Here is a 71,653-nt window from a genome sequence, read left to right as displayed (position 1 = left end):
GGTAATTCAACTTCTCCATCCTACAGCAGCTGTAGTCTATAGAGTAATTCAACTTCTACATCCTGCAGCAGCTGTAGTCTGTAGGGTAATTCAACTTCTACACCATTCAGCAGCTGTAGTCTGCAGGGTAATTCAACTTCTGGATCATTCAGCAGCTGTAGTCTGTAGGGTAATTCAACTTCTACATCCCGCAGCAGTGTAGTCTGTAGGGTAATTCAACTTCTACATCATTCAGCAGCTGTAGTCTGTAGGGTAATTCAACTTCTACATCATTCAGCAGCTGTAGTCTGTAGGGTAATTCAACTTCTACATCCTGCAGCAGTGTAGTCTGTAGGGTGTTTCAACTTCTACATCCTGCAGCAGTGTAGTCTGTTTGGTAATTCAACTTCTACATCATTCAGCAGCTGTAGTCTGTAGGGTAATTCAACTTCTACATCCTGCAGCAGCTGTAGTATGTAGGGTAATTCAACTTCTAAATAATTCAGCAGCTGTAGTCTGCAGGGTAATTCAACTTCTGGATCATTCAGCAGCTGTAGTCTGTAGGGTAATTCAACTTCTACATCCCGCAGCAGTGTAGTCTGTAGGGTAATTCAACTTCTACATCATTCAGCAGCTGTAGTCTGTAGGGTAATTCAACTTCTACATCATTCAGCAGCTGTAGTCTGTAGGGTAATTCAACTTCTACATCCTGCAGCAGTGTAGTCTGTAGGGTGTTTCAACTTCTACATCCTGCAGCAGCTGTAGTCTGTAGGGTAATTCAACTTCTACATCCTGCAGCAGCTGTAGTATGTAGGGTAATTCAACTTCTAAATCATTCAGCAGCTGTAGTCTGTAGGGTAATTCAACTTCTCCATCCTACAGCAGCTGTAGTCTATAGAGTAATTCAACTTCTACATCCTGCAGCAGCTGTAGTCTGTAGGGTAATTCAACTTCTACACCATTCAGCAGCTGTAGTCTGCAGGGTAATTCAACTTCTGGATCATTCAGCAGCTGTAGTCTGTAGGGTAATTCAACTTCTACATCCCGCAGCAGTGTAGTCTGTAGGGTAATTCAACTTCTACATCATTCAGCAGCTGTAGTCTGTAGGGTAATTCAACTTCTACATCATTCAGCAGCTGTAGTCTGTAGGGTAATTCAACTTCTACATCCTGCAGCAGTGTAGTCTGTAGGGTGTTTCAACTTCTACATCCTGCAGCAGTGTAGTCTGTTTGGTAATTCAACTTCTACATCATTCAGCAGCTGTAGTCTGTAGGGTAATTCAACTTCTACATCCTGCAGCAGCTGTAGTATGTAGGGTAATTCAACTTCTAAATAATTCAGCAGCTGTAGTCTGTAGGGTAATTCAACTTCTCCATCCTACAGCAGCTGTAGTCTATAGAGTAATTCAACTTCTACATCCTGCAGCAGCTGTAGTCTGTAGGGTAATTCAACTTCTACATTATTCAGCAGCTGTAGTCTGTAGGGTATTTCAACTTCTCCATCCTACAGCAGCTGTAGTCTATAGAGTAATTCAACTTCTACATCCTGCAGCAGCTGTAGTCTGTAGGGTAATTCAACTTCTACATTATTCAGCAGCTGTAGTCTGTAGGGTAATTCAACTTCTACATCATTCAGCAGCTGTAGTCTGTAGGGTAATTCAACTTCTACATCCTGCAGCAGTGTAGTCTGTAGGGTAATTCAACTTCTACATCAGTCAGCAGCTGTAGCCTGTAGGGTAATTCAACCTCTACAGCATTCAGCAGCTGTAGTCTGTAGGGTAACTCAACTTCTGCATCATTCAGCAGCTGTAGTCTGTAGGGTAAATCAACTTCTGCATCATTCAGCAGCTGTAGTCTATAGGGTGTTTCAACTTCTACATCCTGCAGCAGTGTAGTCTGTTTGGTAATTCAACTTCTACATCATTCAGCAGCTGTAGTCTGTAGGGTAATTCAACTTCTACATCCTGCAGCAGCTGTAGTATGTAGGGTAATTCAACTTCTACATCATTCAGCAGCTGTAGTCTGTAGGGTAATTCAACTCCTACATCCTGCAGCAGCTGTAGTCTATAGAGTAATTCAACTTCGACATCCTGCAGCAGCTGTAGTCTGTAGGGTAATTCAACTTCTACATCATTCAGCAGCTGTAGTCTGTAGGGTAATTCAACTTCTACATCCTGCAGCAGTGTAGTCTGTAGGGTGTTTCAACTTCTACATCCTGCAGCAGTGTAGTCTGTTTGGTAATTCAACTTCTACATCATTCAGCAGCTGTAGTCTATAGGGTAATTCAATTTCTACATCATTCAGCAGCTGTAGTCTGTAGGGTAATTCAACTTCTACATCATTCAGCAGCTGTAGTCTGTAGGGTAATTCAACTTCTACATCCTGCAGCAGTGTAGTCTGTAGGGTGTTTCAACTTCTACATCCTGCAGCAGTGTAGTCTGTTTGGTAATTCAACTTCTACATCATTCAGCAGCTGTAGTCTGTAGGGTAATTCAACTTCTACATCCTGCAGCAGCTGTAGTATGTAGGGTAATTCAACTTCTAAATAATTCAGCAGCTGTAGTCTGTAGGGTAATTCAACTTCTCCATCCTACAGCAGCTGTAGTCTATAGAGTAATTCAACTTCTACATCCTGCAGCAGCTGTAGTCTGTAGGGTAATTCAACTTCTACATTATTCAGCAGCTGTAGTCTGTAGGGTAATTCAACTTCTCCATCCTACAGCAGCTGTAGTCTATAGAGTAATTCAACTTCTACATCCTGCAGCAGTGTAGTCTGTAGGGTAATTCAACTTCTACATCAGTCAGCAGCTGTAGTCTGTAGAGTAATTCAACTTCTACATCACTCAGCAGCTGTAGTCTGTAGCGTAATTCAACGTCTACATCATTCAGCAGCTGTAGTCAGTAGGGTAATTCAACTTCTACAGCACGCAGCAGCTGTAGTCTGTAGGGTAATTCAACTTCTACATCATTCAGCAGCTGTAGTCTGTAGGGTAATTCAACTTCTACACCATTCAGCAGCTGTAGTCTGCAGGGTAATTCAACTTCTGGATCATTCAGCAGCTGTAGTCTGTAGGGTAATTCAACTTCTACATCCCGCAGCAGTGTAGTCTGTAGGGTAATTCAACTTCTACATCATTCAGCAGCTGTAGTCTGTAGGGTAATTCAACTTCTACATCATTCAGCAGCTGTAGTCTGTAGGGTAATTCAACTTCTACATCCTGCAGCAGTGTAGTCTGTAGGGTGTTTCAACTTCTACATCCTGCAGCAGCTGTAGTCTGTAGGGTAATTCAACTTCTACATCCTGCAGCAGCTGTAGTATGTAGGGTAATTCAACTTCTAAATCATTCAGCAGCTGTAGTCTGTAGGGTAATTCAACTTCTCCATCCTACAGCAGCTGTAGTCTATAGAGTAATTCAACTTCTACATCCTGCAGCAGCTGTAGTCTGTAGGGTAATTCAACTTCTACACCATTCAGCAGCTGTAGTCTGCAGGGTAATTCAACTTCTGGATCATTCAGCAGCTGTAGTCTGTAGGGTAATTCAACTTCTACATCCCGCAGCAGTGTAGTCTGTAGGGTAATTCAACTTCTACATCATTCAGCAGCTGTAGTCTGTAGGGTAATTCAACTTCTACATCATTCAGCAGCTGTAGTCTGTAGGGTAATTCAACTTCTACATCCTGCAGCAGTGTAGTCTGTAGGGTGTTTCAACTTCTACATCCTGCAGCAGTGTAGTCTGTTTGGTAATTCAACTTCTACATCATTCAGCAGCTGTAGTCTGTAGGGTAATTCAACTTCTACATCCTGCAGCAGCTGTAGTATGTAGGGTAATTCAACTTCTAAATAATTCAGCAGCTGTAGTCTGCAGGGTAATTCAACTTCTGGATCATTCAGCAGCTGTAGTCTGTAGGGTAATTCAACTTCTACATCCCGCAGCAGTGTAGTCTGTAGGGTAATTCAACTTCTACATCATTCAGCAGCTGTAGTCTGTAGGGTAATTCAACTTCTACATCATTCAGCAGCTGTAGTCTGTAGGGTAATTCAACTTCTACATCCTGCAGCAGTGTAGTCTGTAGGGTGTTTCAACTTCTACATCCTGCAGCAGCTGTAGTCTGTAGGGTAATTCAACTTCTACATCCTGCAGCAGCTGTAGTATGTAGGGTAATTCAACTTCTAAATCATTCAGCAGCTGTAGTCTGTAGGGTAATTCAACTTCTCCATCCTACAGCAGCTGTAGTCTATAGAGTAATTCAACTTCTACATCCTGCAGCAGCTGTAGTCTGTAGGGTAATTCAACTTCTACACCATTCAGCAGCTGTAGTCTGCAGGGTAATTCAACTTCTGGATCATTCAGCAGCTGTAGTCTGTAGGGTAATTCAACTTCTACATCCCGCAGCAGTGTAGTCTGTAGGGTAATTCAACTTCTACATCATTCAGCAGCTGTAGTCTGTAGGGTAATTCAACTTCTACATCATTCAGCAGCTGTAGTCTGTAGGGTAATTCAACTTCTACATCCTGCAGCAGTGTAGTCTGTAGGGTGTTTCAACTTCTACATCCTGCAGCAGTGTAGTCTGTTTGGTAATTCAACTTCTACATCATTCAGCAGCTGTAGTCTGTAGGGTAATTCAACTTCTACATCCTGCAGCAGCTGTAGTATGTAGGGTAATTCAACTTCTAAATAATTCAGCAGCTGTAGTCTGTAGGGTAATTCAACTTCTCCATCCTACAGCAGCTGTAGTCTATAGAGTAATTCAACTTCTACATCCTGCAGCAGCTGTAGTCTGTAGGGTAATTCAACTTCTACATTATTCAGCAGCTGTAGTCTGTAGGGTAATTCAACTTCTCCATCCTACAGCAGCTGTAGTCTATAGAGTAATTCAACTTCTACATCCTGCAGCAGCTGTAGTCTGTAGGGTAATTCAACTTCTACATTATTCAGCAGCTGTAGTCTGTAGGGTAATTCAACTTCTACATCATTCAGCAGCTGTAGTCTGTAGGGTAATTCAACTTCTACATCCTGCAGCAGTGTAGTCTGTAGGGTAATTCAACTTCTACATCAGTCAGCAGCTGTAGCCTGTAGGGTAATTCAACCTCTACAGCATTCAGCAGCTGTAGTCTGTAGGGTAACTCAACTTCTGCATCATTCAGCAGCTGTAGTCTGTAGGGTAAATCAACTTCTGCATCATTCAGCAGCTGTAGTCTATAGGGTGTTTCAACTTCTACATCCTGCAGCAGTGTAGTCTGTTTGGTAATTCAACTTCTACATCATTCAGCAGCTGTAGTCTGTAGGGTAATTCAACTTCTACATCCTGCAGCAGCTGTAGTATGTAGGGTAATTCAACTTCTACATCATTCAGCAGCTGTAGTCTGTAGGGTAATTCAACTCCTACATCCTGCAGCAGCTGTAGTCTATAGAGTAATTCAACTTCGACATCCTGCAGCAGCTGTAGTCTGTAGGGTAATTCAACTTCTACATCATTCAGCAGCTGTAGTCTGTAGGGTAATTCAACTTCTACATCCTGCAGCAGTGTAGTCTGTAGGGTGTTTCAACTTCTACATCCTGCAGCAGTGTAGTCTGTTTGGTAATTCAACTTCTACATCATTCAGCAGCTGTAGTCTATAGGGTAATTCAATTTCTACATCATTCAGCAGCTGTAGTCTGTAGGGTAATTCAACTTCTACATCATTCAGCAGCTGTAGTCTGTAGGGTAATTCAACTTCTACATCCTGCAGCAGTGTAGTCTGTAGGGTGTTTCAACTTCTACATCCTGCAGCAGTGTAGTCTGTTTGGTAATTCAACTTCTACATCATTCAGCAGCTGTAGTCTGTAGGGTAATTCAACTTCTACATCCTGCAGCAGCTGTAGTATGTAGGGTAATTCAACTTCTAAATAATTCAGCAGCTGTAGTCTGTAGGGTAATTCAACTTCTCCATCCTACAGCAGCTGTAGTCTATAGAGTAATTCAACTTCTACATCCTGCAGCAGCTGTAGTCTGTAGGGTAATTCAACTTCTACATTATTCAGCAGCTGTAGTCTGTAGGGTAATTCAACTTCTCCATCCTACAGCAGCTGTAGTCTATAGAGTAATTCAACTTCTACATCCTGCAGCAGCTGTAGTCTGTAGGGTAATTCAACTTCTACATTATTCAGCAGCTGTAGTCTGTAGGGTAATTCAACTTCTACATCATTCAGCAGCTGTAGTCTGTAGGGTAATTCAACTTCTACATCCTGCAGCAGTGTAGTCTGTAGGGTAATTCAACTTCTACATCAGTCAGCAGCTGTAGCCTGTAGGGTAATTCAACCTCTACAGCATTCAGCAGCTGTAGTCTGTAGGGTAACTCAACTTCTGCATCATTCAGCAGCTGTAGTCTGTAGGGTAAATCAACTTCTGCATCATTCAGCAGCTGTAGTCTATAGGGTGTTTCAACTTCTACATCCTGCAGCAGTGTAGTCTGTTTGGTAATTCAACTTCTACATCATTCAGCAGCTGTAGTCTGTAGGGTAATTCAACTTCTACATCCTGCAGCAGCTGTAGTATGTAGGGTAATTCAACTTCTACATCATTCAGCAGCTGTAGTCTGTAGGGTAATTCAACTCCTACATCCTGCAGCAGCTGTAGTCTATAGAGTAATTCAACTTCGACATCCTGCAGCAGCTGTAGTCTGTAGGGTAATTCAACTTCTACATCATTCAGCAGCTGTAGTCTGTAGGGTAATTCAACTTCTACATCCTGCAGCAGTGTAGTCTGTAGGGTGTTTCAACTTCTACATCCTGCAGCAGTGTAGTCTGTTTGGTAATTCAACTTCTACATCATTCAGCAGCTGTAGTCTATAGGGTAATTCAACTTCTACATCATTCAGCAGCTGTAGTCTGTAGGGTAGTTCAACTTCTAAATAATTCAGCGTCTGTAGTCTGTAGGGTAATTCAACTTCTACATCATTCAGCAGCTGTAGTCTGTAGGGTAAATCAACTTCTACATCATTCAGCAGCTGTAGTCTGTAGGGTAATTCAACTTCTACATCCTACAGCAGCTGTAGTCTGTAGAGTAATTCAACTTCTACATCCTGCAGCAGCTGTAGTCTGTAGGGTAATTCAACTTCTACATCATTCAGCAGCTGTAGTCTGTAGGGTAAATCAACTTCTACATCATTCAGCAGCTGTAGTCTGTAGGGTAATTCAACTTCTACATCCTACAGCAGCTGTAGTCTGTAGAGTAAATCAACTTCTACATCCTGCAGCAGCTGTAGTCTGTAGGATAATTAAACTTCTACATCCTACAGCAGCTGTAGTCTGTAGGATAATTCAACTTCTACATCCTACAGCAGCTGTAGTCTGTAGAGTAATTCAACTTCTACACCATTCAGAAGCTGAAGTCTGTAGGGTAATTCAACTTCTGCATCATTCAGCAGCTGTAGTCTGTAGGGTAATTCAACTTCTACATCCTACAGCAGCTGTAGTCTGTAGGGTAATTCAACTTCAAGATCCTGCAGCAGTGTAATCTGTAGGGTAATTCAACTTCTACATAATTCAGCAGCTGTAGTCTATAGGGTAATTCAAATTCTACATCCTGCAGCAGTGTAGTCTGTAGGTTAAATCAACTTCTACATCATTCAGCAGTGTAGTCTGTAGGGTAATTAAACTTCTACATCATTCAGCAGCTGGAGTCTGTAGGGTAATTCAACTTCTACATCATTCAGCAGCTGTAGTCTGTAGAGTAATTCAACTTCTACATCCTGCAGCAGTGTAGTCTGTAGGGTTATTTAATTTCTACATAATTCAGCAGATGTAGTCCATAGGGTAATTCAAATTCTACATCCTGCAGCAGTGTAGTCTGTAGGTTAAATCAACTTCTACATCCTGCAGCAGTAACGTCTGTAGGGTTATTTAATTTCTACATAATTCAGCAGCTGTAGTCTGGAGAGTAATTCCACTTCGACATCCTGCAGCAGTGTAGTCTGTAGGGTAATTCAACTTCTACATAATTCATTAGCTGTAGTCTGTAGGGTAATTCAACTTCTACATCATTCAGCAGCTGTAGTCTGTAGGGTAATTCAACTTCTATATCATTCAGCATCTGTAGTCTGTAGGGTAAATCAACTTTTGCATCATTCAGCAGCTGTAGTCTGTAGGGTAATTCAACTTCTACATCATTCAGCAGCTGTAGTCTGTAGGGTAATTCAACTTCTATATCATTCAGCAGCTGTAGTCTGGAGAGTAATTCAACTTCGACATCCTGCAGCAGTGTAGTCTGTAGGGTAATTCAACTTCTACATAATTCATTAGCTGTAGTCTGTAGGGTAATTCAACTTCTACATCATTCAGCAGCTGTAGTCTGTAGGGTAACTCAACTTCGATATCCTGCAGCTGCTGTAGTCTGTAGGGTAATTCAACTTCTATATCATTCAGCATCTGTAGTCTGTAGGGTAATTCAACTTCGACATCCTGCAGCTGCTGTAGTCTGTATGGTAAATCAACTTCTACATCCTGCAGCTGCTGTAGTCTGTAGAGTAATTCAACTTCTACACCATTCAGAAGCTGAAGTCTGTAGGGTAATTCAACTTCTGCATCATTCAGCAGCTGTAGTCTGTAGGGTAATTCAACTTCTACATTATTCAGCAGCTGTAGTCTGTAGGGTAATTCAACTTCTAGATCCTGCAGCAGTGTAATCTGTAGGGTAATTCAACTTCTACATAATTCAGCAGCTGTAGTCTGTAGGGTAATTCAAATTCTACATCCTGCAGCAGTGTAGTCTGTAGGGTAAATCAACTTCTACATCATTCAGCAGCTGTAGTCTGTAGAGTAATTCAACTTCTACATCCTGCAGCAGTAACGTCTGTAGAGTAATTCAACTTCTACATCCTGCAGCAGCTGTAGTCTGTAGGGTAATTCAACTTCTACATCATTCAGCAGCTGTAGTCTGTTGGGTAAATCAACTTCTACATCATTCAGCAGCTGTAGTCTGTAGGGTAATTCAACTTCTACATCCTACAGCAGCTGTAGTCTGTAGAGTAAATCAACTTCTACATCCTGCAGCAGCTGTAGTCTGTAGGATAATTAAACTTCTACATCCTACAGCAGCTGTAGTCTGTAGGATAATTCAACTTCTACATCCTACAGCAGCTGTAGTCTGTAGAGTAATTCAACTTCTACACCATTCAGAAGCTGAAGTCTGTAGGGTAATTCAACTTCTGCATCATTCAGCAGCTGTAGTCTGTAGGGTAATTCAACTTCTACATCCTACAGCAGCTGTAGTCTGTAGGGTAATTCAACTTCAAGATCCTGCAGCAGTGTAATCTGTAGGGTAATTCAACTTCTACATAATTCAGCAGCTGTAGTCTATAGGGTAATTCAAACTCTACATCCTGCAGCAGTGTAGTCTGTAGGTTAAATCAACTTCTACATCATTCAGCAGTGTAGTCTGTAGGGTAATTAAACTTCTACATCATTCAGCAGCTGGAGTCTGTAGGGTAATTCAACTTCTACATCATTCAGCAGCTGTAGTCTGTAGAGTAATTCAACTTCTACATCCTGCAGCAGTGTAGTCTGTAGGGTTATTTAATTTCTACATAATTCAGCAGATGTAGTCCATAGGGTAATTCAAATTCTACATCCTGCAGCAGTGTAGTCTGTAGGTTAAATCAACTTCTACATCCTGCAGCAGTAACGTCTGTAGGGTTATTTAATTTCTACATAATTCAGCAGCCTTAGTCTGGAGAGTAATTCCACTTCGACATCCTGCAGCAGTGTAGTCTGTAGGGTAATTCAACTTCTACATAATTCATTAGCTGTAGTCTGTAGGGTAATTCAACTTCTACATCATTCAGCAGCTGTAGTCTGTAGGGTAATTCAACTTCTATATCATTCAGCATCTGTAGTCTGTAGGGTAAATCAACTTTTGCATCATTCAGCAGCTGTAGTCTGTAGGGTAATTCAACTTCTACATCATTCAGCAGCTGTAGTCTGTAGGGTAATTCAACTTCTATATCATTCAGCAGCTGTAGTCTGGAGAGTAATTCAACTTCGACATCCTGCAGCAGTGTAGTCTGTAGGGTAATTCAACTTCTACATAATTCATTAGCTGTAGTCTGTAGGGTAATTCAACTTCTACATCATTCAGCAGCTGTAGTCTGTAGGGTAACTCAACTTCGATATCCTGCAGCTGCTGTAGTCTGTAGGGTAATTCAACTTCTATATCATTCAGCATCTGTAGTCTGTAGGGTAATTCAACTTCGACATCCTGCAGCTGCTGTAGTCTGTATGGTAAATCAACTTCTACATCCTGCAGCTGCTGTAGTCTGTAGAGTAATTCAACTTCTACACCATTCAGAAGCTGAAGTCTGTAGGGTAATTCAACTTCTGCATCATTCAGCAGCTGTAGTCTGTAGGGTAATTCAACTTCTACATTATTCAGCAGCTGTAGTCTGTAGGGTAATTCAACTTCTAGATCCTGCAGCAGTGTAATCTGTAGGGTAATTCAACTTCTACATAATTCAGCAGCTGTAGTCTGTAGGGTAATTCAAATTCTACATCCTGCAGCAGTGTAGTCTGTAGGGTAAATCAACTTCTACATCATTCAGCAGCTGTAGTCTGTAGAGTAATTCAACTTCTACATCCTGCAGCAGTAACGTCTGTAGAGTAATTCAACTTCTACATCATTCAGCATCTGTAGTCTGTAGGGTAATTCAACTTCTACATCATTCAGCATCTGTAGTCTGTAGGGTAATTCAACTTCTACATCATTTAGCAGCTGTATTCTGTAGGGTAATTCAACTTCTACATCATTCAGCAGCTGTAGTACGTAGGGTAATTCAACTTCTACATCATTCAGCAGCTGTAGTCTGTAGGGTAATTCAACTTCTACATCCTGCAGCAGCTGTAGTCTGTAGGGTAATTCAACTTCTACATCCTGCAGCAGTGTAGTCTGTTTGGTAATTCAACTTCTACATCATTCAGCAGCTGTAGTCTGTAGGGTAATTCAACTTCTACATCCTGCAGCAGCTGTAGTATGTAGGGTAATTCAACTTCTAAATAATTCAGCAGCTGTAGTCTGTAGGGTAATTCAACTTCTCCATCCTACAGCAGCTGTAGTCTATAGAGTAATTCAACTTCTACATCCTGCAGCAGCTGTAGTCTGTAGGGTAATTCAACTTCTACATTATTCAGCAGCTGTAGTCTGTAGGGTAATTCAACTTCTCCATCCTACAGCAGCTGTAGTCTATAGAGTAATTCAACTTCTACATCCTGCAGCAGCTGTAGTCTGTAGGGTAATTCAACTTCTACATTATTCAGCAGCTGTAGTCTGTAGGGTAATTCAACTTCTACATCATTCAGCAGCTGTAGTCTGTAGGGTAATTCAACTTCTACATCCTGCAGCAGTGTAGTCTGTAGGGTAATTCAACTTCTACATCAGTCAGCAGCTGTAGCCTGTAGGGTAATTCAACCTCTACAGCATTCAGCAGCTGTAGTCTGTAGGGTAACTCAACTTCTGCATCATTCAGCAGCTGTAGTCTGTAGGGTAAATCAACTTCTGCATCATTCAGCAGCTGTAGTCTATAGGGTGTTTCAACTTCTACATCCTGCAGCAGTGTAGTCTGTTTGGTAATTCAACTTCTACATCATTCAGCAGCTGTAGTCTGTAGGGTAATTCAACTTCTACATCCTGCAGCAGCTGTAGTATGTAGGGTAATTCAACTTCTACATCATTCAGCAGCTGTAGTCTGTAGGGTAATTCAACTCCTACATCCTGCAGCAGCTGTAGTCTATAGAGTAATTCAACTTCGACATCCTGCAGCAGCTGTAGTCTGTAGGGTAATTCAACTTCTACATCATTCAGCAGCTGTAGTCTGTAGGGTAATTCAACTTCTACATCCTGCAGCAGTGTAGTCTGTAGGGTGTTTCAACTTCTACATCCTGCAGCAGTGTAGTCTGTTTGGTAATTCAACTTCTACATCATTCAGCAGCTGTAGTCTATAGGGTAATTCAATTTCTACATCATTCAGCAGCTGTAGTCTGTAGGGTAATTCAACTTCTACATCATTCAGCAGCTGTAGTCTGTAGGGTAATTCAACTTCTACATCCTGCAGCAGTGTAGTCTGTAGGGTGTTTCAACTTCTACATCCTGCAGCAGTGTAGTCTGTTTGGTAATTCAACTTCTACATCATTCAGCAGCTGTAGTCTGTAGGGTAATTCAACTTCTACATCCTGCAGCAGCTGTAGTATGTAGGGTAATTCAACTTCTAAATAATTCAGCAGCTGTAGTCTGTAGGGTAATTCAACTTCTCCATCCTACAGCAGCTGTAGTCTATAGAGTAATTCAACTTCTACATCCTGCAGCAGCTGTAGTCTGTAGGGTAATTCAACTTCTACATTATTCAGCAGCTGTAGTCTGTAGGGTAATTCAACTTCTCCATCCTACAGCAGCTGTAGTCTATAGAGTAATTCAACTTCTACATCCTGCAGCAGCTGTAGTCTGTAGGGTAATTCAACTTCTACATTATTCAGCAGCTGTAGTCTGTAGGGTAATTCAACTTCTACATCATTCAGCAGCTGTAGTCTGTAGGGTAATTCAACTTCTACATCCTGCAGCAGTGTAGTCTGTAGGGTAATTCAACTTCTACATCAGTCAGCAGCTGTAGCCTGTAGGGTAATTCAACCTCTACAGCATTCAGCAGCTGTAGTCTGTAGGGTAACTCAACTTCTGCATCATTCAGCAGCTGTAGTCTGTAGGGTAAATCAACTTCTGCATCATTCAGCAGCTGTAGTCTATAGGGTGTTTCAACTTCTACATCCTGCAGCAGTGTAGTCTGTTTGGTAATTCAACTTCTACATCATTCAGCAGCTGTAGTCTGTAGGGTAATTCAACTTCTACATCCTGCAGCAGCTGTAGTATGTAGGGTAATTCAACTTCTACATCATTCAGCAGCTGTAGTCTGTAGGGTAATTCAACTCCTACATCCTGCAGCAGCTGTAGTCTATAGAGTAATTCAACTTCGACATCCTGCAGCAGCTGTAGTCTGTAGGGTAATTCAACTTCTACATCATTCAGCAGCTGTAGTCTGTAGGGTAATTCAACTTCTACATCCTGCAGCAGTGTAGTCTGTAGGGTGTTTCAACTTCTACATCCTGCAGCAGTGTAGTCTGTTTGGTAATTCAACTTCTACATCATTCAGCAGCTGTAGTCTATAGGGTAATTCAACTTCTACATCATTCAGCAGCTGTAGTCTGTAGGGTAGTTCAACTTCTAAATAATTCAGCGTCTGTAGTCTGTAGGGTAATTCAACTTCTACATCATTCAGCAGCTGTAGTCTGTAGGGTAAATCAACTTCTACATCATTCAGCAGCTGTAGTCTGTAGGGTAATTCAACTTCTACATCCTACAGCAGCTGTAGTCTGTAGAGTAATTCAACTTCTACATCCTGCAGCAGCTGTAGTCTGTAGGGTAATTCAACTTCTACATCATTCAGCAGCTGTAGTCTGTAGGGTAAATCAACTTCTACATCATTCAGCAGCTGTAGTCTGTAGGGTAATTCAACTTCTACATCCTACAGCAGCTGTAGTCTGTAGAGTAAATCAACTTCTACATCCTGCAGCAGCTGTAGTCTGTAGGATAATTAAACTTCTACATCCTACAGCAGCTGTAGTCTGTAGGATAATTCAACTTCTACATCCTACAGCAGCTGTAGTCTGTAGAGTAATTCAACTTCTACACCATTCAGAAGCTGAAGTCTGTAGGGTAATTCAACTTCTGCATCATTCAGCAGCTGTAGTCTGTAGGGTAATTCAACTTCTACATCCTACAGCAGCTGTAGTCTGTAGGGTAATTCAACTTCAAGATCCTGCAGCAGTGTAATCTGTAGGGTAATTCAACTTCTACATAATTCAGCAGCTGTAGTCTATAGGGTAATTCAAATTCTACATCCTGCAGCAGTGTAGTCTGTAGGTTAAATCAACTTCTACATCATTCAGCAGTGTAGTCTGTAGGGTAATTAAACTTCTACATCATTCAGCAGCTGGAGTCTGTAGGGTAATTCAACTTCTACATCATTCAGCAGCTGTAGTCTGTAGAGTAATTCAACTTCTACATCCTGCAGCAGTGTAGTCTGTAGGGTTATTTAATTTCTACATAATTCAGCAGATGTAGTCCATAGGGTAATTCAAATTCTACATCCTGCAGCAGTGTAGTCTGTAGGTTAAATCAACTTCTACATCCTGCAGCAGTAACGTCTGTAGGGTTATTTAATTTCTACATAATTCAGCAGCTGTAGTCTGGAGAGTAATTCCACTTCGACATCCTGCAGCAGTGTAGTCTGTAGGGTAATTCAACTTCTACATAATTCATTAGCTGTAGTCTGTAGGGTAATTCAACTTCTACATCATTCAGCAGCTGTAGTCTGTAGGGTAATTCAACTTCTATATCATTCAGCATCTGTAGTCTGTAGGGTAAATCAACTTTTGCATCATTCAGCAGCTGTAGTCTGTAGGGTAATTCAACTTCTACATCATTCAGCAGCTGTAGTCTGTAGGGTAATTCAACTTCTATATCATTCAGCAGCTGTAGTCTGGAGAGTAATTCAACTTCGACATCCTGCAGCAGTGTAGTCTGTAGGGTAATTCAACTTCTACATAATTCATTAGCTGTAGTCTGTAGGGTAATTCAACTTCTACATCATTCAGCAGCTGTAGTCTGTAGGGTAACTCAACTTCGATATCCTGCAGCTGCTGTAGTCTGTAGGGTAATTCAACTTCTATATCATTCAGCATCTGTAGTCTGTAGGGTAAATCAACTTTTGCATCATTCAGCAGCTGTAGTCTGTAGGGTAATTCAACTTCTACATCATTCAGCAGCTGTAGTCTGTAGGGTAATTCAACTTCTATATCATTCAGCAGCTGTAGTCTGGAGAGTAATTCAACTTCGACATCCTGCAGCAGTGTAGTCTGTAGGGTAATTCAACTTCTACATAATTCATTAGCTGTAGTCTGTAGGGTAATTCAACTTCTACATCATTCAGCAGCTGTAGTCTGTAGGGTAACTCAACTTCGATATCCTGCAGCTGCTGTAGTCTGTAGGGTAATTCAACTTCTATATCATTCAGCATCTGTAGTCTGTAGGGTAATTCAACTTCGACATCCTGCAGCTGCTGTAGTCTGTATGGTAAATCAACTTCTACATCCTGCAGCTGCTGTAGTCTGTAGAGTAATTCAACTTCTACACCATTCAGAAGCTGAAGTCTGTAGGGTAATTCAACTTCTGCATCATTCAGCAGCTGTAGTCTGTAGGGTAATTCAACTTCTACATTATTCAGCAGCTGTAGTCTGTAGGGTAATTCAACTTCTAGATCCTGCAGCAGTGTAATCTGTAGGGTAATTCAACTTCTACATAATTCAGCAGCTGTAGTCTGTAGGGTAATTCAAATTCTACATCCTGCAGCAGTGTAGTCTGTAGGGTAAATCAACTTCTACATCATTCAGCAGCTGTAGTCTGTAGAGTAATTCAACTTCTACATCCTGCAGCAGTAACGTCTGTAGAGTAATTCAACTTCTACATCATTCAGCATCTGTAGTCTGTAGGGTAATTCAACTTCTACATCATTCAGCATCTGTAGTCTGTAGGGTAATTCAACTTCTACATCATTTAGCAGCTGTATTCTGTAGGGTAATTCAACTTCTACATCATTCAGCAGCTGTAGTACGTAGGGTAATTCAACTTCTACATCATTCAGCAGCTGTAGTCTGTAGGGTAATTCAACTTCTACATCCTGCAGCAGCTGTAGTCTGTAGGGTAATTCAACTTCTACATCCTGCAGCAGTGTAGTCTGTTTGGTAATTCAACTTCTACATCATTCAGCAGCTGTAGTCTGTAGGGTAATTCAACTTCTACATCCTGCAGCAGCTGTAGTATGTAGGGTAATTCAACTTCTAAATAATTCAGCAGCTGTAGTCTGTAGGGTAATTCAACTTCTCCATCCTACAGCAGCTGTAGTCTATAGAGTAATTCAACTTCTACATCCTGCAGCAGCTGTAGTCTGTAGGGTAATTCAACTTCTACATTATTCAGCAGCTGTAGTCTGTAGGGTAATTCAACTTCTCCATCCTACAGCAGCTGTAGTCTATAGAGTAATTCAACTTCTACATCCTGCAGCAGCTGTAGTCTGTAGGGTAATTCAACTTCTACATTATTCAGCAGCTGTAGTCTGTAGGGTAATTCAACTTCTACATCATTCAGCAGCTGTAGTCTGTAGGGTAATTCAACTTCTACATCCTGCAGCAGTGTAGTCTGTAGGGTAATTCAACTTCTACATCAGTCAGCAGCTGTAGCCTGTAGGGTAATTCAACCTCTACAGCATTCAGCAGCTGTAGTCTGTAGGGTAACTCAACTTCTGCATCATTCAGCAGCTGTAGTCTGTAGGGTAAATCAACTTCTGCATCATTCAGCAGCTGTAGTCTATAGGGTGTTTCAACTTCTACATCCTGCAGCAGTGTAGTCTGTTTGGTAATTCAACTTCTACATCATTCAGCAGCTGTAGTCTGTAGGGTAATTCAACTTCTACATCCTGCAGCAGCTGTAGTATGTAGGGTAATTCAACTTCTACATCATTCAGCAGCTGTAGTCTGTAGGGTAATTCAACTCCTACATCCTGCAGCAGCTGTAGTCTATAGAGTAATTCAACTTCGACATCCTGCAGCAGCTGTAGTCTGTAGGGTAATTCAACTTCTACATCATTCAGCAGCTGTAGTCTGTAGGGTAATTCAACTTCTACATCCTGCAGCAGTGTAGTCTGTAGGGTGTTTCAACTTCTACATCCTGCAGCAGTGTAGTCTGTTTGGTAATTCAACTTCTACATCATTCAGCAGCTGTAGTCTATAGGGTAATTCAATTTCTACATCATTCAGCAGCTGTAGTCTGTAGGGTAATTCAACTTCTACATCATTCAGCAGCTGTAGTCTGTAGGGTAATTCAACTTCTACATCCTGCAGCAGTGTAGTCTGTAGGGTGTTTCAACTTCTACATCCTGCAGCAGTGTAGTCTGTTTGGTAATTCAACTTCTACATCATTCAGCAGCTGTAGTCTGTAGGGTAATTCAACTTCTACATCCTGCAGCAGCTGTAGTATGTAGGGTAATTCAACTTCTAAATAATTCAGCAGCTGTAGTCTGTAGGGTAATTCAACTTCTCCATCCTACAGCAGCTGTAGTCTATAGAGTAATTCAACTTCTACATCCTGCAGCAGCTGTAGTCTGTAGGGTAATTCAACTTCTACATTATTCAGCAGCTGTAGTCTGTAGGGTAATTCAACTTCTCCATCCTACAGCAGCTGTAGTCTATAGAGTAATTCAACTTCTACATCCTGCAGCAGCTGTAGTCTGTAGGGTAATTCAACTTCTACATTATTCAGCAGCTGTAGTCTGTAGGGTAATTCAACTTCTACATCATTCAGCAGCTGTAGTCTGTAGGGTAATTCAACTTCTACATCCTGCAGCAGTGTAGTCTGTAGGGTAATTCAACTTCTACATCAGTCAGCAGCTGTAGCCTGTAGGGTAATTCAACCTCTACAGCATTCAGCAGCTGTAGTCTGTAGGGTAACTCAACTTCTGCATCATTCAGCAGCTGTAGTCTGTAGGGTAAATCAACTTCTGCATCATTCAGCAGCTGTAGTCTATAGGGTGTTTCAACTTCTACATCCTGCAGCAGTGTAGTCTGTTTGGTAATTCAACTTCTACATCATTCAGCAGCTGTAGTCTGTAGGGTAATTCAACTTCTACATCCTGCAGCAGCTGTAGTATGTAGGGTAATTCAACTTCTACATCATTCAGCAGCTGTAGTCTGTAGGGTAATTCAACTCCTACATCCTGCAGCAGCTGTAGTCTATAGAGTAATTCAACTTCGACATCCTGCAGCAGCTGTAGTCTGTAGGGTAATTCAACTTCTACATCATTCAGCAGCTGTAGTCTGTAGGGTAATTCAACTTCTACATCCTGCAGCAGTGTAGTCTGTAGGGTGTTTCAACTTCTACATCCTGCAGCAGTGTAGTCTGTTTGGTAATTCAACTTCTACATCATTCAGCAGCTGTAGTCTATAGGGTAATTCAACTTCTACATCATTCAGCAGCTGTAGTCTGTAGGGTAGTTCAACTTCTAAATAATTCAGCGTCTGTAGTCTGTAGGGTAATTCAACTTCTACATCATTCAGCAGCTGTAGTCTGTAGGGTAAATCAACTTCTACATCATTCAGCAGCTGTAGTCTGTAGGGTAATTCAACTTCTACATCCTACAGCAGCTGTAGTCTGTAGAGTAATTCAACTTCTACATCCTGCAGCAGCTGTAGTCTGTAGGGTAATTCAACTTCTACATCATTCAGCAGCTGTAGTCTGTAGGGTAAATCAACTTCTACATCATTCAGCAGCTGTAGTCTGTAGGGTAATTCAACTTCTACATCCTACAGCAGCTGTAGTCTGTAGAGTAAATCAACTTCTACATCCTGCAGCAGCTGTAGTCTGTAGGATAATTAAACTTCTACATCCTACAGCAGCTGTAGTCTGTAGGATAATTCAACTTCTACATCCTACAGCAGCTGTAGTCTGTAGAGTAATTCAACTTCTACACCATTCAGAAGCTGAAGTCTGTAGGGTAATTCAACTTCTGCATCATTCAGCAGCTGTAGTCTGTAGGGTAATTCAACTTCTACATCCTACAGCAGCTGTAGTCTGTAGGGTAATTCAACTTCAAGATCCTGCAGCAGTGTAATCTGTAGGGTAATTCAACTTCTACATAATTCAGCAGCTGTAGTCTATAGGGTAATTCAAATTCTACATCCTGCAGCAGTGTAGTCTGTAGGTTAAATCAACTTCTACATCATTCAGCAGTGTAGTCTGTAGGGTAATTAAACTTCTACATCATTCAGCAGCTGGAGTCTGTAGGGTAATTCAACTTCTACATCATTCAGCAGCTGTAGTCTGTAGAGTAATTCAACTTCTACATCCTGCAGCAGTGTAGTCTGTAGGGTTATTTAATTTCTACATAATTCAGCAGATGTAGTCCATAGGGTAATTCAAATTCTACATCCTGCAGCAGTGTAGTCTGTAGGTTAAATCAACTTCTACATCCTGCAGCAGTAACGTCTGTAGGGTTATTTAATTTCTACATAATTCAGCAGCTGTAGTCTGGAGAGTAATTCCACTTCGACATCCTGCAGCAGTGTAGTCTGTAGGGTAATTCAACTTCTACATAATTCATTAGCTGTAGTCTGTAGGGTAATTCAACTTCTACATCATTCAGCAGCTGTAGTCTGTAGGGTAATTCAACTTCTATATCATTCAGCATCTGTAGTCTGTAGGGTAAATCAACTTTTGCATCATTCAGCAGCTGTAGTCTGTAGGGTAATTCAACTTCTACATCATTCAGCAGCTGTAGTCTGTAGGGTAATTCAACTTCTATATCATTCAGCAGCTGTAGTCTGGAGAGTAATTCAACTTCGACATCCTGCAGCAGTGTAGTCTGTAGGGTAATTCAACTTCTACATAATTCATTAGCTGTAGTCTGTAGGGTAATTCAACTTCTACATCATTCAGCAGCTGTAGTCTGTAGGGTAACTCAACTTCGATATCCTGCAGCTGCTGTAGTCTGTAGGGTAATTCAACTTCTATATCATTCAGCATCTGTAGTCTGTAGGGTAATTCAACTTCGACATCCTGCAGCTGCTGTAGTCTGTATGGTAAATCAACTTCTACATCCTGCAGCTGCTGTAGTCTGTAGAGTAATTCAACTTCTACACCATTCAGAAGCTGAAGTCTGTAGGGTAATTCAACTTCTGCATCATTCAGCAGCTGTAGTCTGTAGGGTAATTCAACTTCTACATTATTCAGCAGCTGTAGTCTGTAGGGTAATTCAACTTCTAGATCCTGCAGCAGTGTAATCTGTAGGGTAATTCAACTTCTACATAATTCAGCAGCTGTAGTCTGTAGGGTAATTCAAATTCTACATCCTGCAGCAGTGTAGTCTGTAGGGTAAATCAACTTCTACATCATTCAGCAGCTGTAGTCTGTAGAGTAATTCAACTTCTACATCCTGCAGCAGTAACGTCTGTAGAGTAATTCAACTTCTACATCCTGCAGCAGCTGTAGTCTGTAGGGTAATTCAACTTCTACATCATTCAGCAGCTGTAGTCTGTAGGGTAAATCAACTTCTACATCATTCAGCAGCTGTAGTCTGTAGGGTAATTCAACTTCTACATCCTACAGCAGCTGTAGTCTGTAGAGTAAATCAACTTCTACATCCTGCAGCAGCTGTAGTCTGTAGGATAATTAAACTTCTACATCCTACAGCAGCTGTAGTCTGTAGGATAATTCAACTTCTACATCCTACAGCAGCTGTAGTCTGTAGAGTAATTCAACTTCTACACCATTCAGAAGCTGAAGTCTGTAGGGTAATTCAACTTCTGCATCATTCAGCAGCTGTAGTCTGTAGGGTAATTCAACTTCTACATCCTACAGCAGCTGTAGTCTGTAGGGTAATTCAACTTCAAGATCCTGCAGCAGTGTAATCTGTAGGGTAATTCAACTTCTACATAATTCAGCAGCTGTAGTCTATAGGGTAATTCAAACTCTACATCCTGCAGCAGTGTAGTCTGTAGGTTAAATCAACTTCTACATCATTCAGCAGTGTAGTCTGTAGGGTAATTAAACTTCTACATCATTCAGCAGCTGGAGTCTGTAGGGTAATTCAACTTCTACATCATTCAGCAGCTGTAGTCTGTAGAGTAATTCAACTTCTACATCCTGCAGCAGTGTAGTCTGTAGGGTTATTTAATTTCTACATAATTCAGCAGATGTAGTCCATAGGGTAATTCAAATTCTACATCCTGCAGCAGTGTAGTCTGTAGGTTAAATCAACTTCTACATCCTGCAGCAGTAACGTCTGTAGGGTTATTTAATTTCTACATAATTCAGCAGCTGTAGTCTGGAGAGTAATTCCACTTCGACATCCTGCAGCAGTGTAGTCTGTAGGGTAATTCAACTTCTACATAATTCAATAGCTGTAGTCTGTAGGGTAATTCAACTTCTACATCATTCAGCAGCTGTAGTCTGTAGGGTAATTCAACTTCTATATCATTCAGCATCTGTAGTCTGTAGGGTAAATCAACTTTTGCATCATTCAGCAGCTGTAGTCTGTAGGGTAATTCAACTTCTACATCATTCAGCAGCTGTAGTCTGTAGGGTAATTCAACTTCTATATCATTCAGCAGCTGTAGTCTGGAGAGTAATTCAACTTCGACATCCTGCAGCAGTGTAGTCTGTAGGGTAATTCAACTTCTACATAATTCATTAGCTGTAGTCTGTAGGGTAATTCAACTTCTACATCATTCAGCAGCTGTAGTCTGTAGGGTAACTCAACTTCGATATCCTGCAGCTGCTGTAGTCTGTAGGGTAATTCAACTTCTATATCATTCAGCATCTGTAGTCTGTAGGGTAATTCAACTTCGACATCCTGCAGCTGCTGTAGTCTGTATGGTAAATCAACTTCTACATCCTGCAGCTGCTGTAGTCTGTAGAGTAATTCAACTTCTACACCATTCAGAAGCTGAAGTCTGTAGGGTAATTCAACTTCTGCATCATTCAGCAGCTGTAGTCTGTAGGGTAATTCAACTTCTACATTATTCAGCAGCTGTAGTCTGTAGGGTAATTCAACTTCTAGATCCTGCAGCAGTGTAATCTGTAGGGTAATTCAACTTCTACATAATTCAGCAGCTGTAGTCTGTAGGGTAATTCAAATTCTACATCCTGCAGCAGTGTAGTCTGTAGGGTAAATCAACTTCTACATCATTCAGCAGCTGTAGTCTGTAGAGTAATTCAACTTCTACATCCTGCAGCAGTAACGTCTGTAGAGTAATTCAACTTCTACATCATTCAGCATCTGTAGTCTGTAGGGTAATTCAACTTCTACATCATTCAGCATCTGTAGTCTGTAGGGTAATTCAACTTCTACATCATTTAGCAGCTGTATTCTGTAGGGTAATTCAACTTCTACATCATTCAGCAGCTGTAGTACGTAGGGTAATTCAACTTCTACATCATTCAGCAGCTGTAGTCTGTAGGGTAATTCAACTTCTACATCATTCAGCAGCTGTAGTCTGTAGGGTAATTCAACTTCTATATCATTCAGCAGCTGTAGTCTGGAGAGTAATTCAACTTCGACATCCTGCAGCAGTGTAGTCTGTAGGGTAATTCAACTTCTACATAATTCATTAGCTGTAGTCTGTAGGGTAATTCAACTTCTACATCATTCAGCAGCTGTAGTCTGTAGGGTAACTCAACTTCGACATCCTGCAGCTGCTGTAGTCTGTAGGGTAATTCAACTTCTATATCATTCAGCATCTGTAGTCTGTAGAGTAATTCAACTTCTACATCCTGCAGCTGCTGTAGTCTGTAGAGTAATTCAACTTCTACATCACTCAGCAGCTGTAGTCTGTAGCGTAATTCAACATCTACATCATTCAGCAGCTGTAGTCAGTAGGGTAATTCAACTTCTACAGCACGCAGCAGCTGTAGTCTGTAGGGTAATTCAACTTCTACATCATTCAGCATCTGTAGTCTGTAGGGTAATTCAACTTCTACATCATTCAGCAGCTGTAGTCTGTAGGGTAATTCAACTTCTACATCATTCAGCAGCTGTAGTCTGTAGGGTAATTCAAATTCTACACCATTCAGCAGCTGTAGTCTGTAGGGTAATTCAACTTCTACATGATTCAGCAGCTGTAGTCTGTAGGGTAATTCAACTTCTACATTATTCAGCAGCTGTAGTCTGTAGGGTAATTCAACTTCTAGATCCTGCAGCAGTGTAATCTGTAGGGTAATTCAACTTCTACATAATTCAGCAGCTGTAGTCTGTAGGGTAATTCAAATTCTACATCCTGCAGCAGTGTAGTCTGTAGGGTAAATCAACTTCTACATCATTCAGCAGCTGTAGTCTGTAGAGTAATTCAACTTCTACATCCTGCAGCAGTAACGTCTGTAGAGTAATCCAACTTCTACATCATTCAGCATCTGTAGTCTGTAGGGTAATTCAACTTCTACATCATTCAGCATCTGTAGTCTGTAGGGTAATTCAACTTCTACATCATTTAGCAGCTGTATTCTGTAGGGTAATTCAACTTCTACATCATTCAGCAGCTGTAGTACGTAGGGTAATTCAACTTCTACATCATTCAGCAGCTGTAGTCTGTAGGGTAATTCAACTTCTACATCATTCAGCAGCTGTAGTCTGTAGGGTAATTCAACTTCTATATCATTCAGCAGCTGTAGTCTGGAGAGTAATTCAACTTCGACATCCTGCAGCAGTGTAGTCTGTAGGGTAATTCAACTTCTACATAATTCATTAGCTGTAGTCTGTAGGGTAATTCAACTTCTACATCATTCAGCAGCTGTAGTCTGTAGGGTAACTCAACTTCGACATCCTGCAGCTGCTGTAGTCTGTAGGGTAATTCAACTTCTATATCATTCAGCATCTGTAGTCTGTAGAGTAATTCAACTTCTACATCCTGCAGCTGCTGTAGTCTGTAGAGTAATTCAACTTCTACATCACTCAGCAGCTGTAGTCTGTAGCGTAATTCAACATCTACATCATTCAGCAGCTGTAGTCAGTAGGGTAATTCAACTTCTACAGCACGCAGCAGCTGTAGTCTGTAGGGTAATTCAACTTCTACATCATTCAGCATCTGTAGTCTGTAGGGTAATTCAACTTCTACATCATTCAGCAGCTGTAGTCTGTAGGGTAATTCAACTTCTACATCATTCAGCAGCTGTAGTCTGTAGGGTAATTCAAATTCTACACCATTCAGCAGCTGTAGTCTGTAGGGTAATTCAACTTATACATCATTCAGCAGCTGTAGTCTGTAGGGTAATTCAACTTCTACATCATTCAGCAGCTGTAGTCTGTAGGGTAATTCAACTTCTGGATCATTCAGCAGCTGTAGTCTGTAGGGTAATTCAACTTCTACATCATTCAGCAGCTGTAGTCTGTAGGGTAATTCAACTTCTGGATCATTCAGCAGCTGTAGTCTGTAGGGTAATTCAACTTCTGGATCATTCAGCAGCTGTAGTCTGTAGGGTAATTCAACTTCTACATACCGCAGCAGTGTAGTCTGTAGGGTAATTCAACTTCTACATCATTCAGCAGCTGTAGTCTGTAGGGTAATTCAACTTCTACATGATTCAGCAGCTGTAGTCTGTAGGGTAATTCAACTTCTACATCCTGCAGCAGTGTAGTCTGTAGGGTAATTCAACTTCTACATCCTGCAGCAGTGTAGTCTGTAGGGTAATTCAACTTCTACATCCTGCAGCAGTGTAGTCTGTTTGGTAATTCAACTTCTACATCATTCAGCAGCTGTAGTCTGTAGGGTAATTCAACTTCTGGATCATTCAGCAGCTGTAGTCTGTAGGGTAATTCAACTTCTACATCATTCAGCAGCTGTAGTCTGTAGGGTAATTCAACTTCTACATCCTGCAGCAGCTGTAGTATGTAGGGTAATTCAACTTCTAAATCATTCAGCAGCTGTAGTCTGCAGGGTAATTCAACTTCTCCATCCTACAGCAGCTGTAGTCTATAGAGTAAATCAACTTCTACATCCTGCAGCAGCTGTAGTCTGTAGGGTAATTCAACTTCTACATTATTCAGCAGCTGTAGTCTGTAGGGTAATTCAACTTCTCCATCCTACAGCAGCTGTAGTCTATAGAGTAATTCAACTTCTACATCCTGCAGCAGCTGTAGTCTGTAGGGTAATTCAACTTCTACATTATTCAGCAGCTGTAGTCTGTAGGGTAATTCAACTTCTACATCATTCAGCAGCTGTAGTCTGTAGGGTAATTCAACTTCTACATCCTGCAGCAGTGTAGTCTGTAGGGTAATTCAACTTCTACATCAGTCAGCAGCTGTAGCCTGTAGGGTAATTCAACTTCTACAGCATTCAGCAGCTGTAGTCTGTAGGGTAATTCAACTTCTGCATCATTCAGCAGCTGTAGTCTGTAGGGTAAATCAACTTCTGCATCATTCAGCAGCTGTAGTCTATAGGGTGTTTCAACTTCTACATCCTGCAGCAGTGTAGTCTGTTTGGTAATTCAACTTCTACATCATTCAGCAGCTGTAGTCTATAGGGTAATTCAAATTCTACATCCTGCAGCAGTGTAGTCTGTAGGTTAAATCAACTTCTACATCATTCAGCAGTGTAGTCTGTAGGGTAAATAAACTTCTACATCATTCAGCACCTGGAGTCTGTAGGGTAATTCAACTTCTACATCATTCAGCAGCTGTAGTCTGTAGAGTAATTCAACTTCTACATCCTGCAGCAGTGTAGTCTGTAGGGTAATTCAACGTCTACATCAGTCAGCAGCTGTAGCCTGTAGGGTAATTCAACTTCTACAGCATTCAGCAGCTGTAGTCTGTAGGGTAATTCAACTTCTACATCATTCAGCAGTGTAGTCTGTAGGGTAAATAAACTTCTACATCATTCAGCAGCTGGAGTCTGTAGGGTAATTCAACTTCTAGATCCTGCAGCAGTGTAATCTGTAGGGTAATTCAACTTCTACATCATTCAGCAGCTGTAGTCTGTAGGGTAATTCAAATTCTACATCCTGCAGCAGTGTAGTCTGTAGGTTAAATCAACTTCTACATCATTCAGCAGTGTAGTCTGTAGGGTTATTCAATTTCTACATAATTCAGCAGATGTAGTCCATAGGGTAATTCAACTTCTACATCCTGCAGCAGTGTAGTCTGTAGGGTAAATCAACCTCTACATCATTCAGCAGCTGTAGTCTGTAGGGTAATTCAACTTCTACATCATTCAGCAGCTGTAGTCTGTAGGGTAATTCAACTTCTACATCCTGCAGCAGTGTAGTCTGTAGGGTAAATCAACCTCTACATCCTGCAGCAGCTGTAGTCTGTAGGGTAGTTCAACTTCTACATCCTGCAGCAGTGTAGTCTGTAGGGTAATTCATCTTCTACATCAGTCAGCAGCTGTAGTCTGTAGGGTAATTCAACTTCTACAGCATTCAGCAGCTGTAGTCTGTAGGGTAATTCAACATCTGCATCATTCAGCAGCTGTAGTCTGTAGGGTAAATCAACTTCTGCATCATTCAGCAGCTGTAGTCTATAGGGTGTTTCAACTTCTACATCCTGCAGCAGCTGTAGTCTGTAGAGTAATTAAACTTCTACATCATGCAGCAGCTGTAGTCTGTAGAGTAATTAAACTTCTACATCCTACAGCAGCTGTACTCTGTTGAGTAATTAAACTTCTACATCATTCAGCAGCTGTATTCTAGCTTTAGGGCAAATTCAACTTCTACATCATGCAGTGTCTATTACACACCATTTAAAACCAAGCTAGAGGCCTTTCCTGAATATGCAATATGGCACTATCATCAACTTTTTTTGCCATTGGAAAGGGAAATGGAATTTATATCACCACCAATGTGTCTGCATGCCTGCCTGCCTGCCTGCCTGCCTGCCTGTCTGTCTGTCTGTCTGTCTGTCTGTCTGTCTGTCTGCCTATCTGTCTGCCTATCTGTCTGCCTATCTGTCTGTCTGCCTGCCTCTGTAATAGCTGGATGCAAATTAAAGTTTAAGATCATAAATAATTCTCTATTAGCCTACACAACCTCACTAAAAACCTAGCCTACAGGCCTTTCCAGAATATGCAATATGGAACTATTATAGGCCTTTTTCGACATTAAAATAGGAAATAAGGTGCGGGTTTTAAATCACCACTGTGTCTGTGTGTCTGTCTGCTGTCTGCCTGCCTGCATTTGTGTGTGTGTGCGTCTGTCTGCCTCTGTAATAGCTGTAGGCGAATGAAAGTTAAACATCATGCATAGTCTATTACACACCCTCACTAAAAAAACAAGCCTACACGAGATTCCTGAATATGTCATATGGCATTTACACAATTGGAATAGAAAATAACGGGATTTAAATCACCACGGTGTCTGTGTGTCTGTCTGCATCTGTAATAACCGAAAGGAACCGCCCTACGCCGCCGTTGTAACGTATGATTCCACCACGCTGTGGCTTGTGCTGCTGCGCCAACCTACCACCCCGTCGTTTCTCCACCAGCGCACAGCGCCATATTCGCACTGCAGACTTTTGGGTTCAGTTGCAGCAAACTGTTTGCCACTGTCGCACGGGTGACGCCAAAAATAAATATTTTTTGTAGATCAAACTAACAAAAAACTGTTAGATTGCAGCAACCAGACTCACGGATAAAATATACGTCGATTTATGGTTACAGTGTAAAGTTATTGTATCACTCGCTTCAGAACCAGTGTCGATTCAACACCGGACCGACGAATTTCAAACATGGGCACATTTTCGGCATGGTCGATCTTTCTGGTGGTCTCGCTGCTTGCTGTGAAAGGTAAGCGTTTCGCCCAACCCCTCTCTCTCTTCTTTGTTGCAGTTCACGCTATTGCATAGTTCATCAGTTTTTTGTTGCCTCGGTCTGTTGTTTGTAACCAGTAGGCCCAATTTCTTTATTCTAAAGAGAATAACGGTACACGGGCAGCAGCAACTCACCGCTGCATAGTTCATTAGCCTACGATCGAGACAGGGTTATTGCATAGTTACGCGTTGCGGTCTAACATATGTTTTAGCCTAACTACCCAGTCATGCCTGTATGTAGCCTGCTACGTTAGTCTGGTTTGGACTTAGAGCCATATTGACCAGCCAGTCTGGCTGCGAACTAATGTTCCATATGTTTGATTCCAGGACCCAAACGAATCACGTTCTAATCACGCTTTTGTCGAGGTGAATATTCGAATTAATCAAACAAGAGGAAGCTTTATGTGAAGATGTGGGGTGGAAAAACGTTCCCCGAGATGCTGATTTCGTTGCAGTCTAGTCACATAACAGTCAGTATGATCAATAGAATTCATCTTACAGGCAAGACAATAAGAACTAATATTCAGGATTGATATAGGCGTTATTCTGGGGGTAATATGGATGGATTTTTAAAGGGTAATATTGTCTTTGTTTATCACTAACGATGGATGAATTAAATAAAGAGATATGCAAATTAGCTATTGATGATGATTGTCTGAAAGTAATTTGTAGTCCAGTTAACATTTTTGCTGGATCCCTTAGGCAGTTAGGATACACTCACAAGACAGCATGGTTTTTGATTGAATGGGTTAGATTGTGAGCTAAGGAGCTAAGGAGCTACGGAGCTACGGTCTCGTTCAGTGAGTGGAGTGTCTTTCGTTCTCTCCATCATGGCAGGTGCAGGTTCAAACCTCGAGGGTGCCAGTGTCCTCCCTCCACACAGACGCAGGCACACGCACGCGCACACACACACACTGAGCGTGTCATTGTGAGACAATGAGACCTGTCGAGTCCTCAAGTCCTATTCTGTTCTATTCAGATTATTACTGCATTAATGATCTGAATGATCTGTCCCAAATGGTACTCTATGCTATGTAGGGATAGGGTGCCATTTGGGACAAACCCCTGCATGTTTAAAGTTCAGTCTGCCAGCTCTGCCACCCTTCACAGATTAGTGCGTACTTGGCTCATTTTTAGCTAGAGGGGTTTGGATTGTGGGATGAGGGGATGAAGGAGGGGGGAGAGAGGGAGGAAAGGAGGGGGGCATAACCTTAGCTGCAGTATTTTCTTCGGGAGAGGGAGATGATGTGTGTGTGTGTGTGTGTGTGACAGAGAGAAAAAGAGAGCTGTTTGGGTTGTGTGTGCGTGTCTGTGGAGGAGGAGAGGAAGGGTGTGTGCGGTGGATCTGTGGAGACGGGAGAGGGGTGTATGTGCATGAGCACACATGCGTGTGTGTCAGCTTTCTTTTTGGCTTAATGAAGAGTAATAAGATCAACCCCCTAGACCGGCAGCGAGACAGAGCCATGTGGTGTTCGTCAATGAACAGAGGAATCGATTATTTATTCACTTTGTTACACACCAGCTGGGGATCCAAACAGGTCTCTATAGACAACCGTTCGTATTGTGAATTCAGCGTTGACCTGATAAATTATATCTAATTAACTGCTATGGTATAGAGATGACTGTTGATGTCTAGGATGTAGAAAGTAACTAGTTGTTACGAACAAGATTCATGTGGGGGGGGGGGGGGGGGGTGTTCTTCAAATAGCAGCGGAGGTCAAACGATGGCGTTCGCTGGACAAGACTTCATCGGCGCTTGAAGAACATCTACGCATGATCGCGTCGCACGAGTAAGAGAGCGATGGTCAGAAGTCATGTGGTTGCTTCTGAGGTCGTCACCAAGCTCGTATGGAATCCGCACACACAAAATTCCTATGACAATCTACATAATTTCAAATGTCGTTTTTCCTCTATAGCAGGGCTGGACAAATATCCTTACACCCCGGGTGGGAGATAGCCTACATAGCTATATAAAGCCTACATAGTCCTATAAATAATGATAGCGTAGCAATAGAAATAGAGCTGAATACTATGCAGAATAAAAGCTATGTTATAGCATACTAATAGCAATAGCCATAGCTAATAAATTGCAATAATGAAAGTCATATTATTAGTTAGGGCCCTATTAATAATTGAACCATGGCTGTGCTGCAGAGGTGCATGGCGACCCAGCCTGGCCTGCAGTCACACAGTCACATAGACAGTGGTCTTCTTAGCCTTGAATCTATTTTTAGAGTTACCAGCCAGTGTCACCCACAAGTTGCCTGCCAGATCTCAGAAGGGACAGGGAGAGGGCAGCAGTGTCTGTGTGTTTGCGTGAGTGTGTGTGCATTGCATGCATGTGAGTGTGTGTAACTAGGCAAGTGTGGCTACTCTGTGTTCTTGGTGCTAAGCATCTTTCTAATTTCGGAAGGGGAGGAGAGAGGGTGCGACTTGCAACGAGAGAGGGTGGAGCACATACAGTATAGACCTCGAACTTAATCGAGCGGCTGACAAATTACACAAGACCTTAGTTCTGGGTTGACCAACATTATTCCTGGTTTAAAGATTGAGCCTTCAGTACTTGGCTAGTAGGGTTAGCTGAGTCTGTGTTTCTGCTTCCTCTCTCAGACCAGTGTGTGTGTGTGTGTGTGTGTGTGCGAGCGCGCGCGCGTGTGTGTGCGTGTGCTAGGATAGTTCCCTTCTCAGACCAGTGTAGAATGCTGCTCTCTGGCCCTTACAGATATGATTAGAAACAGGATGCTTGCTACCTTACGCTAACATGCCTCCTAATGAATTTCACTAAGAAACACAGGAAATGCAGCAGTTTCATAACGATCATTACATAAATTGCACTGTAAGTGTTTAGAAGGGTAGTAGGTGCCTGTAGACACAGATCTAGGATCATCTTATTTTTCCCTGAAGCCTAACCCAGCACCATTAGGGTGCACAATTAGGAACAGACCTTAGACCAGTAGAGCGACAGCTTCCTCCTACTTCCACTTAGCCCTGCTAGAGATAACCTTTGACCCGTCTGATGATAATGAGACACACAGATTGTATCTGCCCTGATTGAAAACGTTCCAAATTATTTTGTTGGAGGGCAAAACCCCTTATGGGCTTTTTGAGATCTTTCATGATCACTCATTGTAGCAAGAACATTTTGAAAAAAAGATGTGTGTGTGTGTGTGTGTGTCACTACATGGACACAATAGCTATTCTGTCCCATGTGCAGGAGGAATGCATTGGAGTCTGTCATGGGTTGTGTCGCAAATTAACACCCTATTACCTTTCAAGTGTACTACTTTTGACCAGAGCCGGCCATCTCAGTTGATATCTAGATCTGACAGAACGCAATGCATCCTTCACTACACTGCAAAGAAATATGGGTTGGCTGCAGAGCTGGGTTCAAATGCTATTTGAAATCATTTCAAGTACTTTACCTGAACTATTGAACTTACCTGTTAAGAACCCTGCCTCGCCTGACACTCCAGGCAGGCTAGTGCAACCGCTCGATGTGTTTGAGAGATTTCAAATAGTATTTGAACCCAGGTCTGGTTGGTAGTGTTGCTGCACTCAGAACTAATGTGTTGTGCACATGTTATATACCGCATCATTATGGCTGTCGTATGGAAAGATTGTAACGCATTGGTGTAGATAGAGTAGCAGAATCACTGATGTGGGGACTTGGGGTAGCAAAATATTTGATTCCGATTGTTTAATGGTCACATGTACAGGGTGACTAGAGCAAAGTTCCTGTCCTTTTCTCCGCAATGGATTGTGTAAAAACCCTCCGCGCTTCTCCCTCCCTTCCTTCCTTCCACCCTTCCTGTATTGCAGTCCTGTCCCAGGAGTTTGGTGACTTTGACCTGTCTGATGCCTTGGATGATGGCGATGTCACTAAAGCGCGTAAGTACAGAAAGACAATACCGTATTCATATGCTTTAGACTTGCTGCTAATTTTTTCTATATCTGGCAAAACCTGGATTCATGCTTTCGGTCAATGGAATCATACATTTATTACGACGAAGTCACGAACGACGCATTCGGTTGACAATGTTTTTCTAACAGGGTTTGAGTCCATTCCATTTCCATTCAGTCAGTTCAGGAAGTAAACTGAAATTCCAATTGTTTCTCACACAGAAGCATTAAGGATAACTGCATTTGAAATGTCAGTTTACTTCCTGAACTGACTGAATGATTTATTCTAACCCCGATTTCCCACGTTTGAGGACAAAGCTGTACATTCTGTGTAACATCGTCCTCTTCTCTTTTCCTCAGCAGCGGCAGCCACACCGAAACCCAAACCGGTTCCATCGGGAGCAGGTAAACGATCCCAGATTCACTGATTCATCTAGATATGGACTTTCTCTGTTATTGATTATATCTGCCTGTACCGTAGATACTGGGCTTACATGAGTAAGCACAATGCTCCTAATTTATTACCATTTTTAAATTGGCAGGCATTTAAGCCGCTATTGACCACTTGAAAGACTACTAATAAGGATGTAGTGTATCTTCTGCTAATGATTATACAAGGTTATAATATTAGAATAAGCAATTCTCCCTATATCAGCCGAATACAGATACTGCGTGTGCCAAGATGGCTGATACATTGTCATCTAAAAGGCATAAAAGAGGCACTGAGAAATAGTCCTAAAGGTACTTTTTAAAAAACAGCTGATTTACACTTCCGCTCCACTATAGATGTCGCGTTGCTTTGCCCTCAGCGCCGGCGTCAATGTGACATTCTACCTGCAACACAGAGCGTTGTTTTACAGCAGCCTTCAATGAGTTCAAAGGAAGAATTCCCTTGATGGCTCATTGCAATGGCGGACGCCAGGTGGCTGTAGTGTCTCAGGGTCGTTACTAAGTAAACGCACATGACTGCTGGCCAAAACAGATGGCTCTCCCACAGTCAGGAAACACCTTTTCCAGAAAACACAAGCCCTGGTTACACATTGCAGGCACCTGTACCAATGAGCAGTGCAATACAACAGAAAAGGTTGCCGGTGATAGAAAGCGCGGATTAATGGATTAAATGAATGAATTTATACAGAGCATAAATAACATTGCACGATGTCAATACACACTTTGAATCCATATGTTTAAAAAGAGTAATTTAGTACTTAGTGTTACGGCTCTCCCTCACATTCCCTCCGCCTTGTCCAGTTTCACAAAGCTTGAGTCAGTGAGACAGGAAGAGAAACAGCCACCCGTGTAGTTGCCATTGAGTTCACCTTAAGTGAATTACTGTCCAACCTTCACCTTGCTATTGTGCATACTGAATGAAATACACCTGAACCAGCGCTCTCTCCAGGCAGTAGCAGCAAACATTTACCCCATCCAAACAAGGGTTGTTCCTTGCTGCTCCTATACCAAGCTCCGCTGCTCTCCTCGGGGCTGAGCAACTGTCTACTCCTGCCCATCCTGGACTCTCCTCCAACGGAACACTTGCACCACTGTGGTTAGTTGACCTCCTCTGCTGCCGGTCTGCATCCTCAGGACCGTATCTGCTCGAGGGCCACTATCACTGGCTGTTAATTCAGTCCATCCTGGAACCTCAGTCTCCTAAAAACCTTTTAAAACCATAGGTCACCCCAAAGGATAGGGGCTAATCCACAATTCTGACACGTAAATGTGACAAGCTGGCCGATGCCTTCTCATCTAAAAGGCATAAAAGAGGAACTGAGAAATAAATAGCTATAAAATGACTTTGTTTATTTTAAAAACTGCAGACCTGCAAAGTAAACTTCTTCTTCTATGAGGTTTTACGGCGGTTGGCATCCATATATGTTGCATTACCGCCACCAACTAGACTTGGATAAACACATTATAATTTGCGCCACAAAATAAAATAAAGACATTTAAAAACGGCGAAAGGGAAAATGTGGAAAAAAATAAACAATTCTCGTACCATCCCTGCAGTACAGTTGATAACCATTGCTATGAATGCTAAGAAGCCAATCTTACTGAAGCATCTATCACTTGTTGGCCTATCCCTCTTTGCTGGCACAGATCCACTTACTTACACGGATCCTCTCAGGATCTTTCCCCCTTGACCCCTCTTTCCTCTACTTTCTTCACTGTCTCAGCATACGACACCTCCTGGACTACTCCCTTGCACTGGCACTTCTGATCCCCAGCACCTTGGCCACCGTTACAATTAACACATACCACTTCTTAGTAATCACAATAATCTATGGTTTAAACATGCCAATATGTACTTTGAATCCATATATTTAAAAATACCTTTACCCTCTACTGTAGCTACAGTGCCTTCAGAAGTATTCATACCCTTTGACTTATTCCACAGTTTGTTGTGTTACAGCCTGAATTCAAAATGGATTAAATATATATATTTTCTCAACCATCTACACACAATACCCCATAATGACAAAGTGAAAACATGTTTTTAGAAATATTAGCAAATTTATTGAAAGTTAAATACAGAATTATCTCATTTACTTAGGTATTCACAACCTTGAGTCAATACATGTTAGAATCACCTTAGGCAGCGATTACAGCTGTGAGTCTTTCTGGGTAAGTCTCTTAAGAGCTTTGCACACCTGGATTGTACAATTATTGCACATTTTTCTTCAAAAAATTCTTCAAGCTTTGTCAAGTTGGTTATTGATCATTGCTAGACAGCCATTTTCAAGTCTTGCCAAAGATTTTGAAGTTGATTTAGGTCAAAACTGTAACTAGGCTACTCAGGAACATTCAACATCGTCTTGGTAAGCAACTCCAGTGTATATATGACCTTGTGTTTTAGGTTATCATCCTGCTGAAAGGTGAATTTGTCTCCCAGCGTATTCAGGACATAAAGTTAATTTCTTTGCCACATCTTTTGCAATTTTACTTTAGTGCCTTATTGCAAACAGGACGTACATTTTTGAATATTTTTATTCTGTACACGCTTCATTCTTTTCACTCTGTCATTTAGGATAGTATTCTGGAGTAACTACAATGTCGTTGATCCATCCTCAGTTTTCTCCTATCACAGCCATTAAACTCTGTAAATGTTTTAAAGTCACTATTGTCCTCATGGTGAAATCTCTGAGTGGTTTCCTTGCTCTCCGGCAACTGAGTTAGGAAGGACACCTGTATCTTTGTAGTGACTGGATGTATTGCTACACCATCCAAAGTGTAATTAATAACTTCACTATGCTTTTTTTTTAACCTATCTACCAATAGGTGCCCTTTGCGAGGCATTGGAAAACCTCCCTGGCCTTTGTGATTGAATCTGTGTTTGAAATTCACAGATAATTGTATGTGTGGGGTACTGAGATGAGGTAGTCATTCCAAAATCATGTTAAACACTATTATTGCACACAGAGTCCATGCAACTTATTATGTGACTTGTTAAGCAGACTTTTACTCCTGAACGTATTTAGGCTTGCCATAACAATGTCTAAAAACATCATTCCACTTTGACATTTTGGAATTTTGTGTGCGGGCCAGTCGGTGACAAAAAAAATCCAGGCTTTAACACAACAAAATGTGAAAAAAGTTAAATGGTGTGAATACATACTTTTTCTTCTCCTTTCTTTTTCTCCCAGAACTAATCAGGCTCGACCCTGAGCAGGCGTGTTCAGGGTGGTATGGCCACAAGCGTATTTTGTTAATTCCGTTTTCTCCCTGAAGTTGGTCCCTTGGCTCATCTCTGTGTGAATACTTTCTGAAGACACTGTATGTACTAAAGGGCTACTTACCATGTGCATGAAAATAATTCCTAGTGCAAATTTAGACCAATGACAAAGACCTATAGGTGTACGGGCATAAAGCAGGCAAATAATCTCTTAAGCAGGTAGGCAATAATAAGTATGTCATATACGGGCTTTGTCTTAACGTGTATCCAATCTAGCCGTGGTTTGACTGTACTGACTTCGGTCATTTTGATGTTGTGTTCTTCAGACCTGGACCTGTCAGATTTCTTTGGAGAGGGTGACAAGATTACCACCACCAAGGCTCCTTCTAAGGTTCCTCCTAAAGTCCCAGCAACCAAGGCCCCGCTCAAACCCAAACCCAAACCAGGTGAGACATGAGGGAAGAAACCGCCATAACATACAGGCTTTCTAATCAGACCCGTTACACTTAACAAGGGAATGGAGAAATCCCTGCAAACGGCCTGCTTACTAAACCCGCATGCATTAAGTCTCTCGTTTAGGAGAGGCTTTTACGCTAAGTGACTCACAAGTAGGCTATGCAGAAGACAGGTGGTGTACTTAAAAAACGCAATGGCCGCAGTAGAGTCGTGTAGAGTCAGCCAATACTGCTTGTCAATAGATATTGATTATAAGCTAAATGCAGTCTCGGGTTTGAGTCAGCTGGAACAGATGATGGGTAAACTATTGACAACAAAGTCTGGACAATGCTTCAGATGGATCACTACACTCAAACCATTTTGAGAAACCACTGCTATAAGATAGCACGGTGCCATCAACACATGTCTGTCTGTATCTCTCTGGTGAACAAGGCTGTCCCTTATTTGTTAGTCACAGTCTTGGCCTTGCACCTCTTGTTTATGTCGTGCAGAGGAGGCTGGTGGGATGAGCTATCGGAGGACGGGCTCGATGTAAAGGCTGGAATATAATAGATGGAACAGAGTCAGATATGTTGTTTTTGTGTGTTTGATGTTTGGTACCATTCCATTGATTCCATTCCAGCCATTACAATGAGCCCGTCCTCCTATAGCTCCTCCCACAAGCCTCCTCTGATGTTGTGGTATTAACATGTATGTAAATTTGTAAATCGCCATACTATTCTCAGTTCATCTCTAGCTAAATCTGCTACAACTCACAAGCACCTCTACTATAGTACTGTATGGGATTCCATTAACCCTACTAGCTATCCCTAGAGTGATCACAGCACTAACAGATCTGTACAGAACTTGTCCTAACACCACTTAAACGAAGGACTAGATTCAATCCGGAGCGTGGAAGAGCCGCGTTATCGCGTGATTTACATTTAAAGGGGATTTCCGATCGAGCCGGGCATATGCAGCGTTTACTTTGAATGCAGTCCCTGCGAAGGGAGAAACATTGCCTTAAAATTCCAATCACGCTATAGCCAAATCTTCCACTCTCTGGATTGAATCTAGTCCTAAGCCTAGCATTAAGCCTTGTTAAACCAGACTGAACGCTAACTAGGCTATACTAATTCCTGAGCACTCACTATACTAACAGATGACACCCAGGCTGATTTTAACTTTGGGCCCGGCCTCCGCCCGGGCCTGCTCCCCCGTGCCACCAAGGGCCCCCGTAACCCACCTAGGCCCCATCCTGGTTGGTACCGCTACCACTTAACGAACAGACGTGGGTTCAAATACTATTTGAAATGCTTCAAAACGTAAATACTTTTAGCGTTTGCTCTAGCCTAATGAAGTGCCAGATGGGCGGGTGCTTGCAGTCTTTGGACTATTCTATTGGTCCATTAAGCTAGGTGAGCTCAAACAAGCACAGATAAAGTATTTCAAATGATTTTGAATAGCGTTTGAACCCAGGTCTTAGAACCACCATCCCACCCTCCCGTCCGTTTTCACATCTGCGGGCGTGTCCTAAATGGCCCCCTGTTCTCTATATAAGCGCACTACTTTTGACCAGGCCCAGGTGTGGGGAACAGGGTGCCATTTCAGATGCCGCCTATGTATCAGTGTCAATATACATGTATATTCCCGTTGTTGCACATCATCATCCCGTCTGCACTGTTGGTTCGAAAGACTAGCTCTGCTTGTGGGTGACGTAGGCCTCTTGTCGGAAGACAACGCCTATGTCCCATCAGTCTAAAACAAGAGGTGTAGATATACAGAGTTTGGCAAACTGAGTTTTAGATTGTAGAATTGGTATAGGCACCATTTTGACACCATTCTAATTGGAATGCATATTAGAAGGTTAATGGCATAGAATGTTTGGATCCAACATGGAGGCTAGTTTGCCAAAAATCTCTATACAATATCAATGGCTCTGGTCTAAACTAGCTTCCTTGTTCCTGGTCTCTGCTTTGCCTCATGAACACTGGTCTGATTGGACTGGACAGATGACAACTCCTAATGGTTATAATGGGGGAGAGGAGATGAGGAAAGGATGCGAGTAAAGATTATTGGAACGCACTCCATGTCTATATTCACACACATTATAGTGGTATCTTGTCTGCATCAATTACATCTTGTTCTCCTATAGCACACCATTGTAGACACACTATAGACACACACACCATGTTGTTTTCATGTTGTTGTAGTTTGTCTGTTGTCTGTTGTCACACATGTTGTTGTGTGTGTAAATATTGTGTTTTGAGTCAGTATCTTCGTTTCACTGTTGGGCTTTTGAGCCATAGAACACTGTCACATTCTGGAATGCAACCAAGTGACCAAACAACAATTTGACCTTTGAATGACCTTCGGACCTATTTAGTATGTATTCAATCCCAAAATGTCTTGTTGTCCTTATTTGTGGTCATTGTAAGTTTGTATGTTTGTTATATACAACAGCTTGTTGTATATTGCTCTATTTCTAGAATGCTTGGTATATTTTGACATAATTGTAGCCTAAGTGCATGTTTGGCTTGACAATGACAGCAATGGAATTGGCAAGAGCACAAACAGATCTTGGACCAGGCTAGCAGAAGTCACTACTGCAGTGGTTTCCTCTCGGTTGAGGTGTGCTAGATGCCCTAATGCATCGTAGCAGTGGTTTGTTCAGGCTCCCCTTTGATAGATTTTCCCCACATTTCCTGGTTTTTCAGAAATCCCAGTTGGAGAGAATAAGCACGAAATCCAGAATCCTCCAATGAGGATTTCTGGAAAACTTGAGTATTTTGGGAAAGTTACTGTCATTTTGCAACTCTACCTTTGACCTGTGACCTTTCCCTGCAGCAGGTGATGAGTTTGACCTGAGTGATGCTCTGGACCCCAAAAACGACATTGGAGGGAAGGACAAGAACAAGGGACAAGCAGGTTACCTATTATTTTATTATTTGTCTATTTAAGTGTTTTGTATATTTTGTTAATTTCTCTGTATATGACATACTTATAGTTGGGGTTTGTAATAGGTATGGTGCAGGGCAACAGAACGAATCAGTTGGACGGGCCTTTGATTTCCAGAGGGGGGCGCGCTTTTTCATAGGACCTCCTATGTGTGAACGAGCTTGGCATGAACACATCCAGTCATGATGTTTTCATCTGATTGTCAAAGAAATCACTTTAAAAAAGTAGGTTATCTTCGCACATTCTTACGAAATAAGTCAAACATCCGAACAGCACATTCGCCAACTTTCCTTCAATTCGCAAGTAGCTGAAACTATCTCACCCGAGAAAGCATTCGATCGAGCGAAACAGCGCCCCCTCTGCCTTACTATATGTTAATCAAATCAAATGTGGTGACATACACGTGTTTAGCAGATGCTATTGCGGGTGTAGCGAAAAGCCCATGTATCTGATGCTGTCTGACCTGTCCTACTCTTTCTGGCCAGACAGCATCAGATACATGGGCTACATATAGTAACTAATCAAAATAGAACCATCGCGTTCTCCCAGAAGCTTGGCTGGTGCGTAAACCCGGGAATTCAGACAAACAAAGAGGTGTAATGGGTTCGCACTAAAAAAAACACACACAAAAAAAAAATATATATATTTTATTTTTTAAATATATTTTTTGACTGCATCAGGGATAGCGTACACAGATGTTTCGGCTTTACAGTCTTCTTCAGTGTGTAAGTCCAATTTTATGTCATTCAAAACAGCATTTGCAAAGATCAACAGCTGTGCAGCAGGTGCTTCAAATCAGAGGTTGCATTCATCTGCCAATCAAGGATATCGCTTTTCTGGTCTACCTGCATACAAATGAGTCACAAAGAGATACAGAATTCTAGGATATGTGAGCGGGCACGGGCAACTCACAAATCAATCGCCCCCAGGTGTCCACTCACCTAAATACTTCACATCAATTCATCAGATAGTCTACCACAAAGGACATCAGGCAAAGCCGGTCATAAATATGTCGGGCCAACTCATGAACGATATGCAAAATCTGATATGAACAGTTCTTATATAACAGTTCTTAACAGTTCTTATAGTCTAAATGTGGCATATAGGAGGTGAAATCGAATTCTTTGTTTAAACCGTGTACAGAGATAGAATTGAATGTATACATCCACATGGCTTCGTTTTGGAGTAATTTGTTGTCATAGTCACCTCCTCTACGTGGTGGATTAGCTTTTTCGATCCCGACGCAACGCACTTCATTTAATAAAATGGTGTTGTTTTATAAAGTGTTTCGTAACTGGCGAGGTGATATCTTGACGTCTAGTGGATGTATGTTCTCCAAGAGGTACTTTCAAGACGTGGGATGTTTTTCCAATATAAATCTAATTGCAAGAACACTGTAACATATACATCACGTCTTTAGTCGTGCAAGTTAAACGTTACTTCATTTAATAGGTCCTAGAAGTCTGAGGGCATACAAAGTTGGAACATTTCCTTATGTTGCTACAAGAGGTAGTACATGGGAAGATCTACAGGGGGAAGCATCCTTTTATGAATGCCTCTTTTCTCTCTCTGACCACATCTGTTTTTAACCAATACATTTGATAGATTTCTCGATCGTTTATAGGCGAATAAAGGTCGATTCTAAAAAGCAGAATTTAAAGAGTCTGATGATAATGTACCAGTGTTAATTGACAATAGACTCGATGCCATTACGGCTATCATTGAAAGTAAGTATATAGTTTACAGGAAACAGTTTCATCTTTTTGTGGGGATTTATTAAGTAACTGGCTTCTGTTCAAGCTTTGAACTTGTTTTGGAGCTTAATCAAGCCAAGAATCTGGTATCCTCTCAAGCGGAAACGCTCAAGAAGAGAATTTGATTGTCTATCATATTCTTCGTTTGTGTCATAGATGCGACGCAGTCTATGAAGTGGGGTTACTGGTAAACCTCTTTTTAGAGGGAGAGGTGGATAACTATCAACTGTCGATATAGTATTTTCTGTAAACTGTAGTACTTAAGAGATTGTCCCTTCTTTGTATCAAGTACATCTAAGACATGTATAGAGTTAATGTTATTTTCCATAGTGAATGAGATTGATTGTACTCCAGAGTTAATGTAGTTAAGAAATGTAATTTCATTCCGTAACCCGACCAGATCATAAAGCAATCGTCTATATATCTGGTCCAATATTTAACAAGATCTTTGTAAGGATTATTTTCATCAATAAAATCCAATTAGAATTTCCCCATAAAGGGATTTGCATAGTTAATGGCTCTAATGGAGTTCCCATTACTGTTCCAAAAGTCTGTAGATAGTCATATTTATCAAATAATGTTGTTTTTTTTAGGTTTTCTTTGCACTAGTTATTGCAAGCTCAATGATGTAATTTTGTCGGCACCTCGCTTAAGCGAGAGGAAGAATTTGAGGGCCTCCATACCGCCATCATTTGGAATATTGGTATGTAGAAATGAGACATTAAAAGTGACTAACCAGTCTCCTTCAACAATAACTGGTATACTTTGTAGTTTCATTAGAACAAATGCTGTTTTGAATGAAAGAAAATTGGACCCACAACACCGAAGAAGGCTGTAAAGCCGAAACGTCTGTGTACGCCAACCCTTGATGCAGTAAACATGTTTAGAATATGGAATATTGAAGTAAGCTTTATGCGACATATTTTTGAGTGCGAACCCATGACACGTCTTTGTTTGTCTACATATAGTAGAGGGGCGCTGATTCAGACACTTGCAGATTTAAGGAAAGTTGGCGAGTGCGCTGTTCGGATGCTAGAATTATTGTGGACGCACGCCATCTTTCTGTTGGCGCGCGTCTCGGTTAAATAAATGATCAATATTCTATATTTTATTTGGACGGTAAGGAGGTACGGTAAGGCCGACCAGGTCCCCTAAGACCCGCCCACAACGCCGTCCCTGTTCAAATCCAGGTTTATTGTTCGCGTACGCAGATTTGCAGATGCTATCGCATGGTCCTGCGAAGTAGTATGGTATTTACTAGGCCTCGATTCAATCCGGACCGTGGAAGATCTGCGTTATAGTGCAATTGACATTTACAGGTCATTTCTGATTGAGCATATGCAGCGTTTACCGTGAGGGAGTTCTCTGTAAAGAAAAAAACATTGCCTTTAATGTTGTAGTGTAGTATTAAGTAGTATAGTCATAGTATAGCTGTACAATAGCAGTAATGTTCTAGACACCAGAAATAGTAGTATTAGTGGTAGTATTAGTTTAGTACCAGGGGGTTGATGGTGTGTAGGCTATAGTACTGTAAAGTAGTAATAGTAGTACAGTATAGTGGTAATATAGTAGAGCAGTAGTATTATTATAGTATTAGTATACAGAAGGTTGATGTGGTGTCATTTGCTCGTCAGATAAAGGTATCGGAGGCGGGGGCAAGGGTGCCGGAGCTTCCAACAACAGAGGGGGGAATGGGGGTAAGAACCCTGCCTGACCTACCCTATACCGTGCCTACCCTAACCAACATGGTCTACCTGACCAAACTAAACCCTACTGTGCCTGTCCTGCCTCTGTCTACTGGGCTGGGTACTAGCTTTTTGGATAATACCTTCTTGGATAATACCTAGTTCAATTTAACCTCATTCCTCTCTTTATTACCGACTATATCTGTCCTGTCTTTATGTCACTCTCTCTATCTTGTATGCCTGTCTCTCTCTCTTTATCTCTCCCTGTCTCTCTCTCTTACTTTCTGCCTTTCCATCTCCATTTATCCATCTCTCTATCCCCCCGATTTCTCTCTCACACCATTAACAAGGCCTACTGGGGAGTTATCGTCTGGGCACACACTGAGCGTGTGTACTGCGTTTGGATGTGTACTGCGTTTGGATGTATTTAACACACACTCTACTAAAAGCTTCCTCTTGGCAAGTTTGTACTTTGGGTGTACTGCGCAAGAAAGCAGGACTGATGGTCTATATCCAAAACCCACATCCTCAAAAAGCCACCACTTCCGTTTTCCTGCCAATGTGGTCATAATATCTGGCAACTTGCATGGGGATGGTGGCTGTAGTTTCACTGGGTCTTGTCAAAGGCTAATCTTCTCTTTTTCCTCCCCGGGTGAAATCTGGCAACCAGCACTGTGATTGACCCCTCGTCTGCTGAACTTTGTCCTCTCTCTCTCGTGACCTTCCTTTGGAGACACTGGCGTTGTTTGTATGGGGACCGTCCCTGGCTTGGAGCCTGGTGTGTCAGATTAGGGTTGCCAGTTAATGTAATCCTATATCCCGCATTTTAGGTGGCTCCTTCTCAGACGATGATCTGTTTGACGTTGGAAAAGACAACACCTATAACCCCGACAAAGGGAAAGGTAATGATCTCAGATATGGGAAATGATGAGATCTTTTTTTTTTAAAGAGTTTAAGGACAGACTTCTGTGTTCAGACCTTTGCTTGTATTTCTTATGATGGATTATTGAAGATACTCTTGTTTTAATAGGACAAATAAATATATTTACATCTGGCTTGTTAAGATTCTCTTGTCAGGACACAAGATGTAAATACTGCATATTTATTGGCATTGGTTGCACATGAATGCACGTGAATAAATAACGCGATTAGACTACCTCGCAGTACATCTTTCAAATTTGTCCATGTAGGTGGACGCAATGGTGGCCCATCCACTGCTGATGACAACAACTATGGTATGATGACAACAACAGCAATATTGGTTGACAACAACAACAATATTACTATGAAAAAAATAAGATTTACATGGCCGTGGTCTTATATTGATGGTTGATCATGGATTATACCTCTCGGTGTTCTCCCTTCGTTCCAGACACCATGGCGGAGACCGGAACCATCGCGGGGATCGTCAGTGCCGTTGGCGTGGCGCTGGTTGGCGCGGTTACAAGCTACATCTCCTACCAGAAGAAGAAGTTCTGCTTCAGCATACAACGTACGTGACCAGCTGGGATAATTGTCCTCTATAATCTATAATCTAGAGATAATAATACATGAATCTTTATTATGAATTAATTATAATAATCTAGATTTAATTATAATAATTATTAATTATAATAATCTAGACGTGAGATGATCTCAGACTGTTGTCTCCTCCCATCACAGAGAGCCTGAATGCAGATCTGGTGAAGACTGATAACCCGGACGCTGTGGTGGCCACAGAACCACAAGGTAACCACCCGTAGAGAGCTAGAGCTCTATTCAATCAGATCCGCTTTAGCCCACATTTGCATAGCAGTTGTTTTTGCGGTGTCAGAGGTGGAACTGCGTTAGAGCTGACAAATCCACGAGCAGCTCCTCTGGCATTATACCTAAAGCGAACATTGCCATTGGCTGCGCGGAGTGGCATTACGAGAAATCCCATGCATCTGTGATTACAAGTTCGAACTCTGGAATGTGAGATGTAATGGACACCTTGATTAGGCTGATAGAAATCCTCATTATTTCGTGGAATGATTTTCAATTTGAGCGCCATTATTTCTATATACTACTTTCTCGTTCTTAACTTCTAACGCAAGTGGGACGGGCAGTGCTTCATTCGTAAATCGGGAGGTGCCGGATCAAAAAGTGAGCGCGAGAGGGGGGTGACCTGGGGAGCTCTGAGGTACCGGAACACATGAGGGAGAAAAAAAATCACCTTTATAATAAAGCATTTCATGCATATCATCACATTTGCGTAGTGACACAAAGCAGTAGAGTAGAGGCACTTAACAAAAGTTGCACACATGGGGAACATTGTAGTAGCCTAGGGTCCGGGGAAAAATGTGGTCTTTTATAAACGGATTTCATGCAATTCTACATCATTTTACATGACTGGAGACTTTGGCAGAATCTTTTTTAATACCGCACAAATTATCGAAATAACAGGCTACTTTGACGCTGACGAACTGAGATCAATAAAAACAGCCTTAAATCCATCAACATCATAGGCCTACGTGTGTGGAGACACATATTGTAGGCTACGATATGAGGATGAAATTATAGTCCTAAAAATGTTTTTCAGTTTCACTGACTCACCCAATGATGCATTGCTCACTTGCTGGTGAGTATTGATAGTTTTGCGGTGTTGTTGGTTGACACGAGAGTGAAATATGAAACCGTATTCTCTCCAGTTAAAAGGGTCTGTCAGGGAGATGGGGAGGGAAGGAGAGGGAGGAAGTGGGAGGGAGATGGAGGGGGAGGAACAGTTTTTTTTTTTGGTAACTCAATACTCTGGGGTGTCTCCAATCTGGTGAGAGAAGGAGACAAAAGAAAAGTGAGGGAATGGTTTTCGTTTTCAGAACTAATACCATATATGACCAACACCTTTCTTATGATGGAATCCATGAGAAGAAGTGATCTTTGTGTTTGGACAATCTGCAGCCTATTTTACTTAACTTCAAATGAAGTAGATTAGAGTAGATAAAATGACCTCCAATTGAAAATGGTGATAAGGCATAATGAAGGCATTATTAAGCTTTAGAAGTTTCAGTTTGTGGGACCTACCGTTTGGCGCAGCGGTCTAAGGCACTGCATCGCAATGTTGCGGCATCACTACAGCCTGGGGTAGGATCCCCGTGACCGGGAGTCGATGTCCGGGTTAGGGGAGGGTTTGGCCGGGGGGGCTTTACTTGGCTCATCGCGCTCTAGCCACTCCTTGTGGCCGGCCGGGCGCCTGCAAGTTCAACAGTGTTTCCTCCGACACGTTGGTGCAGCTGGTGTCTGGGTTAAGCGAGCGGTTGTCAACAGTGAAGAGGCGACTCCGGGATGCTGGCCTTCTAGTCAGAGTTGCAAAGAAAAAGCCATATCTCAGACTGGCCAATAAAAATAAAAGATTAAGATGGGCAAAAGAATACAGACACAGAACAGAGGAACTCTTCCTAGAAGGCCAGCATCACGGAGTCGCCTGTTAACGTTGAGACTGGTGTTTTGCGGGTACTATTGAAGGAAGCTGTCAGTTCAGGACTTGTGAGGCGTCTGTTTCTCAATCTAGACACTCTAATGTACTTGGCCTCCCACTCCTTTTTCCATTTTGGTTAGGGCCAGTTTGTGCTGTTCTGTGAAGGGAATAGTACACAGCATTGTACGAGATCTTCAGTTTCTTGGCATTTTCTCGCATGGAATAGCCTTAATTTCTCAGAACAAGAATAGATGGACGAGTTTCAGAAGAAAGTTCTTTGTTTCTGGCCATTTTGAGCCTGTGATCAAACCCACAAATGCTGATGCTCCAGATACTCAACTAGTCTAAAGAAGGCCAGTTTTATTGCTTCTTTAATTAGCACAACAGTTTTCAGCTGTGCTAACATAATTGCAAAAGGGTTTTCTAATGATCAATTAGCCTTTTAAAATGATAAACTTGGATTAGCTTACACAATGTGCCATTGGAACACAGGAGTGATGGTTGCTTAGGCCTCTGTACGCCTATGTAGATATTCCATATAAAATTTGCCGGTTTCAGCTACAATAGTTATTTACGACATTAACAATATCTACACTGTATTTCTGATCAATTTGATGTTATTTTAATGGACAAAAAAATGTGCTTTTCTTTAAAAAACAAGTATATTTCTAAGTGACCCCAAACTTTTGAACGGTAGTGTACATATAAAAAAAACAAGTTGCAGTTTGTGATCAGGTTTATAACCATCAGTTTCATGTCTCCTCTCTTTCACCAACAGTTCAACAGACTCTTCTGGAGCCCCCCAATGCTGAGCCCCCTAGTGAGGAGAACGCTGTCTAACACCCCCCCCCCCCCCCCCCCCCCCCCCCCAGTTCTGCCTCGTCCCCCCAACCTACACACACGCACAAACAAAGAGGGCATGACAACACACACGTACCCGCTCCCACCTTATGGAATATCTCTCTCCACCTGACACACACACACACCAACACACACACACACCATTTTGAATGATAGTTCCCCCCCCCTTATACCTGGCTATACAGAGATCGGCAAACTCTATTTGTAATGTAACGTTCCATGTTGACACCGCCAACTTGCATGACATTCTAAGGTCAGAATGACATTGTGGCATAACTTGGTGCCAACATGGAGGGCAGTTTGCCGACCTCTGTAGACCTACCCCTGCCAAACTATGTGTAAATATCATTTTAATTTATTTTAACTGTTTTGAATACCACTAATATGCCTGTTTCCTATATGATTATGTAGGAGATGTTAACCTGATCCCGGGATCAGTTTGAGTTTGACAATGATAGTCAGAGGACTTGCTAAACTAAAACACATACAGATCTCGGACCAGGCTTCCATCTTGGTATTTCCTGAAGAGATAGTGTAGGACATAGTATAGCTCACATACTTGTCCCGTAACTCTGTTTATCCAATCAAAAAGCGTCTCTAATCGACACAAGCCCTATGATCGGTGTGGATTTGTTTGCTTAGGCATATAAAAAAAAGAAGTGATTTGAACTGTTCAACTGTTGATGCTAGAAATCAAACGTCGATTGATATCCGACCTGCACTTTCTATCTGTTGGATTGCCTTCAATATTAGTTGAATTGGTTGAATTCAATTGGTTGTACGTATATCCCCCGTGTGATTTTGTACCATTTCTACCTTCATTGTATATACTCGTCTTGTCCTAAAGACACAAAGCGTTTTTTGCAGTGGTTACTTACACAGGTTCATGTCTAAAAGCTGCATTTTTATAACCTCGATGCCAGCCTGTTTGTGCTTTTTAGGCACGTCCTTGTCACTCATTGTAATGCTAGCATTTTTATAGTGTTGATTTGAGGATGGGGAAAAAAATGAAGCAATTTGAAAAACGTATTTGTTACCTACTAAACCCCCAGAGCTGCTGCTTTATTGTCCATCATATAGTTTGTGCTTTTTAAAGACACTGAAGAGAAAATAGTCTCTTTTCCAATATCCTTAATAGCATACTACTTAGGGAACGAACCAGTAGGGTATGAACCAGTGTATTGGGTCCTAGCGTTCTAAGTAGTATTCCAGTATGGACATCGGAGGGTACACAAAGGCTCTGTTCCAATATCCACACTAGCACACTACTTAAGCTGCGTTTATACTGTCAGTCCAATTCTGATATTTTGCCCAATTATTGACAAAATATCTGATCTGATTAGTCAAAATACCAATTAGTGGCAAAAGATCAGAATTGGGATGCCTGTGTAAATGTAGCCTTAGGGAACGAGCCAGTGTATGAGGTCCTAGCATTCAAAGTAGTACGCTAGTATGGATATTGTAGCGTAGCCTTTAGTCTACTTGTGTGGAAACGTGTTTGTGATGAAGATAATAATACTACTCTTTGTACGTTGTATATCTATTTTGTCTTATTGAGATAATGCCAGTGCTAGAGAAAGTTAAGTCAATGTGAAATCGAAGCCTAGTTGAACTTTAAAACCTCTTGATATTGAAGTAACATAATGGTCGCGTTCCAGGCCAACTACATTGTAGATGTTGCAGATATTCCAGGGCATCAACCAATAGTTGCGTGCCACATCATCAACTTGGCGGTCAGGCATCAGGTTGCTATATCATAGTGTGGTTAGCTGGTGTGTTAAAGTCTTATCCAAGCATTGTGAGATCTGGAAGGCGTCTGCAATGTAGACAGTCTGTAACGCGCCCAGTGGCAATCTAGAAAATGGAAGTTTGTTTTTGTAACAAAGTCATTTATGGCTATGTATAGACTTCTGAAGTCCTTCAGATTTAGCTCTTTGCTAATATGAAAGCATAGTTAGTTAGTCTTAGGTTCTTTGGGTAGTCTTCATACTAGGTGTTGGTGTGCTGCAGTCAGTTGCTTGTTAGGATGATTGGGGTCAATTCCATCTCAAACCAGCCAATTCAGGAAGTGATTTAAAATTCCATTTCAAGAATTGAGAAAATGCACAAGAATTTATAAAAATCCTTAATTGAAAAACAATGGCACATTTCAGTTAATGAATTGGTATTTGAAATCACTCCCTTGAATTTACTTAATTGAAATGGAATTGGCCCCAATCCTGGTTAGGAGACTAGTAGTGAAAGTGAAGCTTGTAAATTGCGGTGTTTCTGTGTTTTTACTATTACTTGTTGTATGAGCATATTCCTTGATATTACGGTGTGACCTGATGATCTATACACTCGTTCCTAAGTGTGTTTTTGCGAGAAAATAATTGCGTCTCTGCACCCCCACTCTTTCTACACTAACGTTTCCTAGAGTGGGTTTTGTCTTAACTTCTTAGCTCAACTTATTTAACATTTATTTTAGATATAGAAGAACGTTTGTTTCCAAGTCACTTTTATTCCAGAAATGAAAACCTTTTTAGGGCGGATCTAAAATGGCCCCCTATTCCCTCTGTAGTGCACCTACTATATAGGGAAGAGGATGTGATTTGGGATGTCGTCCTACTGTGTGCCGCACCCTGTTCTGTTTGGCTCCCTTGTTGCCTTGGAAGCGCAGCTCTAGAACCACTCCTTCTGTGATGTTCCAGTATTCTCCCTACCTGCAGTAACTCACTGTCCCTAACAACTGCACCAGGATCAGTTGTATCATCTTACTTATAATGGGTAAGTTAAGGATTGAGTTCGGAGGAACTGTTGTAAAACCGTGTAAAAATATGGACAGAATATCCCGAAGACACATTTCAGTTCAAGGCATTCAGTTGTACAACTGACTAGGCATCCCCCCTTTCTCTTCCTTTAACATGGACCGTAGTGTTGCGGAATACAACACAGGACAATAGAACTGTCCAAACATTCAATTTCACACAGGTTAAAAGGTCCAATGCAGCAGTTTATTATCTCAATATCAAATCATTTCTGGTTAACAATTACCTTACTAGCTAGGTTTCCATCCAATTGGTGAATTTCTTGCAAATACAGTATGCTAAAATCCACATGAAAACATTATGCACATTTTCCCACCAGAGATGTGTTTCCACCAAATTGACGTGTTGCAGATGAAAGGCTGTGTGTGATGACGTAGTGCACATGAACATACCTTTTTTGCGGTTAAATTCCCATGTACCGAATAAAGAAATACAAGTTCCTGTAAATGGGTTTCCATCGCATTTTCAACTCTACTGATGGTTTTCTCGCCAAAACAATTGCATTATATAGCGCGTGCCCACTCTGGTATTAGCAAGTGCGCTCGAGCCAATAGCTTGCAGATAACTTTGTGGGTATAGCCTACATGATTATGGACAAACGGCAGCCAAGCATCGATGATCATGTCGCCAGAATAAAACCCTCTATAGTTATTGGAAAGGAGCATCAAGCACATCACCGTGCACGTTCACCACCCTGTGAAGTTCATCGTAATTTATTTAATCTGTAGCCCAATGAACTGCATGCTTTCCCGACGAGTCGTAGGGGGAGGACCACACAACATGTCATTGTGTGACTCCCAAGTTTACTTCGATATGATGGTTATTATATCAATATTTGCGCATTAAAGCATTTCCACCAACATTTCTTGCTTAATTAATTTTACAAACACAAAACGATCCCACCTTGTCTAGCGTATTTTGTTTTGTCGACATTTGAAAAGTTTACCGACAAATTTTCTGTTTCCATCACAGACATTTTTTAATTGATGTACTTTATGCGCATAAAAAGGTTGGATGGAAACCTGGTTATTGTGATTGGTTTCAATTAAAATAGTCAAAAGGAAACTAAATTAGCAATTTCTCAAGCAAGAATTTTGGTAGGACTGTCAGGGAGTGGTCTGAGTGGGGAGGGGAAAACTGATGTCACCAGGCAGGCCAAAACTCCAACCCACTAAAACAAGCCAAAATTTCAGCAGGCCTTTTCAAACACTAAAAGGGCATTATCATAATTTTCACAATTTCACAGTATTATTCTAACCTTACAATGGAAATATATATAAAACAAAAATCACGTTTTTGACTGCACTGGACCTTTAACTAAGGGGCAGTGAGTAACTGGAGAACCCTAGTTAACACTTTCCTCTTCTGTCACCCAGATTCAGGTGTGCATTGCTAACCTCTCTCCCATGACACTGCTGTAGTAGTTATGGTGCTTCTCTATGCCTTATAACCTGCTAGCTCATGCTGGGTCCCACAGTACTAACCACATAGACTAGAATCAATAGAATGAACAACGTTGTCTCCGAGCATTTGGTATGGTTCTGTATGTAAACCCAAGACACTCCATTTAATATGATATGTTACGTTTCATATGGTATGTATTAATTTGTGGATGTCCTTCATCCATTTCATGATATGTTACAAATTGCAATTCGTACAATATGTTACGAATTCCAATTTGTTGTTGCTAATGTTAGCTAGCTGGCTAGAATTAGCTTGGCTAGTGGATCGGGGTTAAGGTTAGGGATAGGAGTTAGGTTAAAGGGTTAAGGTTATGGTTACGGGAAGGGTTAGCTAACATGCTAAGTAGTTGCTAATTAGCTAAAATGCTAAAGCTGTCCGTGACGAGAATTGAACACAACCTTTGGGTTTCTAGATTTTCGCGTTATACCAAATGTAACATCATACTAAATTCAGTGTTATGGATTTGCATTTACTATGTTACGTCTAGTCTATGAGACCAGTCTGGAATGGCACATTCAATGGCTAGAATGGCTAGAATTTTCTCAGTGTTCTACACATGCAACAATGGTGTGGGAACTAGAGATGATATTTCTATGGGAACTACCAATTGAATTCCAGTGGTCTAAGGGCATGTGTCCATTCTATGCATTCTATTTCTATGGCTAAACCCCCCCCGCCCCGCCCCCCCCCACCCCAGTGACTGAGATCTGTGCTTACACGCAAAAAAACAACAACAACGAATGTTAAACGAATGTAATCTTTCTCTTAACTCAGATGCGACAGCGCCTACCGCGGTGCTTTTCGCTCGTAGCAAAGATGTTAAAAAACCCACCAAAGATGTAGCATTGATGGATTTGACCATTGGAAGATTTTCAGATATCAGATCTTAGTGTTGTGCTTTGGGTTGAATGTTTCACTTTATAACTGCCACTAAATAGTAGAGGAAGGCACCCCCTTTCTTTTTACTATTGCATGCGAGGTAGTTTTGGGCACAACCAAAAATAAAACACATGTGAAGACATTCGATTCTGGACCAATTGAATGTTTAGGAGTGTCTTCCACATGATAACATCACATAGCTACATAAAAATCCCCCAAATAAAATGACATAGAAATTCCTCACAAATATTCACTTTTTAAACGTGGATTGAGACTGTTAGGGCGAAGAATCCCACCATCCCGTCATAGACTTGTTATAGGCTTGGTAGATATAAGAGAATTTGATTTGAAGAGCACAAGAGTTGTGTGTGTCAGAATTGCCTGTGAGATGATTATCTTGTGGTACTATGGTTTACTCTCGTGGTATGGTGTACTCTTGTGGTACTATGCTATACTATGGTGTACTATGGTTTTGAATGGTATTATTGTCCCTCTTGGATGCAGTATGGATAATTTGCCTGATTTGGAAATTAGATCATGTCAAGTTTTCAAAGACATAAGGAAACGTATATACAGTAGTATACGAGTCAATGACCTAGGAGACGCTGCCCAGTAGTTTGCAGTCCTACGGCTTCAACGTTTCCCTTGGTTTCTATGGTTTACGATAATTGGGAACTAAAGGTAACAGACATGGCAGCAGTTGGATAACATGCCTTAAATCTAGAGGCTCCTCTGCTACACATACGACCGTATGGGCTATAATGGAACTGTACAGAAATACAATGCATGTTTTGGGATAAGTAGCAGTAGTCTTTGGAAGTTTCCCTCATTGGGTTTGCATTGAGAACGCCTGGGCGCCAGTATGTTTCCGCTCTCTTGCCAACTCCTTATGACTTGACGCATGACAGCAAAGGAGCTGGCAAGAGCACAAACAGCTCTGGGACCAGGCTAGCATTGCTAGGCTTGGTCTGATGATAATGTATTTGGATCAGGAGTAGTAGTTGGTGGTTGAATGTGAAGGTATGTATGAACTGGCAGTGAAGTCTAGGATGAGAACTATAAGGATTGGACCGGCATGTCATAATAGAAACCTGGAAGTGCGCAAGAGTGCCAAGTTCTCCTATCCAGTTCCATTCACTGGTGGCTCTGTTGAAATGTAGTGCACTAATATCTAGGAAATAGGGTGTTCTTGGAGACACAGTTCAATTTGGTTCCAGTGCAGATGTACTTCATTAAGAATGATCTATTACACCACTGTCTCACTCTTCTTTATCTCATTCTAGAGCGACGTCATCCAGTCGTTGCACTAGCTGTCACTCCAACCCCACTGACCAGTTAGAAGTAAGAACGCAGGGCTCTTATGACATCGCAATGTAAACAATGTATTCCGACTGTAGCATTCACTTCAGATACGTACTAACAATATGGCCTTCTGCATGCACAGAATCCACGCCTGATTCACTAGTGCCTGTCAACTGAACTACACACACAATTTACGCACGCACATATGTATGCGCAATCACACACACAAAACACACATTTGACATGTATGCACACACACACACACACACAGTCAATGAATGCCACTGGTTTTCTAACTAACAATGAGCATCTGAATGTTGGACAATCTTGGATAAATCTTATGCTAACAACAGAAATGTGATGATTCCTACTGAGGCTTTCTATATTGCTGCAGTTCTATACTATATCTCACTGCTGTCTCTCACTCTCACTGGCAATACATTATGGAACAACATTCGTCAATCAATGAAACCCAATAAAATCATTTGAAAAGAAAAGAAACCCCAAGACTCTGGACTCTGCTTTCATTTTTTATATCTGTGGAATGTCTGAAGGTTTTTATTGACAATGGCTCAAACACTGGACTGGGTGCAAGTCTGTTTCTGTTCTTGCCAACTCTATTGCTGTCGTTGTCAGGACAAACAGTTTGGTGTAACAGGGAGTAGGCATGATAACACAAACAGACAGGCACTCAGGCTAGCTCATATGCAGATATGACATGTTTCCAAGGGGGTTGGGATTCATTTAGAGTATTCACAGAAGCACCAAAAGATAATAATAATAATTGAGTGTAATTTGAGTCACTTTTATTATAAATAAGAATATAAAATATTTCTAATCCAAATTAATGTGGATGCTACCATGATTACGGATAATCCTGAATGAATAAAAAATAATGATGAGTGAGAAAGAGGGTTAAAGATCATACCCCCTCACAGCCGGACGTGACCGGGAGACCCATGAGGCGTCGCACAATTGGCCCAGCTAAATCCGGGTTAGGGGAGGGTTTGGCTATGTTCCACCCACGTAATATGGCAACCATATGCAATATTTCACATTGTTTGTCTGCATAATTTAAATCTGACACATTTTTATGAGGCAAAGTCCGCCTGACCAATAGTTATTGCTCTAGTATCCAATGGTGCCACTGACATCTATAGTCCCACCAACTGGTCTGGTGCGGCCAACTAAGGTCCAGGCTGTATCACACCTGGCCGTGATATCACAACCCGCAGCGTCGTCCAGGTTTAGCTGGTGTAGGCCATCATTGTAAATAAGACTTTGCTCTTAATGACTTGCCTATTTAGATAAATGTTCAATAAATGTTTTTTTTATTTTTAAAGGTAGCCGTGAATTAATATTCACACAGCTTCTAAGGCCCATATACATACGGTTTAAATACCAAATTCCATGGCCCCATGTCCACCGGTTCATTTCTTATAGCCCTGGTGTGGGTGAAGCAAACTCCTGCGACTGGCATACGCCCCCAAAAGACATTTGAAGCTACAATATTACTGTTTGTCCCTCTTCAGACGCCATAGCAACAACATAGCCAGTATACACTTCCTCAAAAAAAGTCTGAATTAACCTAAGTTAAATCAAGAATTCTGTAATTAATGTTGACATTTTTGGTCTTAGTCGTGCAATTGTACATCTAACTAGGATGTTTGGTGCAGTATTTATCAAGTGAGTTTTTTTCTCATGAAAACTAGTTGTCTCTCGTTGAATAAAAAACACTTCATTGAAGAATCCCGTCCATAGTTCCCACTCCTACTACTAGTAGTACTGTTGACCATCAATGGGCGTAGACTTGACTACCAAACTGACTTGAAACGTCAAAATGTTGTCGTAATATTTGCACGAACTGTTTTGACTGGGAAGCATGCGACAGGCTTTATGGTTCACGAGAAGATGATTTTTCCATTATTTTTCGCATTAGCATATGTGCTAACGTGCATCTATATGTACAGTGTGGCCATATCTGAATACGGCAACTATTTTTACTCAAAACCATTAGACTGATGTAACGATGTAAATACAACATCTTGAGTGAATCTGCCGTTACGGTTCACGAGAATATGATTGCAGATGATTCTGAGCATTAGTGTTACATATGCAAAGAATCTTGCCACCAACAAAATGTTGAATATTTGGGGCATAAAATAATAGAATAATCGAAACATAATAAAAAGTACATTTGAATCAGCCTGAGGCTGATGCCACGCAGGTGTTTGTCCACATGCATATACACACTCTCATTCAAATAAACACATACAAGAACACACACAAACATATACAGTTGGCATTGCTGTTAGGATTTTAGTTGTCCTTGATGTCCTTTTTTTAAAATGTATTATTTGGTTTTATTATATTCTTTGTGTTGTTTCCTTTTTCTCTCTTTAGTTCATTCTCTTGGTTGTTGGTGCATTGGGGGATTCTTGGAGGTGGGGAATGGGATTCATTGTAGTTCTTGGGAGGGGTCTTGAATGGTTGAGGGACAGCTATTGATTGGGGAACTGTGGGGGGGGGGGGGATCTTGGAGGGTTCGGGTTCACGTTTTTTGGCCTGGCGGTAGATCGGCCAACGTGCCCTTGAGCAGGGCGTTGACCCTGGATGCTTCTGTGTGTCGCTCTGAATGGGAATCTGTTGAATGACTGGTATGATGTAATTGTTGAGCTGCTTCACTGCAAGTATATTGTATGTTTCGAATATTCAATAAATATTTGCTATTAAAAGTTTCCTTGTTTTTAAAAATATTAATACCAAATTAAGATATGAATACCAAAATAGTGACAAGTTTCAAGTTGAATGTACACAAACTCAGATTTTTGATTTGTCAATAACTCAGCCATCTTTTGACCAATTCCTTAGCTTTTCTCAAACTATGGGCCTACATTCAATTTGGTCTCATATGATACCAATTTGGTGTCATTTAGTCATATAGTTCAGGAGACGAAGATTAAGTATTTTTAGCATATATGCTAATGCACAATATGCACAATATGTGCTAATACTATTTCTCAAACTCCTTAGGCACTATTGTGAGTCCAAATACCAAATTGAGTTTCTGACTTTTAGTCCATGAGAAGATTTATGATTATTTGATGCATAGTTAAAAAATTTAATTTCAATGCCAAACTTAACATTTCCAGTTGATTCCAGGCCATTGTGGAGTGGATTTACAAAGGATATAAATAAAATCAAATTTCCTTATTTATCAATAACTCAGCCATCTCTTAACCAATCAGGGGTATCAAACAGAGGGCCGAGGGTTTTGGTTTTTCCGTTCAATTAAGACCACCAGGTTCCTTAATAAAGGGAAAGGGGGATACCGAGTCAGTTGTCCAACAATGTATTCAACTGAAATGTGTCTTCCGCATTTAACCCAACCCATCTTAATCAGAGGTGCGTGCGGTGGGGCTGTCTTAATAGACATCCACGTCTTCGGCGCCTGGGTTAACTGCCATGCTCACCACAGATTTTTACCTTGTGAGCTCGGGATTCGATCCCGCAACCTTTCAATTACTGGCCCCACGCTCTAACCATTAGGCTACCCGCCGCCCCTTAATTAGTGACCTTAATTCATCAATCAAGTACAAGTGTGGAGCGAAAACCTGCCGACACAGCCCTCCGTGGAATGAGTTTGACGCAATGTACTTTAGCGTTTCTCAAGCAAAGTTAAAAGATGGGCCTACATACCGAATTTGGTGTTATTTGTACATTTTCAAGATGGAGGAAAATCAATCCTGACCTTATGGGTCCTTGAAGCAAATTTGTTCACCTATGTACAATGTTTCAAAGTCTCTAGGTCAAACGGGGCGACGGATATGAGCGGGTAAGTGAGACTGCTTATAACAGCGCCACCTATAGGCCAGTTGGTGACATGTTTTATTTATTTATCAAGTTATTCATGGCCTCTAGGTTTTGTGTGCCAAATTAGAAAATATGTTACCAATCTATTCTTGAGTTATTTGACCATGTCAACCTAAAAAAATAACTAAGAGAAAAACAATAGGTTACAATAATTGGAAAATAATCACATTTACCACAGAAAAGTTCAATGAAGTTGCAGCACAGTAATGAGAACATAAGCTTGACACAGGAAACAGTGGTTATAACCATCACATGACACAGGAAACAGTTACAACCACCATAATACAGTAGGAACCATACATAATATCAAAGACATTAAGGTTAGTTAGACTTAAATGATATTGATCTATTCCTCAAGGAAAAGGATATGGGTATCACAGGATGTCAGTATTGCTGCAGTGTGTCTTCAAAGCCACAAAGGGGATATGAGCTCAGACCACATTACCATTGATTAACGTCGGCAGAGGGCAAGGAGAGCATCTTGGTGCAAATGGTAACCTAAAATAAGGATTTGGCGTCACCACAATGAAAGAAAAGTCACAAAGGAATACCAAAGATAACAAGAATACAAGATATAATACAGATCATATGGATATCACCATTGCATAGAAATGAAACACATTGAATAGGAAAAAAATGACATAAAAAAAAACACGTGCACAGAGACTTTCAATGGAACGTGTTGATAGGAACACAACATACACAAAAAGGTAAACCTCCAGTCAGGGCACATTAAACGGACGGACAGGAAGAGAGGAATAGTTATGGCACAGCTGGATCAGGTTAAGTTAGTACAGAGAGATAGAGATCTTATTCAGTCTACACTCCAAATGGCACCCTATTCCCGACATAGTGCACTACTTTTGACCGGGACCTATAGGGAATAGGCTGCCATTGAGTTGATAATACATGCTTACTGGAATGTGGCAGTTAAGAAGTGCTGTTGATAGTTTAGAAATATGAATTCAACTCAATTAGAAATTGTTGTCATCCGTAAAGAGTATACTTTTGGTAGGTATAAATATATTAGTTACATCTATTTATATTTACACTTTCAACGTTCGACAAAATATTATGGTGCATTTCTCTCAATACTGTAATATTTCTTTCAACAATTACATTACCCTATATCTTATTTGAATACAACCAAGAACGAAACTTTGTTTCAAGTGTGTACTTATTTTCTCTATGATAAAAAACACTTATGGAAAAATAGGGGAATACAAAGACAAATGTGTTGGTAGGGGTGTGTGTGTATTCAGACGGTGGTGTGTAGGGGCGTGCCCCCGCTGTGTGAGGGTGATGATGTGTGTTCTGATGAAGAGGAAAGAGAGCCGTGTGATGAAGATGCTTCTCTCTGTAACTCTTCAACCTTCCTCTGTAACTCAGCTTTCAGGAACAACAACTCCTTCAGGTTCTGGTGCACTGGCATCTGATGGGGAGAGAGAGACATGGTTAGTACGATATACACAAACATACAACGCGTTTGGAAAGCATTCAGACCCCTTCGCTTTTCCCACATTTTGTTACATACCAGCCTTATTCTAAAATATATATATTTTTCAAATCTAGTTTTTCTAAATAGAATATAGTACGATTGGTACACAGTAAGCAGTTTATGTAAGTAGTAGGCAAGACAGATTTCAGACCTCCCTCCCTCCCTCAATCACTCACCAAGCGCACTACCACCCCTACCTGTGGCCTCATACGGGGGTTCCATCGCACGTAATACCCGGTCCACAGCTCCAGGTGTCGAACACTAGCCAGAGGGTACAGGACGTGGTGCTCATAGTCCACATAGAACGGGTTGGTGAAGTCCTCTGGTTGACTGTTGATGTAGGACCATAAAGAGACTGTCTTGGTCTGGACTTCCTGTGGAGGAAGAAGAAGAGACAGATGGTCAGGAATCAATTAACATTCCATAGACAGTTTTACTGTAAGAGACCAGCTGAGGACTGTAACACTCAGCCTCCCACCCCCGCCGGTGAAGAAATTATACTTACATTGACGACTCTCTCCTGTTCGCTGTTGTAGAGGAACGTACCAAAGAGGCAGCTGTAGAGGTGGTCCAGAATGGTGATTAGGAACAACTCATTGAACTCAAATGCTGCAGGGAACTTTGAACAAATAAAGAGACAGAAAGACAGATTGAGTATAACTACACAATTATCACACAATTACCTGCATGTGTGTGTGTGTAGCAGGGAAATCTCACCAGATGTGTGTCTACATGTACGTACTGTGTGTGTTTGTGTCGGTCTGTGCGTGCGTCTCTGTGTAACACTCACCTGTCGGGTCATCTGCCAGACACAGTCTATAAATTGGATGAAGAGAGGTGATCTCTCCGAGTTGGCATGGTTCTCATCCCCATGGCCCACACGCTGAGAAACACACCCACACAGGTTATTAAACACACATGCGCGCGCACGCACACACACACACACCTTTAAGAAAACACACAAGAAACAATGCGGACACATCACACACACTCCTCACCGCGGCAAACTTGTGTCCGAAGCTGATCCACTCCTTCTCCAGCAGCACCTGAGAAGACACACCTCTTATACTTTACTTATAACACAAATGACGAGAGACAAAGGTTTCCCTTCCTCACTCACCACAGTCTGCTCTCCCTCTTCTCTTCCCTTCCTTCCCTCCCAACCTTCCTTCTCACCTGGAAGCCCCTGAGGGTGCGGTAGTGGCCGTCCCCTCTCCAGCCCTTAAACATTCTCTTCCTCCCCATTTCCCCATCACCTTTTACTCACCTGGAAGCCCCTGAGGGTGCGGTAGTGGCTGTCCAGCATCAGCATGGCCAGAGAGGTGAGCTGGGCTGTCCGGTCCCACCCATCACTACAGTGGACCACCACAGAGGTTTTACCAGACTCCAGCTTGTCAGCTATACGCACTGCACCCGCAAGGAGGACCTGGGGGAGGGGGGGGATATGTAAGGGCTTGTGAAAATGTGTTGTGTGCGTATCCGTCTCTCTCCCTTGAGCTAGTGTGTTTGTATGTGCGTGTGAACGAGAGAGGGCAAGAGAGAGCGAGAGAGAGAGAGTCCTCACCCGCATGTACTCTAGCCAGTGTGTCTGGTCGACGGCAGAGTGCCAGTGGGCCTCGTCTGTACTAGGGTAGACCACTTCTTTCAGTTTCCTCAGTGACTCCCTCATCACGTGGATGTTGGGGATCTCCAGGAAGTTGAGTTCCACGTTGGGATAGAAACTCTCACTCTCATAACCACCATCCTTAGCCTGGGGGAGAGAGGGGTGGAAAGGTCATTTAGCAGAGCGGAAAAAAGGAGGAGTGGCAAAAGAAAAACAAGAGAAAACGTTAAGGGAGTAAAGAAAAGCAAGAAGAGAAAAAAAAGAAAATGAAAAAGGGAGAGGGTAGGATTGAGAAGAGATGGAAACAGACACAAAGTAATCAATAGCCCTTGGAGAGCTGGTGGTGTGACATAAGAGTGACCTCCTAAAACAGGCAGACACAGTTACAGGACATTCACCAAAATTGCTCAAAACACCGTACATACCAGACATTTACCATACCGTCCCTTTACGGTCACCATAAAACACGTCGTGATATAGAAACATAGCTGAGATTCAAGTCAAACTTAGCTTAAACACCAATGCTTACATCACGGTCTCCAGTTGACGACATCGGTCTTAAATTGCAATAGATCACCTTGTTGTTGTCTGCCACGCTGCTCTGTCGGGCGTCAAATATGGTGAGTTTGTGAGACTGTGCGTTAGCATCCATGATGGTCTGGAGGTATCTTTCATCCTCCTTACAGCGCCGGTCAGAGGGTCCCACTAAAGGCTGACTGCTACGGACTATAGTGGCCTGGCTCTCCGGGTGGATCCATGACAATACCTAAAGAAGAGGAAGGAGAGAGAGAACAAGCAAGGAAGGAAGGAGTTAGCTGGCTGCTAACGACTATAGTGGCCTGGCTCTCCGGGTGGATCCATGACAATACCTAAAGAAGAGGAAGGAGAGAGAGAACAAGCAAGGAAGGAAGGAGTTAGCTGGCTGCTAACGACTATAGCGGCCTGGCTCTCTGGGTGGATTTATGGTAAACACCTAGCGGGGTACAAGGTAAGTTTCGGCATAAGGAAGAAAAGTTGAGGAAACTTTCCAGGTAACTTTCAAAATAACAGCACATTTAAACATGTACACAGTATACACACAGCTAGCACCAAGAGGTAAAACCACATATCTTTTTTTTACATGTTTTTTTTTTACACATACACCCCCCCCCCCCCCCCCCACACGTCCCCAGACGTACCGGTATGCGGTGCCTGGCCCTGAAGGCCACAACTCGTTTGAGGTCGTCATCCTTGATGCTAGTGGGGATGACCAGCAGGGCAGGGTAGGTGTCACACACCTCATAACTACTGTTCATCTTACTGATGGCCCAACTCTCGTTGGGAAGACCCTGGTGTGGGGAGAGCAGGAATACAAGAGCTTCTAAATGTAGTGAGCAACAGTTCATTCATCAGTTCTTTGACTACAGCATTGTTTAAGACTGTTTTCTGATTGGCAAGAAGGGCATTCTAGAAATGGGCATTAAAAACAGATATACGGGACAGTTGGATGTCTCTGGGATAGATACACTGCACACGCAAGACCATCCTTGCTACAAAGTTACAGAACGCGAAACCAACATCCACACAAACGGATATCGGATACATTGTAAACGCAGGCCGAACGAGGGAAAAAAACGTAGCTAGCTAGCATTCATTTGTTTGTTTTTGCAGAGACATCTGATGACCTAACGTGGCGAGTAATGGGATGAACACGAATGTCCTCGGTCCTTCAATGTTGCAGTCATGACGCAAGTGGCGCTATGCTGTCAAATCCTCCCACATATTTGTAGTTTGACCAGTGGTTTTCAGCAACTGATATTGTTGAATTCAGTTGTCACATTGGCATGTTTCCTAGCAACAAACTATTTAGCTAGCTTCTAGCCTAGTTTTTGATATGCAATGTGAATGATATCCTCGTAATGAACAAAGTCCTGACAAGAAGACACTGAGCGTTGTGCTGTGATTGGCTCAGTGTTCTGTCACTCAAGGGGACAGCGTCACCGCCAAGTCTAAGAGTAGAGCAAAAAAATTCTAGCCCCTTGGGTGCCGTCATAGAGTTACATTAGAAGTGCCCATCCAAGAAGGCTCAAAGTTATTGGCCACAGATAAAATGACATCAAATCACATATCTACAGTAGCTTTGATTAGACTGATCATGTCAACATCATACTTTCAAAATCCTAGCCAGCAGTTATCCTCATGAATCAACACTCTACTGGCAAATCCTTTTTAATCCTTGTCATATGAAGAGAAATTATAGATAAAACATATCGGTGCTCAGTGACCATAAACATTACACAACAAGTTGGAAATCACAAATTCAACAAATGAGTGGTTTGGAAGGAATCAGTGTGACTAAATGCAAGCATTGCAAAATCATTAGCCTGCTATTCAGTGGAGTAGCTGTGTGGTCCAAAGTCTAGGATTAAGGGTCTCTTTTCTTAGTTTAAAATGATAAACATTCAACATTGGCCATGCTGTCAATGCCGCGCTCAAAACAACTTAACTCGGAACTGCAAAATCTGACTTCAGAGAGTTCAAGACAACTGGGAACGAGCTACGACTGGGAAAATACGTTTTGAACTTTCATCCAAATCAGAATTGTAAAAAAGTTTAATGACAGAATTTGCCAACGAAGGGCCGCCGCGCCACCTTCCTGTTCAAGTGACACAGCACAAGAAAGTGTTTCCAAAAATGTCTTGTATGCTATTGCATTAATTATTTGATATGCATACTTTAGCTAAGAAAGTAATACTAAGTGTATGTTGTGTAGTAAGCTGTTAGTAGCCCATGTTTATCACCCTAATAATTTGGTCTATTTTCACCTCTTAATTTGCCTATTTGTTCTGACTTGTGGTGCACATGTAGCCTATAACCTGTTTTAGAGAAATGTAATCATTGAATATTGTAAGAGCTTTCGTTGTCTGCTTCTATGCCCCCTTTATTTATCTTACGGTTCTGAATTGGTGTACAGGAAGGACACTAGGAACAGTCCATGTTCTGAATTATGTTGCTGTACATTTCAAAAGTGCTGAACAAATAGTTATATTGACTACGTCCATCCCAGCTCGCTCATTAATGTCTTAATCAAAATGATGGATTGTCTCTTATCCGCTTGCCGTCCCCTTATGCCATAGTTTGTACATCTCAATTGTCAGCAGAAACCACATCAGCTATGTTTTTTTTTAAAGGAAGTAAATGAGGCTGAATTAACTGTTTGACTGCCAAACAAGGCTCCGCTGATAGCCAGGTGTAGCAGTGGTAAGGTGTGGGGACTGCTGTTGGGACAGCTTTATCTAGGCCCTAACAGTTTGTGGGCACCGTTTATTACCGTTCTAGTTCAATTAATGTATTGTTTAGTGATGTGTTGTGGCTTTGCTGGTATGTATTCCACGTTTTTTTGCCCCGCCAAGATTTACATGCTAAAATCGCCACTGGAACTAACAACCACCAGATTTAGTGGAAAAAATTTGAAGGTGTGTATTCACATATCCAACTGAAAATAGAATTTAAAACATGTTATTTCTTCCGGTAAACGTGTGATAAGTTGTCCATTACTTCCAAAGTAATGTACCAAAATGTCTGCATTTATCCATTACATATACGTTAGTCTTACATGAACCCTTTCAAAAGGACTTCGAGACTCAAAGCAAATAAATCTCAAGGGATTTCTCCAATTACACAGAAATGTTCTGATTTTCTAATGTTGGAAAATCAGGAATACTATTTCATCTGTTCTCTTAGCTAATATCAACCATGGTTACATACTATTTCATCTGTTCTCTTAGCTAATATCAACCATGGTTACATACTATTTCATCTGTTCTCTTAGCTAATATCAACCATGGTTACATACTATTTCATCTGTTCTCTTAGCTAATATCAACCATGGTTACATACTATTTCTCATCTGTTCTCTTAGCTAATATCAACCATGGTTACATACTATTTCTCATCTGTTCTCTTAGCTAATATCAACCATGGTTACCTGTCTCTTGTACTCAGATATGGGATCGTACACCTTCCATCCGTCCACAAGAAACTTCTCCTTATACAGGAAGGCAAACAAGGGCTACAAAGGGATAAAAACAGGGAGAGTAAGTGACAGGTCTCAACAAATGAACAAGCAAGGATTTTAACTAAGATCACAACCCATATTGCGTTACATGCCAGGCACCTATCAGAATGCTAGGATCCTTAACTCCCGCCCTGTATTGGTTGATTGACAGGTCTTACCAGGCCATTTGATAGGGGGAAGGTGTGTTTTGTTAGAACCTCCACTATCTCTGGTTGGCTGGCGTCCTCCTTCTTATAGGCAAACCGGGGACTACGCATGTCCTGATGGAGGTAGAGAGAGAGAGAAAGGGGAGAGAGAGAAGAGTTTTTATAAGTAAAATCTATGAATACAAATGAAACCAGATCTTCCAACAATCCTTCCTTCAACTCTCATACACAATTCGTAAACCTGTGGGCAAGCACATGCATTTTAACAGAGAATACTACGTGTGTGTGTAACTCCTGGGTTGTAATTCTCTCTTACCTTACAGAATATCTCCATGTCCTATGTGTTCCCTCCATGACTCTGGCCACTGATGGCAGTTGTTATGACTGCTTATAACAGCCTTGTGCAGGCTTAATAAACAGGCTTTATAACAGTAGTAGGGTGTGCTTTCTCACCTTACAGACTATCTCCATGCCCTGTGTGTTCTCTCCATGACTCTGGACACTGATGGTCTCGAGACGACTGATCGCTCCCAGGTTCACATCCAGGATGAAGGGAGTATCCTGGGAAAATAGTGGGATGAGAATGGGACGGGAATGAGACGGGAACAGGATGGGGAAGTTCACATATAAAAGTTTTAAATAAAGAATTGGGTGAACGAGGGTCAAACCTGAGAGTGTATGTGGGTGCTCTTACCCTCTCCAGGCTGACAAAGTATAGTTTATAGTCGGTGCTGGTGAGGGTTCCTGTCACCAAGCCAGTGAAGGGACAGATGTACATCACATCCTTGGCTGAGGGGACAAAAAAAACAAAAAAAACAAACAGAAACATGTTAACAACTAGAGCTCCTCTCATAATAGGCTGAAAACAAGAGAGAGGAAAACAGAAAGGTATAGAAAATGGGAAAATAAGTCCAAATGGAGAAAAAGAGATCTAGAGGGAGAGAGAGGGAGAGGCACACAGAAAAGTAGTGGCTGGATGCGAGAGAACGTGGGCGCGACAGAAGACAGAGACACAGAATGGATGCCCACCCACAGCCTTGACGGTCTCTCCCGGAACCAGTGGAACCTCGTCCATCTGCACCTGCTTGGTTCCGTCTCTGAGAGCCTAGAACATAGAACCATAGAGCCATCTCAGAGATCTAGAACTCTCAACAGAACTTCTGGTTCTAAGCTGAACCATTTCTCACTGTCCGAGCTACAGCTACACAGCCAAAGAGAGGGGGAGGCAGAAGGATAATGAAACGAAGGTTGTAGGTGGAAAAGAAGGAATGGAGAGAGCGGGGGGAAAGAGAGAGAGCGAAAGAGGCAGAGGAATAGGGAAAGAGGCAGCAGTAGATAAGGAACAGAGGAGGCCGAAGGGGCAGGAGAAAGGGATGGAGGGAGTGATGGACAGAGAGCGAAACTTGCCAAAGCGTGGGGGGGAAGCGCAGAGTCACTATCGCCTTGGTAACAATGTCCCCTTTCCATAAAGTCCTGGACCAAGATGGGAGGCAAGGCAAGCGTGGAAGCAGAGAAAGAGAGAGCGAAGGGAAGAGTTAATTCTCTTACAGTTGCAAGTTATCGTGAGAGAACAAGAGAGAAAATGAGGAAAGAGAAAATGAGAGAGAGAACGTGAGAGAAAGAGAGAATGCAGAAGTGGCAGAGAGGTTGATAAAAGGGTCTTTGAGGTCACGGACGTGAAGCACTGTGGATCAATTAGAATAGTTAGTCAGTAGAGTTCTAACAGGAAGTGAAGAAGGGAGCAAAGCCACAACCTCGCTATGGAAAAAAAAGGTGATGTAATCAACGGCTAATGTTTAGTATATTGCAAATCAGTCTGACAGTACTTTTGACAGCATTCCAATATGTAGGAAGTATGGTTGGAAATGACAAATGCATCAGAAATGGTATAGAGAAGTTGAGAAGATCATCAGTTAATGTGTTTGTAGGATCTTCTGTGTATAAAAGAACATCATCATTAGCCTGGTTTCCATCCAATTGGCAATAGATTTTAATGAGAACATTCTAAAATCTGCATAAAACAATATGTACATTTTCCCACCAGAGAAGTGCTTACATCAAATTGACTTGTTTAACTAGGCAAATCAGTTAAGAACAAATTCTTATTTACAATGACGGCCTACCCCGGCCAAACCCTACCCCGGAGGACGCTGGGCCAATTGTGCACCGCCCTATGGGACTCCCAATCGCGGCCGGTTGTGATACAGCCTGGAATCAAACCAAGGTCTGTAGTGACGCCTCTAGCATTGAGATGCAGTGCCTTAGACTGCTGCGCCACTCGGGAGCCCACTAAATTCCACTGATGGTTTTGCCACACAAATTGTTGCGTTGTATAGCGAGAGTGTGTCCTCTCTGGTATTGCCACGTGTGCTCTAGCCAACAGCTCACAGATACAGTGTGGGTATAGCCTACTTCACGATAAGATTATTATGGACAAAAGAGCGAGATTATTTTTATTTGTCAAACGGCAGTCAAGCATCTATCATCATGTCACCAGAATAAAACCCTCTAGAGTTATTGGAAAGGAGCATCAAGCTCATCACTGTGCCCTTTCACCACCCTGGGAAGTAACTTACTTCATCTGCAGCCTTAATAAACTGCACGCTTTCACGAGTCGTAGTGGGAGGACCACAACACATTATCATGTGACTCCAAGTTCACTTCGATATGATGGTTATTATATCAATATTTGCGCATGAAGGCGATTCCACACATAATACATTTTACCGACACATTTTTTGTTGTTGTTGACATTTGGAAAGTTAAGCGACAAATTTGCTGTTTCCATCAGGCCTGTCATGACATTTTTTTATCCGGCATTTACCTTACTCTAATAAAAAGATGATTGGTTATTGATTCTATTATTTTCCCCCCAGTTTGATTTAGAAACGATAGAGCCACATTTGTAGGAAGTAAACAGAAACTGCTCTGTTTATTACAACCATATCTAGTGGCTACCGGAGACTACTGACGAAACCAGGGTTCTATGAATGAAGTGCAACAGAAAAATATATTTCGGACTTTCTCTCACGACCCCATTTTTAAATCAGGCGAGCCCACATGGGGTCGCGACCTCTGGTTTGGGAAACGCTGGCCTTGACCTTGAAGGCTGTAGACCCGCAGTCTCTTTATCCTTGAAAGTAATATCTACAGGTACAAACAGCATGACAGCTCCTACAAACTACTACACAAAGAACTAGCTGACAACCATAAAAATAGCTGTAGAACATCACAAATAAACGATATATAGGTAATCACAAAGAAACACACTGTACTTTACACACTCCTTGACAGGTTGTCAAGTACTAAGGTAACCTAGGAATGTTAAAAAGGCTGTTGGGTGGCCACCAGCCTTCAAATCTTACCCTGAGAACAGGCCTCTTGGACACCTGTTGGTTACAGACAACCGCACACACCAAGTTACTACACACACACACTCCGGGTTAACACTCACATACACAAAACACACAGAGCTAAAGGATAGGCCTAGAAGACCCCTGAACAGTGGTGTATCACCGGATGGCAAAGCTGCAGCAGACGGTGAGAGAAGCATTGACCCGCTGAACACAAAAGCTACAACCTCAATACAGAAACTAAAATAACTAAAATAATGCTTTCTGAATGGTGCAAAGAGAGAGACAGACAAAAAGGTTGACTGTGGCCTTTACAAAAAGAATGACATTGCATGACTACGTCAGTTGCTATAGAAAAGACTCAGCATAGGAAGACTACCCAAATCACCTGACCCAGGGTACATAGAGCGCACACACACAAGCAACACTGCTGCTGCTATGGTTAACCTTACCCTTGGGAGATCTGTCCTTCTCCCAACCTGTCAGTCAGAAAACACAGGTTATGACGTGGGTGTCTAAACCTGTTATTGTCTGCGCATTCGTGTGTGTTGTTATAAGCCTGCTATTACAAACAGCAAGTGTGTGTGTGCGTGTGCGTATCAGTGCTAATGCATACGACCGTGTGTGAGCGCGTCAGTGCTTGTGCGTGCGACCGTGTGTGAGCGCGTCAGTGCTTGTGCGTGCGACCAACCACGCGTGTTTCCCCCACCTTGAAGTCTCTGGATGCAGTGTCTGGGGTTATGGATGATATCTGGCTGGAGATGGTGGCTGCTATCAGCTGCTTACACCACTCCACATGAGAACCTGTAGGACTGGGCGAGGGATGAAGGGAGAGAGAGAAACAGACAGACGAAGGTATATAGGGGACATACAGAAAGACAGAGACAGAGAGAGAGAGACAGAGAGACACACACAGATAGACAAAGGAATATGGGGGATATACAGAAAGAGAGGGAGAGAAAGACATGAGGGAATAGTCAGAGAGAGAGTTCAAAGGAGAGAGGGACAAGGGGCCACAAAAACAAAGAGACAGACAGAGGGGGACAGAGGGCTCAATAGTGGTTTCAAGGGAGGGAGAGAGAGAGCAATGTTTAAGAGATACCAGAGGTAGGCAGTCAGTCACACACAGTAGTAGGCTGCATCACATTAAAAAAAAAGCCTGTTTGCAACATCTGGGCAAAAATAGGTCGCGGTTAGGCTGATTCCTGCTGGGCAAAGCCACTACTTTATAACAGGGGCGTGTTCACTTGGCACAGATTAGTGATGGGCATTCCGAGTCTTTTCGGCGAGCCGGCTCATTTGGCTCCCAAACGGCTCTTTATTCAAAATGCTTTAACATAGAACAAAACAAAAAAAAATACTAATCTCCAATGTGAAGCCCAAAAGTCTGCCATTATGTCAGCTCGTGAAATGCGCATTCAAATACATTTTTAACTGGCCAAATATGGAATATTACGTTTTTCACACTGCAAAAAAAGAGCGTGGACCAGATTGACTTGCTCTCCCCACTATTTATTGTTTGTGCAGTGAGGATTCATCCTCATTATTTTGTAATTTATCTGTAGAAAATCTTTTGAGCTCAAAAGGCAGTGTGAAAAATCAGGGAGCCAAATGAACGGCTCTTACACCGATGCGATTCAGTTCCCGACCCATTACTAGCACAAATCCCCTACGCCCATCTGGCGCTCTCGTTGCCGAATGCCGAAATACACAAGAGACACGGTAGCTTACAATGCATTTACTGCATGTTACAGCACAATGAAACGCTTTGAGGATTAACGTTAAACTCGTTGAAAACAACACTAACAACATATGTCAAACAAGTACCTAAATGATGCATGCAGGCAGGCTATTGCCTAGGAAAGAGCAAGTCACATTTCTACAACGATAGGCCTATACACGACACCGCCCAAGAGCCAATACACACACAACTAACGCTGTAGTAACATTCTAAACGTTTTGTAACAACATATGACAAGCCATGTCTAACAACTGCAGCCACGAAAGGGAAATTCGCTCTTATATTTCTACTGTCCAGTGCAAAATCCATCATAACAGTGTAGCTAGTAACAGTTTTGTAGCGAGACCGGAAAAGCTATATATTCACCTGTCCAATGTCTCCACGCTAGCCTGTGTCGATCCAGAGTTGGCCAGCGTTCGTGGCTGGTTGTTTCGATTCGGTACTCCCGGCAGCGCAGGGCTATCTCCTCCTCCAACCGAGTGCTTTTCCATTTTAGTCTCCACTCAACCCCGTTTCCTTCCCGCTAGATGACGGATCAAATATGCTTCCTTTCTGAATGTCGACAAAATCTGTGTGGCGGCAACGTGTTTAAGAATTGACGTTGTTTTTATACGGATGGGACTGACTCTTCCGCTAGCTAGCTCACAGCACGAGAGAGAATACGGATGTTCGCTAGCTTCCGAGTCTCGTTCTGTTAATGAAATAGAGCCGGTGTGTTTATTTTGCAGATTTGAGGAAGCAGTCAGTAAGCTCAACCCTGGAGCAGGACAGCACACACCTTGCCCAGGCGAACCATTAAGATCACCCAAAATGCTCACATCCTTACTAACCAGCTTCAGCAACACATAGATTGAGGATAAATTTGAGGCCTGCTTCCAATAAATGGTTATTACATTGTTAGTGTTCTTGTAAAAACAGGTCACAAAAGGCTTACTACATGTTGCCTATTGTAACTAACGACTGGCTGAGGGCAAATGGCATAAACCAGCCTCATCAGCAACACATGCACAGACAGGAAAATGAAAAAGGGTGTAGGGATTTTATAGTAAGCCTGGATCATACGAGGTTACTACAACATATAGCCTGACGTAGCACCTGATGTATCCCCCATATTAAACATATTGATCACTTCAAAGGTCACTGGGTCGTTCCACGAAATCAGTCCCATTTCGGTAATGTAAGTTTATTTCACATAATTTAACATTCAGTTATATAGAGCAATGTTCAACTTAATAAACAGCACATTTTCCCATCTCAAAATATTAAATAAAAATGGCTATATTAAGTGCCAAATAAAGTAAAATGGTTAACGATTTCATCTTAATTCATCCAAAAATCCCAGTGTGAGAGGAGAAATGGAAGCTTATTGTGTGCAACATGGAGGGGCAATTAAATGCAAGCTTAGTTTTCTACCACAAAACACCAGAAGTTTGCCAGAAAGAGTAGAACCAGCTTACCTGCATTTACAATGTGATTGTTGTTCCAACGTTCATTTTGAAAATAATATTTATAAATGAATAATTTCACCATATTAAAATAGCGATCAGTTCACATTACAGAGTTGACCTTAAAATGGGTCAGTTTTTTGTAAACATTTTTTTTAACCTTAAAATCAAATCACATCACTAATAGCCGTCTATTTTCCACCACAAACCGATGCTGGCGCTAAGACCGCACTCAACCGGCCATAAGCAAACAAGAAAATGCTGATCCAGAGGCGGCGCTCTTAGTAGCCGGGGACTTTAATGCAGGGAAACTTAAATCAGTTTTACCTAATTTCTACCAGCATGTTACATGTACAACTAGAGTAAAAAAAAACCTCTAAACCACCTTTACTCCAAACACAGAGACATGCACAAAGCTCTCCCTCACCCTCCATTTGGCAAATCTGACCATAACTCTATCCTCTTAATTCCTGCTTAAAACCTCTAAAGGATCGGACTCTTTTTTCAATTTTCGCCTAAAATGACATACCCAAATCTAACTGCCTGTAGCTCAGGACCTGAAGCAAGAATATGCATATTCTTGATACCATTTGAGAGGAAACACTTTTGAAGTTTATGGGGGGAGTCCCCAATCCGGTAGAGGTTAAAAGCAAAAACTAAAGCAGGAAGTACCAGTGACTTGCTCAATACGGAAGTGGTCAGATGACGCAGATGCTAAGCTACAGGACTGGAATATATTCCGGGATTCTTCCGATTGCATTGAGGAGTACACCACATCAGTCACTGGCTTCACCAATAAGTGCATCGATGACGTCGTCCCCACAGTACATACCCCAACCAGAAGCCATGGATTACAGGCAACATCTGCACTGAACTAAATGGTAGAGCTGCCGCTTTCAAGGAGCGGGACTTATAATAAATTCTGATATGCCCTCCGACGAACCATCAAACAGGCAAAGCGTCAATACAGGACTAATATTGAATCCTACTACACCGGCTCCGATTCTTGTTGGATGTGGCAGGGCCTGCAAACTATTGCAGACTACAAAGGGGAGCACAGCCACGAGCTTCCCAGTGACACGAGCCTACCAGACTAGCTAAATGACTTCAATGCGCGCTTCGAGGCAAGCAACACTTAAGCATGCATGAGAGCACCAGCTGTTCTGGACAACTGTGTGATCACTCTCTCTGTAGCCAATGTAAGCAAGCTCTTTAAACAGGTCAACATTCACAAGGCCGCAGGGACAGACAGATTACCAAGACGTGTACTCCGAGCATGCGCTGACCAACTGGCAAGTGTCTTCACTGACATTTTCAACCTGTCCCTGACTGAGTCTGTAATATCAACATGTTTCAAGCAGACCATAGTCCCTAGGTAACAACACATCTG

The 71,653-nt window shown here is 41.9% G+C and overlaps 2 protein-coding genes across 19 annotated transcripts; one reads left to right on the top strand and one right to left on the bottom strand.

The window, feature by feature from the left end:
- Positions 1-27,033: 27,033 nt before the first annotated feature.
- LOC110500347 (CD99 antigen-like protein 2) lies at positions 27,034-53,044 on the top strand. Of its 11 annotated transcripts, none has more exons than XM_036957777.1 (12): positions 27,034-27,373; positions 31,216-31,284; positions 31,660-31,701; positions 35,293-35,412; positions 36,564-36,662; positions 38,249-38,329; positions 41,748-41,810; positions 42,629-42,700; positions 42,989-43,033; positions 43,171-43,290; positions 43,461-43,526; positions 46,013-53,044. In XM_036957777.1, exons 1-12 carry the CDS (start codon positions 27,316-27,318, stop codon positions 46,072-46,074), a joined length of 897 nt encoding a protein of 298 aa, XP_036813672.1. In that variant the 5' UTR covers positions 27,034-27,315; the 3' UTR covers positions 46,075-53,044. The 11 variants fall into 11 exon arrangements, 10 of the variants coding, with proteins under 10 accessions (XP_036813672.1, XP_021433339.2, XP_021433338.2 ...); XR_005038593.1 differs by having other exon boundaries at positions 27,037-27,373; positions 31,657-31,701; positions 43,171-43,307; positions 46,013-46,080; XM_021577664.2 differs by having other exon boundaries at positions 27,038-27,373; positions 31,657-31,701; positions 38,252-38,329.
- A 3,368-nt stretch (positions 53,045-56,412) lies between these two features.
- LOC110500344 (myotubularin-related protein 1) lies at positions 56,413-69,689 on the bottom strand. Of its 8 annotated transcripts, XM_036957770.1 has the most exons (18): positions 69,185-69,689; positions 67,787-67,889; positions 67,530-67,556; positions 67,090-67,113; positions 64,754-64,829; positions 64,419-64,513; positions 64,178-64,285; positions 63,737-63,838; positions 63,489-63,572; positions 60,700-60,849; positions 60,099-60,287; positions 59,483-59,668; positions 59,186-59,344; positions 58,917-58,964; positions 58,709-58,801; positions 58,424-58,537; positions 58,095-58,292; positions 56,413-57,852 (listed from the first exon to the last, which is right to left on the bottom strand). In XM_036957770.1, exons 1-18 carry the CDS (start codon positions 69,307-69,309, stop codon positions 57,679-57,681), a joined length of 2,055 nt encoding a protein of 684 aa, XP_036813665.1. In that variant the 5' UTR covers positions 69,310-69,689; the 3' UTR covers positions 56,413-57,678. The 8 variants fall into 8 exon arrangements, with proteins under 8 accessions (XP_036813665.1, XP_036813667.1, XP_036813668.1 ...); XM_036957772.1 differs by lacking the exon at positions 67,090-67,113; XM_036957773.1 differs by lacking the exon at positions 67,530-67,556.
- Between the last annotated feature and the right edge of the window lie 1,964 nt (positions 69,690-71,653).

The sequence above is a fragment of the Oncorhynchus mykiss genome, chromosome 21 (assembly GCF_013265735.2).
Source record: "Oncorhynchus mykiss isolate Arlee chromosome 21, USDA_OmykA_1.1, whole genome shotgun sequence".
In the NCBI taxonomy this organism is placed as follows: domain Eukaryota; kingdom Metazoa; phylum Chordata; class Actinopteri; order Salmoniformes; family Salmonidae; genus Oncorhynchus; species Oncorhynchus mykiss.
The sequence above is the reverse complement of the archived record's forward strand: the minus strand, read 5'-3'. Positions and strand labels throughout refer to the sequence as shown.

What these genes read in the sequence shown, in the direction of transcription:
- LOC110500347 (XM_021577663.2), top strand. Translation starts at nt 27,316, where the DNA reads ATGGGCACATTTTCGGCATGGTCGATCTTTCTGGTGGTCTCGCTGCTT. An exon ending in TGGCGATGTCACTAAAGCGC is followed by an intron (nt 31,285 to 31,656) that starts GTAAGTACAGAA and finishes TCTTTTCCTCAG; the next exon opens with CAGCGGCAGCCACACCGAAA. An exon ending in CCCACCTAGGCCCCATCCTG is followed by an intron (nt 36,663 to 38,248) that starts GTTGGTACCGCT and finishes CTTTCCCTGCAG; the next exon opens with CAGGTGATGAGTTTGACCTG.
- LOC110500344 (XM_036957769.1), bottom strand. Translation starts at nt 69,309, where the DNA reads ATGGAAAAGCACTCGGTTGGAGGAGGAGATAGCCCTGCGCTGCCGGGA. An exon ending in GCGTGGCAGACAACAACAAG is followed by an intron (nt 59,669 to 60,098) that starts GTGATCTATTGC and finishes TCTCTCCCCCAG; the next exon opens with GCTAAGGATGGTGGTTATGA. An exon ending in TCTGGCAGATGACCCGACAG is followed by an intron (nt 58,538 to 58,708) that starts GTGAGTGTTACA and finishes ATTTGTTCAAAG; the next exon opens with TTCCCTGCAGCATTTGAGTT.